The sequence below is a fragment of the Nansenia antarctica genome (genome assembly GCF_963989245.1).
Source record: "Nansenia antarctica genome assembly, chromosome: 1".
NCBI classification, from domain to species: domain Eukaryota; kingdom Metazoa; phylum Chordata; class Actinopteri; order Argentiniformes; family Microstomatidae; genus Nansenia; species Nansenia antarctica.
The window spans coordinates 39,854,747-39,926,835 of record NC_137674.1 but is presented as its reverse complement, the minus strand read 5'-3'; the positions used below and the strand labels follow the sequence as shown (position 1 = coordinate 39,926,835).

The 72,089-nt window shown below is 43.4% G+C and overlaps 3 protein-coding genes and 1 pseudogene across 4 annotated transcripts; 3 read left to right on the top strand and 1 right to left on the bottom strand.

Annotated features, from left to right (window-relative positions):
* The first annotated feature begins 11,806 nt into the window (after positions 1-11,806).
* On the top strand, positions 11,807-18,420 carry LOC308149905 (ubiquitin carboxyl-terminal hydrolase 42-like; annotated as a pseudogene). The gene is made up of 13 exons: positions 11,807-12,047; positions 12,482-12,691; positions 12,873-12,983; positions 13,476-13,575; positions 14,013-14,080; positions 14,203-14,273; positions 14,404-14,486; positions 14,582-14,693; positions 14,860-15,000; positions 15,149-15,451; positions 15,812-16,480; positions 17,291-17,499; positions 17,613-18,420. The product of its transcript is annotated as a ubiquitin carboxyl-terminal hydrolase 42-like (transcript).
* Positions 18,421-27,418: 8,998 nt separating this feature from the next.
* On the top strand, positions 27,419-46,018 carry LOC308163450 (uncharacterized protein). The gene is made up of 5 exons (XM_080537640.1): positions 27,419-28,077; positions 35,693-35,774; positions 36,060-36,574; positions 39,859-39,912; positions 44,573-46,018. Exons 1-5 carry the CDS (start codon positions 28,009-28,011, stop codon positions 44,696-44,698), a joined length of 846 nt encoding a protein of 281 aa, XP_080393766.1. The 5' UTR covers positions 27,419-28,008; the 3' UTR covers positions 44,699-46,018.
* Positions 46,019-48,144: 2,126 nt separating this feature from the next.
* Positions 48,145-56,626, bottom strand: slc4a1ap (solute carrier family 4 member 1 adaptor protein). The gene is made up of 13 exons (XM_080530939.1): positions 55,879-56,626; positions 55,190-55,391; positions 53,996-54,124; positions 53,856-53,916; positions 53,495-53,634; positions 53,186-53,346; positions 52,871-52,940; positions 52,473-52,662; positions 52,069-52,171; positions 51,548-51,788; positions 51,074-51,240; positions 50,188-50,257; positions 48,145-49,313 (listed from the first exon to the last, which is right to left on the bottom strand). The coding sequence occupies exons 1-13, from the start codon at positions 56,485-56,487 to the stop codon at positions 49,264-49,266; spliced, it is 2,193 nt and encodes a 730-aa protein (XP_080387065.1). The 5' UTR covers positions 56,488-56,626; the 3' UTR covers positions 48,145-49,263.
* A 385-nt stretch (positions 56,627-57,011) lies between these two features.
* On the top strand, positions 57,012-60,842 carry supt7l (SPT7 like, STAGA complex subunit gamma). Its single transcript, XM_080538439.1, has 5 exons — positions 57,012-57,081; positions 57,483-57,958; positions 58,839-59,163; positions 59,444-59,681; positions 59,871-60,842. Exons 2-5 carry the CDS (start codon positions 57,537-57,539, stop codon positions 60,143-60,145), a joined length of 1,260 nt encoding a protein of 419 aa, XP_080394565.1. The 5' UTR covers positions 57,012-57,081; positions 57,483-57,536; the 3' UTR covers positions 60,146-60,842.
* The last annotated feature ends 11,247 nt before the right edge of the window (positions 60,843-72,089 follow it).

The following is a 72,089-nucleotide window of genomic DNA, read 5'->3' as shown; positions in this document are numbered from 1 at the left end:
AAGCCAGAAGAGAGCGATTCACTACTGGTGGCGGACCACCAAAAGATCACCAAACTGATGAATTCAGTGATGTGCTTTCTGGAATGATAGAGCACCAGCTCTGTGAAAGGAGGGAGGAGGGATTGATTAAGAGACATGAAATATGTCTGAATATTTATGACTGAAAACATTGAATATGAATGAATTAATGAATATGTAAACGAACGAATGAATACGTAAACAGATACGGCCAGCACTAATGTTGTTGGGGGGGTTTTCAACATAAAAGGACATGAACTAGAGTGATTGTTATTTATACTCAATATACCTTCACTCAATTTCCATTATGATGTTTCACAAAGCTTTATCATACTGTGTCAACTTCAAGTTCCTAATTATCATATGTTGCAACTTTGAGACTTGTTGATAGTCACACCTTGTTCAAGAATAAACAATTTAACAAAGAAAACAAGCTTCCTTGGTTTCATATTTGTTCACCTATAGCCTACATTGTGAAGGAATGCCTCACAACAATAGAGCAATGAATGAGATAATTGCTGCACTATAGCTAGTAGTAGTAGCATAATTGTTGCACAATGCTCATCCTCGCCGTATTTTTTTTTGGGTGATCAATTTTTTATTTTAATTTTATGTACAAACACACAAAGGACAATGACAAAACAATTACCAAAATACACAACATTCATACCTGCATACATTCCCCCTACCCACCCTCCCACACCAAGGTCTTACTCCGCCCAAAAACCCTCAAGAAGGATTTAAACCAGCTCAACATAAATGCCACCAAATAAAGTAAATAAACATAATAGGATAAACATAAAACATTAAATACTATAATATTATTCAAATATCAATACCCACACCATTACAATTATTAATAGTAGCCTATTTAAGATTATTATAATAGTATTTTAGTACTATAATGTTATAAACATAATGAATGGCCTTTGAAAGAAGAGAATAAAGAAAGGAAAATGGAAGAGAAGGAAAAAGAGAAAAAAGAAAAAAAATATATCATACTAGTGGAATAACCATAAGTTATGCATATCACCTCTGCATACATTCTATAAAGGAAGTCCATAAACTAATATTCTTTTCTTGAGCGCCATGCATGCTGGCCACGGACCTTTCTAGTTTGGCTAGATCTAACACAGTGTTTAACCAATGCTGATAGGACAAGCCTGTGGGGTCTTTCCACCTCTGAGCTATCAGTTTTTTGGCGGCTGTGAGGCCTACCAGAAGCCAGCGTTGGTGCATCATTGATAAATTTAAACTGGTAAAAATCATTCAGTAGTAGAATTATTGGGGAGCAGGGGATAGAGGACCCAAGAAACTCAGACATCTTATTGATGGCCATACCCCAGAATGATTTAACACCAGGGCAATCCCACACCATATGGATGAAAGTTCCTGTTGTGTTTAATGAGCATAACTGACAGTTTGGCGAGGGTGTTAATTTCATCAAAAAAAGTTTGCGGGGTGTACAGTATAGCCTGTGTGCAAAGTTATAGTGAATCATCTGATGATTGGGGTTGCGAGATGCTAAGTTGATCTTAGTCCAAACCGTAGTCCAATTGATTGTAGATGGTGAGATAGAAAGGTCATGGCTCCAACGCAAGTTAATTTGTAGAGGGATATCTGCACATTTGATCATAAGTGTGTAAAGGTTAGAGACTAAGGCTGTGGTAGGTTTACCAACAAACATTTTGTGGATGGGATGTACCTTCAAGTCTTCTCCCCAGGGGACTCCGTATGCCCGTAGGGCACTGCGGAGCTGGAGGTAGAAAAAGAAAGAGGTGCGAGGTAGAGTTATAATTATAAGGTATTGTAGTTTGTAGTGATGGATAGATTGATAAACCTAGATATTTGAAATGGTCAACCACTGGGATATCTGATGGTAGTGATGCCTGCCTTGAGGCCTCATTGATGGGAAGGAAAGCCGACTTGGACCAGTTAATTTTATAACCGGAAATGCTCCCATACTGGTGAAAAATAGATAAAAGATGTGGGGTTGAATTTACGGCATCACCAAGATAGAGTAGAATGTCGTCACAATAAAGTGAGATATAATGATCCGTGCCATGGGCAGTTATCGGAATGTGGGGTGACTGACGCACAGCCTGGGCTAAAGGCTCCAAAGATAAAGTGAACAAAAGTGGAGAAAAAACGCAGCCTTGGCGCGAGGAGCGTCCGACAGGAAATAAAGAGGAACACACATTCCCAGTCATAACCATAGCTGAAGGAGAGGAATGTTGAGGAAATTTCATGTTGGTGAAATTTGTCCCGAAACCCATAAGCTGGAGAACAGACCATACCCAGTGAGCAATTTTACGTTGATTAGACGTCTAAACAACGTCTAAATGGCCCGTAGACGTCTAGGCCAAATCGAGGCTAAATATCGGCCATTTTGGATATTAAAAAAACGTCTATGTTTAGACGTTGAAATGCCGTTGAAACATAGACGTTGTTTCCCTTTCTATGTTTCAACGGCATTTCAACGTCTAAACATAGACGTTGTTTCAATTTCCAATTTAGCCTAAATTTAGCTTAATTATAACCTAGACATTGAAACACCGGTGTTTAAACGTCTAGGCTAAAACAAAGCCAAATGGAGGTGAAATTGAAACGACTGTTTCTATAGGCATTTCAACGGCAGACTATATATAGCTGTTGAAATGCAGTTTAAACAGACGTTTCAATTTCCAATTTCACATCAATTTAGCTTTGTTATAGCCTAGACGTTTAAACACTTAGTATAAGTAGACAAATACAATTTTCATGAGTAATAAGTAAATATAAATAAGGAAATATGAATAGGAACATGTATTTATTTAGGGAACTAGTAAATACGAAATAAAAATAAGGAAAAAAGAATATTAAATATGGATTCTTAATAGGACTAGATGTTAAAATCCCTAAATAATTAGCACAACAATTGACTGAGTGGAGTTGGAGATGTCCTCTTGGGTGGAGTGGAATTTGGCAATGATCACGTGGTGCCACCAGTACGACACATCTTCAGTTGTGGTCCCCGACCTCATTGGGTGTTTCGGCCATTTATCACAAGACACCCTCTGCCGAGGTTGGCCCACCACAGGCTGATCAGGCCTGGGTGTGTGTCGCACGGTGGCACCACGTGGTCATTTGGGAGCCCATGTTGGGTCCCTACATTTCAGCCACAGCCAGTGACTGCTCCGTTCTGCTGCAGTGGACAGTTCTTTAATTGCCTTCCGTTGGGCCTGTCCTCTGATCCCTACTGCCCTCAGGAGCCTTGTGGTGGAGCTGGCTACAAAGCCTCTGCAGCCCACCTCCACTGGCCACACCTTCACGTTCCAGCCCCGCCCCTCTGCTTCGACTGCTAAGTTGGCATACCGCAGCCTCTTCCGTTCGAATGCCTCATCGATGGCCTCCTCCCATGGGACCGTCAGTTCTACGATGAAGACACGCCGGCAGGACTTGGACCAGGGGACTAGGTCTGGGCGCAGGTTGGTCGCTGCAATTTCGGGTGGGAAGGTGAGCCTCTGGCTGAGGTCTACCCGCATTTCCCAATCCCGGGCTGCGTTCAGTGGGCCTGAGTCTGGAGGTGATGGCTTGGTCCGCTGTTTCTCCCCTTCCCGGATGAAGATTGTTTTCCGTGGAAAGGTAGTCTGGGCATTTAGAGGCATGGCGTTGGTGGTTACCCTCTTGTGCTCAAGTTCGGCAGCCAAGCACTTTAGCACTTGGTTGTGGCGCCAGGTGTATCTTCCTTGAGTTAGACTGGTCTTGCAACCCACCAAGATGTGTTTGAGGCTTGCTGGGGCTGCACACTGGAGACAGGCTGGGTCCTCTCCATACCAGAGATGTAGGTTGGTAGGAGAGGGCAGGACATCATATGTGGCTCTGATGATGAAACTTAGCCTATTAGACTCCATGCTCCACAGCTCGTTCCATGTGATTTTCCTCCTCTCCACGCTCTCCCACTTCATCCAGCGGCCTTGCTGGGCTTGGGAGACTGCCTTGGCGCACCTGGCTGCTTCCTCCTGGTGGCGCACCTCCTCAACCACCATCTTCCGCCGTTCGGTTGGAGTAGCCTTTTGCCATGTGGGTGTTGTTGTTTCCAAACCAAGGCCCCCTCTGCCATGTTGGACATGCCCCACTATATCCCGGTGTCTGAGGGCGGTCTTTGCCACCGCAACTGCTGCAGATGGCTTCCATTTCCTCCCTGTTGCTAGGATCGGAGCAGCACCTCTGACGAATGGATCCCGGGATTCTGTGAGAGTCATTTCCAGCCTTGATTTGGCACATTTGTACTCCTTCACCAGGCTTGAGATTGGTAGGGAGAGGGCTCCGTTGCCATACAGGCCTATGCTGCTAAGGCCACTCGGCAGTCCAAGCCACTTCCTCACTTGTGCATTCACCAGTCTCTCCAGCCGGTTGGCATGGGATAGTGTGACCTCGTAGATGGAAATTGGCCACATGAGACGGGGCAGCAGCCCAAACTGAAAGCACCACAGCTTCAGCTTCCCAGGGAGAGCAGTGTTGTTGATCTGCTTGAGGCCACTGATTGTATCCTGCCTGAGTTGTTCCACCTGCTTCGAGTCTTTGAGTTCTGCGCTATACCAGCGGCCAAGGCTTTTGATAGGCTTCTCCAGAACTGTTGGTATTGGCTCGTTGTTGACGTGGAACCTCTCATTGGCGAGCTTGCCTTTGACAATGGAGATACTGCGGGACTTGCTGGGTTTAATCTCCATTCGTGCCCATTTGATGTTTCCCTGGAGTTTATCCAGCAGGCGTTTGGTGCATGCGTTTGTTGTTGTTATTGTCGTCATGTCATCCATGTACGCCCTGATTGGAGGAAGACGCAGCCCGCTCTTCAACCGTTCCCCTCCAACGACCCATCGGGATGCTCGAATAATGAGCTCCATTGCCATGGTAAACGCCAGTGGAGAGATGGTGCAGCCCGCCATTATGCCTATCTCGAGGTGCTGCCATGCAGTTGTACTGGCTTGTGCTGTAACACAAAACTGGAGGTCCTGGAAGTAGGCTTTGACCAGCCTTGTGATGCCCTCTGGGACTTGGAAGAAGTTGAACGCTGTCCACAAAATCTCATGAGGCACTGACCCGAAGGCATTGGCAAGATCTAAGAAAACCACATGCAGGTCTTTTTTCTCCTTCTTGGCCGTTTGTACCTGGTGCCAGATAACATTTGTGTGTTCCAGGCATCCTGAGAATCCACTTATCCCTGCCTTCTGCACTGAGGTGTCGACAAAGTTGTTCTTCTGCAAGAATACTGAGAGCCTCTGGGCCACAACACTGAAGAAAATCTTTCCTTCCACATTCAGTAGACTGATCTGGCGGAACTGGTCGATGGTTGAGGAATTCTTCTCTTTGGGAATCAGGATCCCTCCTGCCCTTCGCCATGCCTTTGGTATGATTCCCTTTTCCCATGCCACTTTCATTAGCTTCCAGAGGTATTTCAAGACGCCTGGACTGTTCTTATATAGCCTGTATGGAACGCTGTTGGGCCCAGGGGCTGAGGCTGTTCTTGCCCGTTTTACTGTGCTCTCAACTTCGCTCCATGTAGGGGGCCTTGTTTCCATCTGGTGCTCAGGTGGTTGGATTGGTGGCATGTCATCCGGAATGCTGGCTGGCACATGCCTCTGGTTGTCGGAGTAGGTCTTCCTCAGGTGCTCCTCTAGTTCCCTTATGGGTACTTTGAGGGTACCCGTTTTCTCCTTGACAAAGAGGTCTTTGACGAACTTGTAGGGATCTCTGTAGAAGGCAGTCCTCGTTCGCTCTTTCTTCTTGTGTTGCTTTCTCAAGCATTCTGCTCTTCGCAGTGTTGCAAGACGCTGCTTGATGTCGGCCTGTAGTGCCTCAAGTCCTTTCCTTTCCACTTCTGTGGCCTTCTTCCACTGTTTTCTCAGGCACCTTCTTTCTTTCACAAGTCTTTCAATCTCTTGTTGTCTCCTGGACTTGAGATGGGCTGATGGTTCCTTCTGTGTCCCATGGTTCTTACTTTTCACCCCAAATCTCTCTGCTCCATAGCTGTAAATGATCTCTCCAATCTTGTCCAGCTTTCTTTCCACGCCCCCTTTCAGACCTTCTAGAAGATGGACAAGGTCTGTGTCAGTGTTTTCCCACTCCTTTTTCTGGCAGGCTATAGGCCACAAGATTTGAGGCTTCCGTCCATTCATCTTCCTCTCTACTGCTGTCTGTGGCTGGATAGGCTCTGGACTCATGTCCGTTGATGGATCTGTGCTTGGTTGAGCTTCGTCTGGGGTTCTGATACCCTGTGGACTGTGGTGAATATCCTGCCACTGGGCTTCACTCGACTGATTTGCCCTACCTCTGAGGAAGTAGTGGTCAATGCGAGGCACCTCGCTAAGCTCTCTTAGGCACTTTTTCCTGCCCTGGTGGATCTTGAGACCCTTCTCTGATGTTATCTTTTTCCAGCCACAGATGCAGCTTTGTAGCTTGTGTCCTGCCAGTGTTGTTACTCCGTCAACTACCGTGCTGATCATTTGATTCGTTGTCATTTCCGTTCCAGGGTCTGTTACCGTGTGATCCGCCGTTGAGTCATCTTCCGCCCCCGCTCTCGCAGACTCTAGGGGTGTTTTTCCTTTTGAACTTTTCGTAGCCATAGTTGGGTGGAACCAAGTCACTGTGTAGTGAAAGGCTCCTGCCAACACGGGTAGCTAACCCATGCCAGCCCCGTTGGGGTCTGTTCCCTCCTGTCAGCTGTCTCTTCAAGCCGTCACCAGGTCTTTTCCAGGTTGTCAGCTGCCCTTTCGCAGCGGTCACTGGTTTTGACACCAGACATCAGGATTCTTAATAGGACTAGATGTTAAAATCCCTAAATAATTAGCACAACAATTGACTGAGTGGAGTTGGAGATGTCCTCTTGGGTGGAGTGGAATTTGGCAATGATCACGTGGTGCCACCAGTACGACACATCTTCAGTTGTGGTCCCCGACCTCATTGGGTGTTTCGGCCATTTATCACAAGACACCCTCTGCCGAGGTTGGCCCACCACAGGCTGATCAGGCCTGGGTGTGTGTCGCACGGTGGCACCACGTGGTCATTTGGGAGCCCATGTTGGGTCCCTACATTAACAATGTTGATTGTTGTGGAACATTTAACAAAGTAATAACAACATATTTAATAACATAATAACAATTAAATAGGAACATTTAACTAGTAAACATTTAACTAGTAAATACAAAATAAAAATAAGGAAAAAAGAATATTAAATATTAACAATGTTGATTGATGTGGAACATTTAACAACATAATAACAACATATTTAACAACATTTAATAACATAAAAACAATGAAATAGGAACATTTAACAACATAATAGTATTTATTGACAGTTATGGAGACAACATTTAGGTTGGGTTATTCTGTCTGTAGCCAGCACCGCCCGTTCTGCCTGGGGCCTGCTTCAGGTGATCTCCAATGCTCGCCCTTGCCTCCACCTCTGTGACCTTTTTTAGGTTCATGACAGCTTCTGTAATTAAATAAAGCAAAAGAAAAGTTATTTTCACAGAAGAATCCCATTTAAAACTTTAAAAAGCAAGAGTAAAGAGCCAGATAAATTGTGGATTGCCTACTATGTGCCAAAGAAAATGTAATATGCTTGAATGTCTGGTGCCCTGTAGCTCTTGTTCCTATAGTGAGCAAATGTTTGACACTCGCCACAAAATAATCTGTAGTATGCTACCACCCATCCTAGACCCCCGTGTATGGATAGTAGAGTTGAAGCCGTTGCTATAGACAACAAACCTTTAGTGCACACCTTTTTGATCAAGTCAAGTTAGCAGATGACGGTGCAGGCCTGATCAACAACAACATGGCGGCCTACAGTACAGAGATCAAAGTTCTAAATTGGAATCAAATTCATAAGTGGAAAATTCTAATGCATTGATTTAACCAGGTTTGATGTGTGTTGAAGATCAGATGTCTGTGAGCACTGAAGACAGCTGGTCTGCACAGCGCTTCACAGAGTACAAACCACTTAACACAAACTGATAAAACTCCATATAGCCATGTAATTACCTCATTGACAATGTTGTTACTAGTTATAGTACTATACCGGTATAGAGGTTATTAACTTACTATACGGGTATAGAGGTCTTCATGTCAAATATAAGGCTTTTGTTTTGGACGCATCCACCTACTAGTGATGATGCCGGTAGGTATATTTAGCCAAAAATAGCTAGCTAGTTAAAAACAAGAAGACAGAGTGGTCTTGGAAGTTATATAACTCCACAATGTTGACATATAGAAAAAGCAAACAAGCCAATGCTAAGCCGAAAGACTTGATAAATGTTGATAAAAAGAGTAGATAAATGTTAGTATAGCTGAACTAGCTAGCTCACCCTGGGAGAGGTACTGCAGCGCAGACAGGAACGGGTCAGCCTCGTTCTTTCTTCTTTCTTCCAGTCGCAAACTTTCTGTTACTAGTTCGACTAGAAACGGACAGATTGCTCTCAGACGATGAAACCAATTCTGACCTCGACAGGTTAGACATAGTTTTCTACATAGTTCCATTAAAAATCCATTAAAATAGGTATTCATATTATGACGGTAAAATCTCTGGCCAACAACATTCAAATCTTGCGCGCGACCGTTTGCTGGCTGTGCGCAGGCGCAGTGTAGTAGTTCCATGAGTGCCCGCGGGTAGGTAGACGGTCGTTGTAGTTCTCAGCCTCTTTGTTGTAGTTCAACGTCACTGCATCACTGATGTGCTATCAAATACATTGTGTGGAATTTATCATTTGTTATGAACGGAATGCAAATGATCCGCCATTATCACGTCCACTGTGTTTTAAATGTTTTGTAATAATGCTCATTTTAATTTAACTGCAAAAAACACAGGCCACATGTTACTGTAAGAGTTAGCTGTTAGTTATTGTACACTGGTACACTGTTATTTAAGGTCGACGTGACCTGTTATTGATTTGTGTTTGCTGCCGTTTGGTCTAGTTGTTTTGACCTGTTATAGCCTACTGAATAAACGCCGGAGTCATGGCAAGAAGGGCTAGCTGTGTCGATTAGTGATGGGCGAAAATGAACGAAAATGAACGAACTATCAACTCGTCTGGGACATATTCTGACAGTTTAGAGGGGTTTAATAACGGTTTTAATGCATTTAAGATAAGTAGAAAATATGTTTAGACACAGACCGCATTTAGCTGGGTTAAAGGACAGCGATGTATAGACGCAATTTAAACCACCTCTTCTGCATGAATAACTATGCTAGACTACATGGAATCTCAGACTAAATGACGGTCTGGTACATATTTTGACAATCTACAGGCGTTTAGGGTATTAATTTAAACTCAACGTGCTGCTAGACTAAAACAGGTTTAGACACAGACCGCATTTATCTGGGTTAAAGGACAGCGATGTATAGACGCAATTTAAACCACCTCTTCTGCATGAATAACTATGCTAGACTACATGGAATCTCAGACTAAATGACGGTCTGGTACATATTTTGACAATCTACAGGCGTTTAGGGTATAACTCAACCTGCTGCTAGACTAAAACAGGTTTAGACACAGACCGCATTTATCTGGGTTAAAGGACAGCGACGTATAGACGCAATTTAAACCACCACTTCTGCTAGGATAACTATGCTAGACTATATGAATCTCATACTACATGACGTCTGGGACGTATTCTGACAGTTTAGAGGGGTTTAATAACGGTTTTCATGCATTTAAGATAAGTAGAAAATATAGCCGTAATATAGCTGGTTTATATTGGTTTATATTGTAGACGCGAGGTTGAAAAGACGTCTATTGCTCAGAGGGGTACTGGCGTGTCCTTGGTGTAAGGGGCGAAACACTGAACCCCAAATTGCTCCCATGTGAGCGGGCATACAAAGGCAATATTAAAAAGATGGGTTTTTAGTCTTGACTTGAACATAATGTGCTGAGGTTACATCCCTAATGTAAACTGGCAGTGCATTCCACAATTTGGGTGCATAACATGAGAATGCAGCCTCACCAAATCTCTTCTTTTGTACATGTGGTACACAGAGAAAACCAGCGCCAGAAGACCTGAGAGCTCTATTGGGCTGATATGCTAGCAAAGAAAAGCGCTACACAAATATATATATATATATATAATATTATGTATGATTTATTATTATTATTATTATTATTATTATTATTATTATCTGACACATTAAATAAGAAGGATTTGACTTGTATGCAAATGAGGAGACATTCCATGTCGGAATACTAGCAACCCGTTATGACGTCACAGAGGGGTTATGACGCCGTGGAATCTCCAGACGCCAGATATGATATTCTATCACCATTTTAGTAGTTGTTGAGAAGAGAAGAGTAGAGAGAGAAGAGTATAGAGAACGTTTGGAAAGTGTTAAGAAAATAATAGATAGATAGCGATAGAGACTGATAGATAGAGATAGATAGATAGCGATAGATAGATAGATAGATAGATAGATAGATAGATAGATCGATAGATCGATCGATCGATAGATAGATAGCGATAGATAGATATAGTGATAGAGAGTGACTGACAGACAAAGACCAGAATGTCAGACTCCGACACGGTATGTTCTACTCTCGTCATTTCTGATAAATACAGAACGATATTATATATAGTAATCTAACAATTATAGTATGATATCATGTAGAGAAAGAAATGCCGGACGCTGGCGTTGCTTGGCGACGCTTCTCCGCCCGAAATCTAGGTGTAATTGCAGTATGCAGAGTAGATTGTCCTACAAAGACACTTCGATAATCAAAAAATTAATTAGACCCCTAGGCTATACTTTATTTTATCTATTTTTTTTGTTTCTTTTTATTTTACTACTCGATCTTTTCAGTTTGTAAAGGGTCTTTGAGTGGCTAGAAAAGCGCTATATAAGTCTGCTATAAGTATTATTATTATTATTATGAAGATATTGGCTTGAATTATGCTGTTGCATGGTGTGCAGATTAACACTTGAGTGAAGTTTAATGTATATAAATGAGGATTTTTAATTAATGCTGATAGGCGCCGACAGAATATCAGCCGCATTTTGTGAATAAACAATGTTTATTTTTAAAAAAACGCAACTAGTAAGTGAAGGTGGGGGCGGCGCACCAGCGCCCTCTATCGGCCAACCGCCACTACTGTATATGTATATGTTACGGTACATGTGGGAAAACGAGGGTTAGGGTTAGACATGCCAGCATGTACCAAAAGTCGACGTAGCACCTAACCCTAACCCTCGTTTTCCCACATGTACCGTAACATATATATATGTAAATGGCTAAATTATTATTAAATTATTATATCTATATGCACGTCTGCTGGGCCAATCTGCAGAGAGCGTTTCAGTGGGTAGGTAGTGCCACTCCAGACGGTCAAAAGCTTTCTCTGCATCCAGAGAAAGGACCGCACAGGGAGTAGCATTATCAGCAGAAGCATCAATGATGTGCAAGAGCCTGCGTACATTATCTGAGGATAATCTGGATTTCATGAATCCGGTTTGATCCGGATGTATAAGTTTGTTCATGAATGGCTCCAGTCTAAGTGCCAACACTTTTGCAAACACTTTTATGTCTGCATTCAAGAGTGGGTACACTGCACTTTATTTGGCACTCTTGGACTACAATCTGAATATCATAGCGTAATACTAACCCACTAGAGCTCCAGTGAAGATTGTATGTGTGCTTGGTTCAGATACAACTTCACTAATCTCTACCAGGGTTATCATTCCTCAACTAGTTGTCAATACTTACATATTAAATAGCTAACACTTTCATCTGTGTTTGTTGTTTTTGCCCATCAGCAATGAACAATGAGAAAGGACCGCACAAAAGTTGACAGATCTTCAGAGAAGTCTGACCTTGAGTCAGTCGGGTGCAAGCGCTCCCCCTTCAGTAGTGAAGACGGGATGGACAGCAGCTGCTCCAGCTGGGGGGTGGGCCCCTCACCCAATGACACCCCCAGGGTGAAGACAGGCGGCTGCCTGGGCCCCACACCTGGAGCTACCATCTACAGCAGTGCGACCCACTCAGTGGATCGGCCCAAGGAGCAAGGTGAGAAGATATGGTTTGTTAAATCAAAAGGTCTCTTGATGCTGGGTAAAAACGAGGGCAAATACCTGCACTCACTGTAAATGTATTCACTGTGTGTGCTGAGGGAATTCCCGCCCAATTGACCGACTGAACAGGTTTCCTAGGTGTTGTGTGTCTTTTCTCTATGGCATGGCAAGTTATGTAAGCATGTTGTACTGTGAGGGGAGGTAATCAATCGCTTAATGTAGCCCCAAGCAAATGACCCAGAATGAGGTTCTCTCTTGTAGAACCTACTGTGTGATGTCAGTAATAAAGACAGCATCTCTCTGCCCTCTGCTCTCACCTAGCACTCCATCGCTTGTTCCATATAAACAAAACGTAAAACTTTCTTTAAAAGTATTTTCCGCCTGTGACTAATCTCAGTGTTTTTATTTGTGTTTCCCCACCCTCCCCAGTGGTGCTGAGCAGTGGGGACGACATTGGCCTCCCCCAGAAGGTCCTGTTCCCTATGGAGCGGCTCAACTTGAAGTGGAGCCAGATCCACCGCATCGGAGCGGGCCTCAAGAACCTGGGAAACACCTGCTTCCTCAACTCGGCTCTGCAGTGTCTCACCTACACCGTTCCCCTCACCAACTACATGCTGACCCGGGAACATTCCAAAACATGTATGTGAATGAAGATATAACCAATCTGGTTTCCAGACCTGTTTAGAATGACTATTTTGGTCGTGATATATTGCATTTTAAACAATTGTATTGAGGAATGAAGTTAATCGGAACAGAATGCTAGAAGATACGGTACAACATGCCTCTTATCCGATTAACCTCCATATCTGTTCCCCTTTAGGTCATGAGCCTGGTTTCTGTATGATGTGCACCATGCAGAACCACATCACCCAGGTTTTTGCTAACTCGGGGAACGTCATCAAGCCCATTGGTGTCTTCAATCAACTAAAACGTGAGTGTCCACTCACAATCAGAAAAAAAACTATATTACTATTTAATATATGCTTGATGGAAATATGTGTTGTTGTAAAAAAATATTAATAATAATAACTGCCTGCAATCACATCAGAACAAAACAAAAAAACATATTTGCTGTATCAAAATAATAGATATATGGACAATATGACCAGCCTGTCAGCTAAATAGTTTTCTCTCCAAAAATGCAAAGAGAGTTGGATAGCATCACAGGTGCCAAATCCAGGGAACACACAGTATCTTCAGAAAATGTATTTTCCCTCCAAAAAAGTAGAAGGTGCTATCAATTTATTTTGGAGGGAGAACTATTTGACAGACAGCTTCTTAGCAATAGCATCCTATGCTTCCACCAAAATACCAAACGATAAGTAACAGCTAACCATAACCATGTCAATGTGATTGTTTAATGCTCTCAAGTTTGTGTCAACTGTATGGTTTCGTCATCTACCTGCCCTGTTACACCCGGTAGGGATTGCAAAGCACTTCAGCTTAGGGAGTCAGGAGGATGCCCACGAGTTCCTGCGATGCACAGTGGATGCTATGCAAAAGTCCTGCCTGCCTGGAACCAAGTAGGTGTTACTGAGGGAGTTATGGAAATCAGTGTTCAGCCACTAGGATGTAGTGTACTTGGATCTGACCTACATTCATATTTAGCTTAGAATACAGTGAGACATGATTAATAGATATGTTGCAATGACCCTCGCTTATAGAAGCGACCCTTAAAACTGACTGTAGCAAGCTCTTGTGGATAGTGGATTTCCTTTCTGCGCCAACAGGTTACCTTTCTGTAATTATCTTTGCTCTATTTCCTCTGCTGTCTCTTCCCCTTTATTTCTTCTTCTCAAAGGGCTGTAACAGTTTGTGTTGCTAATGGTTAATAAACGAGTATCTTGATTTGAGAATGTACTGTAGTACAGACTGGCTGACTATTAGGAATAATTCATTCACATTTTGAGTAGTTTGTAGTTTGTCTTTTTAATTCTTCTGACATTTCTTTTTTCAATAGATTGGGCAGGCAAACGCAGGCAACCAGTTTTATCCACCAAGTCTTTGGAGGGTACCTACGATCCAGGGGTAAGTTATTGGTCCAAACTTGCATTGCTCATTTGTATGCTGCTTATACTGTATGTATGTTGCTTACCCGTACAAAGTTAGCAAAGAAAAGCACTGAATCTTCAATGCTCAATCTTTCACAGTAAAATGTTTAAACTGCGAAGCAGTCTCTGACACGTTTGACCCCTACTTGGATGTCGCATTGGAAATAAAGGTAACACACAATTACACATAATCATTCTGCTGTTTCACATCAATCAAGTACCTTTTACAAGAATTATTCATCGTGATATGAGATATTGGTAATAAGTAAATAATTGAGAATTGTGTCTGTCGTCTTGCAGACGGCTCCCAGCATAACCAAGGCACTGGAGCAGTTTGTCAAGCCAGAGCAACTGGATGGAGATAATGCATACAAATGCACAAAGTTAGTATATACCTGTATTCATTTATTTGTGCAGCCTATTGAGTTTTGATTCCTCACATCATAATGGAATGCAACTGACTAAAACCTGTCTGCAGGTGTAAGAAAATGGTTCCAGCCTCAAAGAGACTCACCATCCACCGGAGCTCCAACGTGCTCACCATCTCACTGAACCGCTTTGCCAACTTCAACGGGGGCAAGATTAGAAAGGTAAGATCATTTTGGGAATATTTGGATTCAGGTTTAGAATGTTAAATGCAATAGGGTATTTTTTTCCTCTTCTCAGACAATCAGAAATGCCTTAGTTATTTTGAAGATGTACCCCCTGTTCGTTTCCCTGTGTGGTGCTGACCATGTCCTTACTCTCCTTACTCAGGACGTGAGGTACCCCGAGTACCTGGACCTTAGGCCCTTCATGTCCCAGTCCCACGGGGAGCCCCAGGTCTATGTTCTGTACGCAGTGCTGGTCCACTCAGGCCGTAGCTGCCATGCTGGACACTACTACTGCTACATCAAGGTATCACACACACACACACACACACACACACACACACACACACACCCCTCATAAAAATTCAGTTCACCAGTGCATCAGCCAGTCTCATTTTGCTCAGAATTAGATGTTGATGTGATGTGACGTTAACAGTCCTCTTCTTAATTCTCAGGCCAGTGACGGGCAGTGGTATGAGATGAACGACTCCTCGGTGTCTGTCAGTGACATCAGATCCGTTCTCAACCAACAGGCTTACGTGCTCTTCTACATCAGGTGAGTACCACAGAGGCGCAAAGACATTTCACAACTTACATTTCTTGTGCATGCCCCCCCCCCCCCTTTTTTTTTTATCACGAAAACATCTTGTTGTATTCCGGCCACCAGGTCACCTGATCTCACGCCCAGTGTCAACCTCGGGCCTCGCCACAACTCCACCGGCTTCATCGGCCCCCAGCTGTCCACAAACATGGCTAAGGTACAGCCTCTATACTGCACTGTATACACACACACACTCTTTGATTGTCATATGAGCCTCCACACGCAGCTTCACACCACATTGGCATGATACTTAATGATAATTCTGATGATTATTAAAGATCAATGAATGATAATACTGTATTCACAGCAAGCTCGCGTACCAGTGTTTCGCACAGATTTGTTTTTGGCAGGGCACATGAGTACACATCCAGCGATGCCATTACCATTTACTCATTTTCTATTGAGTTCTATCTAAGCCAAAACTCCAGACAGGGGGGTCCGCCCCACCTATTCAATGGTAAGGGAAACAGCAGTGTGTAATGAGGCTTGTAGCTAACTTATTTTGGTTGTTTCACAGAACACCCTTCACGTCAACGGGAACGGCTCTCTAAGAGACAATCCATCTGGCTCCAAGCCTAGCACCAGCAGTGGCGGCCTCGGAAAACCGAGCCACGTGCTGCCCTCCGCCTCCTCTTCTTCATCCTCCTCGTCCTCCATCTCCTCAAACCCACTCTGCCGTCCCACTGGGATCCCCGACCGTGCTCTCCTTCTACAGAAGCTCTCCTTCTACATTGGCCAGGGCAAGCAGATCCGCCCCTCCTCATCCTCTTCTTCAGCCTCAGCTTCCTCCTCTTACGTCCAGCCGTCCGCCTCCTCCTCTTCCTCTTCCTCACAGTCTACCTCAGCCTGTATGTCCGCCCCTCGCCCGCCTCGTGTGAACGGCACGTCAGCCAGTAATGGGAATCACGGCTCCTCCTTCCTGGTGCCGTACGGCCACGAGTCATCAGAGGAGTCTGATCAGGAGGGCGGCGCTCTAGAAAACGGCCTGGCCAAGCCTAATTTCAACGGGAGGAACGGAGGAGCCGTCTACGGACCGGCCCCGCGACCCCAGCCGGCCGTTAAGACCAACGGTGCTGGTGGGAGTGAGGCTGGGGCGCACCACAACAGTAACGGCATCGCCAAACCCAACCAGAACGGTCACCAGAACGGACTCCACAAAGTCAATGGCCTCAAACACACTGACAAGGTACTTCAAATAACATGCCAAAACGGTAGCATAGAATAGTTTCTATCTGATAAAGTGTGGTTATCTGATATCGGGCCACGTATAGGATTGTTGTCATGGTATTTGGCTGCTTGCAAGGACAAGAGAAGAAGGTATTGTTGTTGAAATACTATTGCAAAGCATTATCCTGCAGTATGTAATCATGTAATTATCCTGCAGTATGTAATCATGTCATTATCCTGCAGTATGTAATCATGTCATTATCCTGCAGTATGTATTCATGTCATTATCCTGCAGTATGTAATCATGTTTGTATGTCAGTATGTAATCATGTCATTATCCTGCAGTATGTAATCATGTCATTATCCTGCAGTATGTAATCATGTCATTATCCTGCAGTATGTAATCATGTCATTATCCTGCAGTATGTAATCATGTTTGTATGTCAGTATGTAATCATGTCATTATCCTGCAGTATGTAATCATGTCATTATCCTGCAGTATGTAATCATGTCATTATCCTGCAGTATGTAATCATGTCATTATCCTGCAGTATGTAATCATGTCATTATCCTGCAGTATGTAATCATGTCATTATCCTGCAGTATGTAATCATGTCATTATCCTGCAGTATGTAATCATGTCATTATCCTGCAGTATGTAATCATGTCATTATCCTGCAGTATGTAATCATGTCATTATCCTGCAGTATGTAATCATGTCATTATCCTGCAGTATGTCATCATGTCATTATCCTGCAGTATGTAATCATGTCCTGTCAATATTTTTATCAGTGCGCCCATTGATGTTTGTGGTTGTGGTCTGTTGCAGGTTTCTAGCAGTGGTCCTGGGCTGTCGTCTGGTGTGGGTCCAAGCATAGCTAACGGTCATGGGCTGTCGTCTGGTGTGGGTCCAAGCATAGCTAACGGTCATGGGCTGTCGTCTGGTGTGGGTCCAAGCATAGCTAACGGTCATGGGCTGTCGTCTGGTGTGGGTCCAAGCATAGCTAACGGCAGGGAGTCTCATCACAGTCGGCCAAGGTGAGACAACCCTCACACCTCCAGGCACTGTGCAGATTTCAATGATTTTAAATTATGATATTAAGAATGTAATTGTATTAAGCCTGTATGCTTTTCTTCTTCTTTTTTTCTAGCAAAGAGGTATATAATACCCAGGCCACCCCTTCTCAGAGTGAGAGTCTGCATGGTGCAGTTAGTGAGGGTCGACTCTCCCTTACACCAGAGATATGCGCCTCCACCCATGACAACGGAGCTAATCCGCTCCCTCACCACGCACCATCCTCTGCTGCTAGTTCGCCAATGCCCACTGCCACCATGAACACATCGGATGTAGGAGCTAATTCGCTAACCGATGCCCAGAGGGCAAGTAGTTCCACTACGCACCCCAACAACCAGACGGCCTTATCCACCCAGCCGACACCCTACCTCGACACCCCGGTCACCTCTGCCTTCTCCAAGCCCCCGACTGGCCCAGCCCCGGGGGCCTCTGTGGGCCTGGTAGCCCCACACAAGTACGACACCAGGGAGATCCAGAGAACTGTCTCTGAGACCGACAGCCTGGCCACAGGGCCGGAGCGACGAGAAGAGGGCAGAGAGCCCCATCTGGACAAGCCCAGCTCCAAAGAAGCAGTGAGGAGGGCAGGAAGCAGTGAGGAGAGGCCGAACCGGAAGCGCCGTTACCATGGCGACGACCATGTCAACGACCACTCTCCCAATAAACAACGCCGCACCGACTACGATGACTTCAGCCTCCCTTCTGGTCATGCATCGCCAACGGCACCCCATCAAGGAAGCAGTGAGGAGAGGCCGAACCGGAAGCGCCGTTACCATGGCGACGACCATGTCAACGACCACTCTCCTAAGAAACAACGCCGCACCGACTACGATGAGGAGGCGTTTTGTCTGGAAGAGAAGGAGCTGGCCTGGGACTGGCTGTTGTGACTGTGTGTGCACTTACACCACCACACCTATCCTGGACAGACTTGAGGACATTTCCAGCTCTTTTATGTTTTTGCTTTTTTCCCCCTCTCTTTCTCTCAACCCTTTCACTGGAGAAGACAACTTTTTTTCTCTGCATCCCTCTTTTCACACTCACTGAGACACCCTTTCTTTCTATCCTTTCTTTTAAACTCATTATTCAAGTATACAAAAAAACATAAAAAAAATAATCATCACTTTTGACTGTGGACCTTTTGTGTTTGCTTTTTAAAAATCCAGTTTGTTTTTTCTAGCGTTCATAAGAAAGAATACTGTGAATTTAATTTTGAACTGTACTATCAGTTATTTTTTATACATAAACAGTCCTGTATCAGGAATACCAATAGAGATTTTTTTTTTTTCATGTTTCTGGTTTGTTTTAGACAATTCCCACAACTTAATTTAGACCATGTTCTATGGACATAAGTCAGTGAAATGGGTATGGTTTGCTGTTTTTTCTACGTAAAAAAAAATATGACAACAGTTATGTTATACCTTTTAGTTCAACAATAGCATGTAAAATGTATACATTGTACAAGGTATATAAAAAGCCTTAAATACATTTGTTAATGTCAGAAATTGTAACCCTCACTTTGTTTACAAGCATTGTTTGTTGGAGTGAATGCTTATGATGGGGCATGTACACCACAATGGGTAAAATGTCCGCCTTTCTACCAGATGGAGTTACGCTACCCCTTTTGGTTAAATCATTTTCGTATGAGTGATTGATATACTGAACTGAGTGTCACAGACTTTTTTTGGGAGGTCAGAGAATGGTTGTTTGTTGTACCACTTCTTGGATTCAGGGCTTATCATACGTATACAGTGCAATGGCATGGTCGTTTTTGTAGGTTTTTCTAGTCATACAATGACAGGATGGGTTTAACATGGGAGCTAAATACTCATTTCTTATTCACGTGACACAGTATTGAAATTATAAAGCCAAAGACTAGTTTGGAGCCAGTTAGGCCTTTAGTTGTCTAGTCAGTCTTTATACGGTACACACAGGAAGGTTGAACATCACATTTTATTCAAAGTTCTCATTTATCTATTGCTGCTGGATTGAAAAAATCAGGTGTAGTGCTGAGGCACAAATGTGTACATTTCAAGCCTGCAAACTGCGACACTTTAAATGAATGTGCAATAACACTATGTGCAATATGACAACCCTAGTCGTTTTATCTGTACAGTATAGTATAGTGTATAGTGTACATAGCCTTTATTTATGTAAACCAGCTCCTTTCCCTTCTTGTTTTTTTAGGTTTTTTTTTCTTTCCTAGCACCAGGGGAGCCACCCCTCCCAAATGTCGTTGTTTGGTACCTGTACTATAGCAATGACAATAAAGACCATTCATTCATTCATTCATTCATTCATTCATTATGGAACTTTCTCTCTGAAATATGCATTGTTACGCCCCCTGGTGACTCGGGGTAGAAGGGCGCAACATAGAGCAACAGGAAGGACAAGTGAGGGTGCAGTCACACAAAAACCAGGAAACTAAAGGTTGCAATTAACTTGATATTTATTAATACAGCAACACAGGGAACAGAGAGGACTAACAGTGGCACCAAATAAAAGTAATCAAAATAATAACCCCACCCCCCCTTTACAGGTGCGAGGCACCTCAAAAGTACAGTGGGTGGTGCTCACTCTAAACTGGGGTGCTAGACAGCAGGGGCCCATTCCACTAAGGTGGATTATCTTCTAAGCCTCGATAAAGTTCTAATCGGCGATAATGTTAGCTTGCGTTCGGTTCCATCAATGTGGCTCAAATAATTCGCTGCTTGGTTGAGCTCCTTCTGAGTCAGATATAATTAGCCTGGTCGCGAGCAGGCTAAAAGACTGGCTAAAGTCATGCGTGCGTCAAAAAAGGCTCACAGGCGGAAACTACATCCCGAACGACAGTTCCTCAAGTGTCTTTTAGGAAATATTAGTTCCCACTTCACACGAGATAGATAGATAGATTGGTTGACTGTGTGATAGATAGATAATTTGATATTTTGAAAGTGTGATCGATCGATAGATAGTTTGATTGTGTGATAGATAACTTGATATTTTGAAAGTGTGATAGATAGATCGATAGATCAATAAATAAAAGAGTGTAAAAAAAAAAGAAGTAATTGTTTCAACTTGCAATGCTGTCATCACAGCGGTCTGGCTGGCGCAGTGGTTAAGGCAGCCAGCTAGAGTTCCAAAGGTTGCGTGTTTGAGACTTGATTTAATTGAACGTTTTTAATTTAATTGTATTTAATCGTAGCTTTTAGGAAATATTAGTTCCCACTTCACACGAGATAGATATAGATAGTTTGATTGTGCGACAGATAGATAGATATACAGTAGATAACAAAAGAAGGTCACAATATAAGGAAAAAAAGACACAAAACACAAAAGACATGGCATAACCACTAATCTCTTGCTAAAGGAATGACTTTGCTCTGCCACAGTGTCATGTAGGTTAATAGCTTAATTAGTTAATTAATCAATTGACATGGGCCTATGCTATATAAGCAGAGCCTGCTCATATACCTATAGGCTACACAACTATGGCATGTCCATTTCTCATCAACCCTGTGCATTTAGAGGCGCAGATCATCCGAAGAGAATTCTTTCCACGAGCTCCAAGACTCTTCAGGGACAGAACCAATCCACTGGCCTTTCCTGATGAGTACCTGTGGGAGAGGTATAGGTTCAGCAGGCCAACCATAGTTTATTTATGTAGTTTGCTGGAGCCACAAATTAGGAGGCACACACACCACAGCCATGCATTGACCACAGTTCAGTCTGTCTGCATAGGCTTGCGTTTTTTCGCATGTGGGGCATTTTTGTACACAGTTGGAGACGCAGAAGGTCTCGCTAAGGCAACGGTATGCCGGGAAGTACGAAGGGTGTACCTTGCCCTAAAGCATTGCCTCGCGGACTTCATCCTTTTCCCTGGTCACCTGGAAGCACGAAGAATCCAGCAGGAGTTTTATTCCATTGCAGGTATGTGATGCGTGTTAAAATAGATGTAAAGTAGCCTACAGGACAAGCGTCTGTATTAACTTGATCCTCTCCTCCAGGCTTCCCCAATGTTCTAGGCGCAATAGACTGCACCCATGTGCGCATCAAGGCCCCATCTGGACCTGTGGAGGCAGACTGTCAATCGGAAATCTTTCCAGTCTAAATATACAAGTATGTCCATACACTGTCAGGCAGAATAGTAATAACTGCTTTTGGATCAAATGTGCACATCTGTGCTAATAGATGAAATTAGTTTTGATGTGAACACTCAGTTATGCATAACAATGTATCTGCCAAGCAAAGTGTGCCACATCATTGAAGGTCTCCCTCTATGCCATCAGATGACCTGCGAGGCAAATTGCGTGATTTCTAACATTGAAGCCAAATGGCCTGGCTCTGTCCATGATTCCAGAATCTTTCGAGCATCACTAGCACACAGGTTTACACAAGGCAAGAGAATTACTTTCCAAGTTTCATTTAATGTATTTGAAGCTGAAGAATGTCATGCATATGTAACCAATACTTCTATTCTATAGGGCAGTTTAATGGAGTTCTGCTTGGAGACAGAGGCCATCCCTGCATGCCACACTTGCAGACTCCCTACCCAGAACCAGCAACCCAAGCAGAGAGGGCCTTCAACCATGCCCACAACAAAACAAGGGCACGAATTGAGATGTGCTTTGGGCAACTGAAGTCTAGATTTCAGTGCCTGAAAAGCCTCAGGGTCACCCCCGACAGGGCCTGTGACATCACTGTAGCCTGTGCAGTCTTGGGGACAGGGATGAGGAGTACAGGGCCCTGGTGGAGAGCTTTGTGCAGTGGTGCGACACCAACTACCTTTTGCTCAACACCAGCAAAACAAAGGAGTTGGTGGTGGATTTTAGGAGGAAGAGAAGGACCCCAGCCCCCATCACCATCAAGGGGGTGGAAGTCGAGAGGGTGGACTCCTACAGGTACCTGGGAGTACAAATTAATAACAAACTGGACTGGACTGACAACACCGAGGCTCTTCTCAGGAAAGGGCAGAGCAGACTGTTTTTCCTGAGAAGGCTGAGGTCTTTCGGTGTCTGCAACAAGCTGCTGCAAATGTTTTATCAGTCGGTGGTTGCCAGCGTTCTGTTCTTCGCCGTGGCCTGCTGGGGTGGAAACATCTGTGCCAGGGATGCTGCGAAGCTAAACAAACTGGTGAAGAAGGCCAGCTCTGTGGTGGGGACCGGGCTGGACAGCCTAGAGGTGGTGGCAGAACAGAGGATGGGGAAAAAACTGGCGGCCATGCTGGTCAATCCCTCCCACCCGATGTACTGCGAGCTGGCGGGGATGAGGAGCAAGTTCAGCCACAGATTTGTTCTCCCCCGCCAAAGTACAAAAAGATTTGGACAGTCCTTTGTTCCAGCTGCACTCCGACTCTACAACCAGGCCCTGCAGGGTGGGGGAGACCTGGAGCTGGAACTTTTGGAACTTTTTACTTATTGAGCCTGCACTGTTTTATGTATTTTATTGAATGTTTTCTGTTTTCTGTATTGAATGTTTTCTGCCCTAACTGAGCTGTTTGACAACAAAATTTCCCCATTGGGGACAATAAAGGTTTTCAATCAATCAATCAATCTTGCACAACATTGCAGTCATACGCCGTGAGAGACTTCCCCCAATGTTGCCGGAGGAGCAATGGGAAGATGTACTAGGCTTGGAACCCATGGATGGAAGAACTATGCGGGACCATTATAAAGACAGCTATTTCAGTTAATCTATTGTATTAATGGTCACCTTTGTTTGAGTTCACCCTTTTATTTAAAAGCTTAGCATTTAAGACAAAAAACCATGTCAGTGTTTTTTATTTTTTATTTTTACAACTTCTGTTGTCTCTGTGAAGACAAAAAAAGAAACATTAAATTTCAGTCCAGACCATGACCTTCTGCTGTTTAAATGTATACTTGCTTCTCCACCTGGCCTTCCAGTAACTCAATTTCCAGTTTGAGCTTCTTTCTGTTCAGTCTGAATTGCTTCCTGCGCATTCCCTGTATTTTGACCTCTCAATCAAGATATTTAGAATACAGGGAACGGACGGACTGAAAGGGAAATTGTGTCAGAGTAGCAGACCCTCTAGATCAGTGGTACTCAACCTTGTCCTAATCAGGAGCCACATTGACGAAAAAATATTTTTGCAAGAGCCACAATCCAAAAACACTCCTTTCCTCCCTGAAACCATTATGCATTTGGGAATATGGATAATAGTAATATTGTTAGGCCTGAATCAAGCGGTCAAATGTGGCAGCACCCCAGAACAGACGGACACAGACTAGGGTAATAACAAAGGATATTTATTAAAGGGGTTAGGCAGAGAATGGTCGTAGGCATAGGGCAAGCGGCGGTCAGGCAGGGGGAGTAGTCGGCAGGCAGGGGCTTAGGCAGGAGGGGTAGTCGGCAGGCAGGCAGTGTTTGCCATTAGCAGAAGCCTTCATCCAAAGTGAGACATACATAGGTGAATCATCTATCCATCAGTAATCATAAGAAGAAGTAATCTATGCCAAGACAGTCTATGGTCATTGGCAGTTACAATGCTAGAAGAACATCATTACTAGGTGAGAAAGGCTTCAAACACCTCACCCATTTAGACTAATTGAGAGTAAATGCATTGTAGTTATGTCAGTTGTGGTAAGTGCGTCTACACCATCATTTTAAACAGACATCTGATATTATTATATTATATATTATTGAGACTGATAAGATCACAGTAGTGAATGTTCATCTATTACAAGATGACAATAAAACAATAGGTAGGCTACATCACTTACGCATTTAACCCGTCCGCAATTCGTTGCCACGCCATCTCCCTGGCTTTATTCACTACGGCAGTACTGCCTTTGTGAGAGATGACGGGCCTTTCCTCATCATATAGCTCAACCATTAAAAGTTGCTCTGCCCCTGTGTGCACAAATAAACATAAATGATTAACAAACAAAATACATAAACAAGGTAATACAATAAATGGAAACTTACATAAATCTAAATCATCTAAATGAACAAAACAAATAACACAAACAAGGCTCAACCCACCAGAGCCCTGCCACAGCTCAAAACAGGAGAGAGAGAGAGAACACTGAGGACACAGAACATTTATAGTGGAAAGACCAGGTTGATTGATGAATCAGGAACAGGTGTGTGGAATGATGGGACTGAAACCAAGCAATTATCTGTGAACCTAGGAAAAAATGACAACAGCAGGGGGAGAAAACACAACACACAACACAATACAACACACACCCAACACAAACACAAACACAGAAACAACATGGTACATAACATGCATCAAACTTACTCAGCTAACAAAAGGTTGATCAAAAAGCATTGCAATGTAACCATATTGTGCATATTATGAATATATTTACAGGCACTCCATTACATTTGATCAAGTTGTGTCAAAACACAGGACATTTTTCATGTACTGTATTCCACAGCTTCATGGTTATCATCGTGTAGACTGATGATGATGATGATGATGATGATGATGATGATGATGATGATGATGATATATCACATCTATGTATCACCATGTGATCTGACCAAGGTCAATTTTGGGCCCAAGTACTCTGGCCCTACGACATTTGACCTCAATTACCACAACCAAAATTATGGTTATGCTACCCTCTTGTGGCCGAACGTTTTCTAAAGGAAATTGTGAAATCCAATACAAAACCTTTTCTTCTTGCTAAAAGATCATTTTGATAGAAACTGTTCCGTGTACTGTATACATCACTACTCTTAATGCACCTGTCTATAAAGGAACAACATCATATAACAAAATTATAACAAATTAATCAATCCATTGATTTACTTTTTTCAAAAGCACTTCAGTGAAGACCATAAAATAATATTATACATTAATGATATTAGTCTCTAAATTCTACATCTGTATACACCATCATATATCATACCTCAACTGTACTAAATCTTATTGTTATCCATCTCTACTACCTACTGTACTTATCATACAGTACCATTTCATAACTGTACATATCCTATTTTGTATTATTTCACTATTTGCACTTCTGGTTAAATGCTAAACTGCATTTCATAGTCTGGTACTTGTATTCTGCAATGACAATAAAGTTGAATCTAATCTAATCTAATCTAATTTATGATGACAGATCCTTACAGATTCATGGCAACAAGCTGGAGACAATTCTACGAGTTCCTTGGAAAGTTTACCAGGTCAGCAACCTGGGGTGTTACTAAGAGAAAGCCTCTAACACACATCAGTGTTTTTTTCCCAGCTTTTGAAGAAGCTGTGTCATGTCACTTTATCAGTTTTTAAACAGAGTCATGGTGACCTGAAAACTACCCTGCCTGGGTAGCCTACTCTCTTCTTTTTGATGTGCAGCATGGATTTACTCTCACTGATTACATCTGCAAATACATGCCTGTGTCCATGTATGAAGTGTAAAATTGCCAGCCCATATAAGTCAAATGAAGACGTTTGATATATCGACAAATTGTTGATTTAATTGAGATTTTAACACAAAAATGATTCCACCTTGGAACTGAATGATTAAGATGTCAGGGTGTGTTCAGTGACTTGTGATAGCAGTTCAAGTGTTAAGAAAAAAAGCCAGCAGCAGCAATCCTGCATGTTCATAAAGAAAATGATTTTATGATTCAGACACACACACACACACACACACACACACACACACACACACACACACGCACACGCACACGCACACGCACACGCACACGCACACACACACACACACACACACACACACACACACACACACACACACACACACACACTGCCCTGTGACTGAGACCAAGACCACAAATACCCTTTGCTCTATCTCTCCCTCCATATTCACAGAGGCCGGTTTCACATGCTACAGGATGACGTCATTGTAATAGGATCACTCCACTCACGCCAATTATACCTGGCTCTCTCTCCCTTCCTCTCCCCATGCTCTAACTCTCTCTCTCTCTCTCTCTCTCTCTCTCTCTCTCTCTCTCTCTCTATCTCCCCCTCCCTCCCTCCCTCCCTCTCTCTATCTATCTCTCTACCTCTCCTCACTCAACTCAATCCAATTGGGTTTATTGCCAAGAAACAAATCGGATGCTGCTAAAGCAGAATATCCTTGTATATGCTGCAGACTACGACATACTTCAGTTGAAGATTCACCCCCCCCCCCCCTCTCTCTTTCTCTCTCTCTCTCTCCAGCTCTTCATTCCTCTCCCATACAGTAAGCACTAAAACTACTGAAGTGAGTGTTGGGGTGTGTGGAGTGGAGTAGGGTAGAGACTAAAGAGTGAGACGTTGTCTTTATTGAGTTGGGTTTACACCAGAATATAATCTGACAGTGAATATTTGAGCCAAGTCCAGTACTGCAGCTTGTGGTAAAGCTCCAGTTCCATATGCAAATGTTGAAGTCAGAATCTTTTGGATTACCCCCTTTTGGATTGAAAATTAGACTCTTCTTTCATCACCAATCTGTTAATGCTCTTGTATCATAAGCCGCTGCAGTATATGATGAATAGTATTATAAACGGAATAGAAATACAAAGTATAGATGAATGTAAGCAGTTGTCTCTCCATAATGCGTTCACCCAGTCATAGATGTATTATTAAAGTTTTTCTCCAATAGACCTACACACAAATTGGCAAATAACAGACAGACTAAGCACCTCCTGCAATAAGAGGTCATAGATACTTGCAATGTAATCCTACTATAATGTATTGATACAATGACATTAATAATAATAATTAATAATAATAATACATAATGAATAATTAATATCGCACAAAGTAAACAGATATATTGCTTTAAGAAATAATCAACTACCCCTCCCTATTGAAAAAATGACATCACGTTTAAAGAAGCCAATGGACGAGCCGAGATCCACGAGCGAGAGAAGTAGTATGTGTGTGCTTCGTAAGCGTGTGCATTCGGCTGTGTGTATGTGTGTGAGTGTGAATGTGTGCGTGTCTGAATGGGAGCAAGTTGATCTACATTTCTAAACTACATCGCGCACTTTTCTTAGAACTCTTTTTGAAAAAACCGAGGAAGAGAAAGTTGAAAAATAACAATTTATTAATTTGGGACCTGTGAGACCGACTACTGCCAGGACTGGCTACGTCGCTAGCGAGCTAAATGAACGCACAAAAAAGACCTCGGGTTTAGTTGAAGCAAGTCTAAATCCAGTCTTTTGACAACATAACGGAATTCGTGTTAAGATCATTTGCCTGCGCCTAGTTGATACTGCGCTCTCTCTCTCTCTCTCTCTCTCTCTCTCTCTCTCTCTCTCTCTCTCTCTCTCTCTCTCTCTCTCTCTCTCTCTCTCTCTCTCTCTCTCTCTCTCTCTCTCTCTCTCTCTCTCTGTGTGTGTGTGGTGACTGTATGTGTGTGAATGTAGTAACTGTTTGCTTTAGAGAAAGTCTGTGCCTTTTAATGTACAAAGTTGTGCATTTCAATGAATCATTGGGGTTGTCACATGGCTTCATGCCAGTGACAATTTAGCAACACAAATTATTTGGAGAAAACAAGCAATAAAATAAGTTCATCAGGATGTTGAAGACTTTAACTAAGAAGCTAAGAAGACACTCACTCAACGAAATACATCCCTTTCAACTGAAGGTAAGCATTAAAAGGTTCAGGGAATATTCATTAGGCTATATTATGTTAAGTTGCATATTAGTTAGTAGACTTAGTCATTTTACACTACCAAACAAAGTCATTTTACACTACCAAACAAAGACAGATGCCTCCCTGTGCTTAATAGCTTTGTTGTCTTCATCATTTCAATATTGATTCAACTGAAACTGGGTTGACAGCTAGTGGATGAGAAACATGGTGTTGTTGGATATTGACCTTTGCCTTGTGCTACATGTTAATTAGTATTGCATTATGCAGAACTGTTTACTTGGGCCTGCATGTGGCTTGGGTGAATGACCTGGTTAGTTTAAAAGACACACACACACACACACGCACACACTTTTTTTTTTAAAACAGCTGAACTTTTCAGTCAGTAACTTCATGGTCAAGTATGTGGGTTTTCTTTCTCACAGACAGGCTCAACCCAGCCATTATGATGATTATGATGTACAGTACATAGTCTACATACTTATAGTTTATTTTTTCAGATACAATAAGCAATCATAATCACACACACAAACTTGGCACAGATACAATCATGAACCCCATGCACACAAAGAACTCATTCAATTCCAAATGCATCCAGCTTTATTGCAGTTCAATTCCGTGGAACACGGAATCATACACAAGCTCATTTCAATTTATGTTTCACACACACACACACACACACACACACACACACACACACACACACACACACACACACACACACACACACACACACACACACACACACACACACACACACACACACTATAATGCTTGAAACCAATGGTCCTCCCATTTCTACCTCCACCAGCCTCCCCTGACACCTACTAGGCCTATTTATTACACATCTGGTTCTCTTCTTAAAAGGTTCTGTTTTTTTGTGACTTGAATGTGTGGACGCCTAGCTCAGCAGTGTTTCCACCCTCAACTGCCCAAAGTGCTTTCTTACGACACACACACACACACACACACACACACACACACACACACACACACACACACACACACACACACACACACACACACACACACACACACACATCAAGGCCTGAACTGCTTTAACCAAACTTTGGTTATGCCCATCCAACAGCTGTTCAACTCTGCAATCTCTCACTCTTCACCTTACTTCATGGCAGCCATTTTGTGTCATCAATGATGCTCACTTTGCATTAGGTCCATATACCTTTCATATTTGGAGATACACATGTTGTGAATGGGTCACAGTACCTCCTCCATCACCACTGTTGTGCTGCTGCCAACTAACTTGATGGTAGCATGGCAGCCATTTTGTGCACACTTCTAATTGCCTGGTGGAGACAGTGTGTCACCCCATTGTGTGGCTCTTGTGGTTGGATAGGGCGTGGTCTGTGGACTATTCCTCTTTTATGTCTGCTTGGTGAGGAGACAACATTATACTGTGTGTGTGTGTGTGTGTGTGTGTGTACACATCTGTACACGTGTGATCAAATGTGGCCTATTGCCATGCGTCTGCCCGTGTGGCAAACAATGGCAGGGGGAAGTGAGTGACTAGGGCCACCATAGAAATATAATATAAGCCCTATTCTGTCCAAGCATGTCCCCTTTGTGAGTGGTGCCACACAAGACACAAACTGTTTAAACACAAAAGCTAGCCTCGATCACATATCGAGGTATATCGAGTATAGGCCAGCATTGCCTGTTGCCATTGCCTGCTTTAAAAAAACATAAGAAATATGTAGGCCTAATTACAACATCTGATATTTGGGAGTACTATGGCACACTGCTGGAATTATCCAGATGAAGGAACATGGGGCAGCTCTTGAACAAGCCCAGCCTAGATGTAGGTCGGATCTAACTCAGCATTTCAAAAGATTAGACTGCTGTCGTTGATCTGCATCTTTAGCGCTGCAATTCTTGGAATTCTTATCAATGGTGTAGAGGCTGTGAAAGTGGGCACTCTGCAGTTGAGGGCTTAGGCCACCCAAAGATAGACTTTATCCCAACCGTGTTAGGCTGGGCGAAGGCCCCCATTCCACCCCTGGCCACGGGAGCTTACAGTAATGACAATTAAAGGAAAGTGATCTGATGAATCCCCATGAGCGCATGATAGGAACGGAACAAGAAATCGGAGGTCTCTGAATTAAAGTGAGTGTTTATCTATCGTGTGTGTGTGTGTGTGTGTGTGTGTGTGTGTGTGTGTGTGTGTGTGAACTTGACTTTGTGCATTTCAAAATTCCCATTGATCCAGCTTAGAAAGCAGCTCAGTGACAGTGAGTGACATGGATTTCAGTCAGCCTCACTTGACACACAGACACACAGAAGGGTCACAGAAATGTGAATTATTGCCTTTTCTATGACTAGGTGACCTCGACTGCAGTAATGTGGGCCTATTGTTCATGTTGCTCGCTACATACAACCTAAAATCACTCTATTATTTACAGAGCCGAAATGCAAGGCCTAACTACTGTCATTTTTCTCTTTAAGAGGTACTATATAGTATATTTGGAGCTTTGGAATCAGGTTAGTTTATCCAAGAGGCAAGTACAACAATTGTTCAAATAGTCTTCACACATTTTAATTGACAGGACTGTTTATTTTATTGATTTGCCTTCGATTGTTAATAATTTGTCATGTCACCAAACATTATGCAAACTGCTTCCACTTTTCGATAGTGGATTAGCCTATTTACAATAAAAAATAAAATGTTTTTACAATTCTCTGTCAGGAAATGATCATTGTATTCTGGCTCAACTAACAAGGAGCCTTGGCCTTAGCCAGTGGCAAATCTAGATGGCTAATGCTCAAATAGGGGAAAGTAGGTCAAGATTCCACCCCACCTATAAATGAAAATGCAGAAGAGGGAAATGTTGCTCTTTCAAAAGTTTCTCCTGGAGTACAATTATGATAGCCTAGTATTTAATTTAGCCTACAGGGTTGACATCTTTTGCAATCTATTTGAGTGTGGCATGCAGCTGGATGATTATACGTGTGCTCAACTTATTATGTGCATTATAAGTGTGCATTTTGTGACTAGAATCCTGTTGTTTTGTGTATGTGTGTGTGTGTGTGTGTGTGTGTGTGTGTGTGTGTGTGTGTGTGTGTGTGTGTAGTGACTTACTTTGCATGTGTTTTTTGGGGTTTGTCTTGACATTTGATTAGCCTATGGTATGTTGCTTGGCATGTTTGTGTGTGTGCGCTATAGGCTAGCTTTACGTACGTTGTTGTTTGCTTCTTTTGACCTAGGCCTACCTCAATGGAAGAACATCTTCACACACACTGGTGTGGCCACGGGTTCACTCCCTTGCATTGGCACACGGTACACTGGTGTGGCCACAGGCTCACTCCCTTGCATTGGCACACGGTGTGTTCATGAGCAGCACAAGGGAATGAGACTGAGAGCATGTCAAAGATGACACTGTCACTGTCATCCATGCCAGATCGATGGCAGATGGCATAGCCAGTGTCACTGCTGTAGAGACAGTCGAATATTCCATACTGCTTCAGAACATTTGACTGTTTCTCTGTCTCTTCTGTGTACACACGTAGGCTGTAACAGTTTTAATTCAGTTGCGAGCAATGTGACTTCACAAAAGAAGTAGGATATTGTATATTTGTCTACTGTATATGGCAGGCTGAATGGTCAAATTATGTTCCAGGCCTAGCCTGTTTTGTTTTCCCTATGCAAAAGTGGGTACGTAGACTGTAGATCCTCACCCGGCAGTGGCCCACTCTTACCATTGTCCCTGTTCCTAATATACACTCACCAAACACTTTATTAGGAACACTATACTAATACTGGGTAGGGCCTCCCTTCGCTCTCATAACAGCCTCATTTCTTCGTGGCATAGACTCCACAAGATGTTGGAAGCATTCCTTTGAGATTCTGGTCCATTTTGAGGTGGATGCATCACGCAATTCCTGCAGATTTTTCAGGTGCACTTTCAAGCAGTGAATCTCCTGTTCAGGCCATTGAAGAACACTGAACTCATTGTCATGTTCATGAAACCAGTTTGAGACGACTTTTGCTTTGTGACATGGTGCATTATCATGCTGGAAGTAGCCATTAGGAAATGGGTACATTGTGGCCAGGAAGGAATGCGCATTGGTCAGCATGGATTACAGGTGTTCCTAATAAAGTGTTCAGTGAGTGTGTCTATACACACACACACACACACACACACACACACACACACGCCCCTGCGATAGCTTGTAGCTCCCTTTTATCCACCAAGGGCATGGCATCCCTACACTACCCACTCTTACTCAGCAGCTGTTCTTTCACCCATTAGGCCTGCTACTGTATCTCCTTTTCTAGTGGGGAGATAACACCAGGGGTCGTAGCTTTAGCAGGCCTTAGCAGACACTGGTGAGGTGAGGGTTTGGATAAATGTAGTGTTGGGCAGGCCTTCAACAACACCTGTAATGGAGGGATATAAACCTAATGTCATGACAGTATAAGGGAGGTCCTCAGAGAGGATTGACAACATGTTTAAAACCATAAAGATATACAGACCATTTACTGTAAAGATTTAATATAACAGATTAGGCCTAATGCAATCTGTGTTGTAAGGCTAGGTCTCACTATCTAGTTTAGTGGTGCCCTGACCTGCTAAGTGTAAGCAAATCAGTTCAGCACCACTGCACAGGACATGCAAATTGTCTAGGTTAGGCTAGTTGTAGCTCTCCTGTGGATAATCATACAGTCTCACCATAAACATATCCATACTGTATCTCTCACACACACAAACCGTCATAAAAGCAGGTACCCTCAACTGCTACAATCTTGCATGCATGAACCAAGACGCAACCACACAGTTAGCAATACAGTCTTTGCAAACTCTCAGGCAAGCACCAACAATTCACTGAGCATTGAGCATTGTTGTCTTTTAAAGGCTTCACAGTTTTTGAGAGTATCCTCTGGTACTCCATCCATGCTCAACACAAGTATCAAGGCTTACAGTTTGTGGAGAAAAAGTGTATTCAAATCCATACACCCACACCTTAGTCATACAGTCCCTACAGAGATTAGCATTTTTCATGGTCTAATTATTTGAACCTTGTTTGTGTTTTAGTTCCTCAGATAAAACAAATGCCTGTGTTATTCCAGTGGTGGGAGGAACTATGTAGCATTGACAAGGGGATTCAATGGGCCTACAAACGGGGCAGAATAACTAATAGAAATGTGAAGGACTTTACCTACTATATGTCTCCTTCTCTGTCAGAGTCTCTCTAAAGCTCTTACTATATCTCACTCATTTAGTGGGTGTGGGTGTGTGTGTGTATGTGTCTTGCATTATGTGAATGTATCTAAACTGAGCTATGTATACTAGTATACTGTGCTGGGGGCCTCTTCATCAGCTGTCCCTAATAAATGGTTAAAGACAGAAAGTCTCTCTCTGAACTACCCTGGGGAGGTCAAATTGTTAATAGTTATGATGATCAACATCATCACTGTTGGCTATTACTGATTCCACAGACAATAGCTGCCCTCTGAACAGACTACCTGATGTGCCCTGACTGACTGACACCCTTGACCACTAACCTGAAGCATTTCAAGTGAACCTGGCTCCAAGTTGAAGTTGGTCTAGTATCAGATCACCTTACCCACAATCCTAACCATACGTTTTGGAGGATTAAAAACATGAACCTGGGTCAGTGGTTTTGGCCCACTGCAACCTACTCCAAATGATTCACTCAGTTCACACCACAGTGTGGACAAGGAAGACGATCCGTTTCTTTCCTGATCAGTATCTAACCCAGAAAGGTACAAAAAGCCCCTGTAAAGACAAGAGCAAGGACACAAAGTATGCCAAGCATCCCTGACTGGAATTCAGAACCAGCAGATAAGATCCCATTTTTCAAGTTTGTTGTTGTAATGTTGGTCCACACACCCATACACACACCAGTTTCATGAGAAGATGCTATCAACCTCAGATACGAGACTAGACAGATCATTATCAGTCAAAGCAGAGATGTTTTAGGCTATATTGAGGCTTTGGTCAAAGTACGCTATGTCTGTATGGCACTTTAAATGTGACTCTTGATAGTGTGATGAAATTGCTGGGTAAGTGAATGTACTGTACCATGCAGTTTGTTTTTTGTGTTGCCTTATATCATGGAAATGTTTCATAGGGTAACATGAGGCAAACTTGAACACTTATCCAAACAATGTTACATTGAAAGCACTCCTTCTTTATGTCTGCATGTAAATGCAGCCACCTCTTGTGTGACTAGAGGCCCTGGTTCTTTTCTTTCTTCATTTCTTCTTCCCTCTCTCTGTTTGAAGGGCTTCAGTAGGAAGACGAGGCGTGTTGTGTCTCTGAGAGGGTGTGTGTGTGTGTGTGTGTGTGTGTGTGTGTGTGTGTGTGTGTGTGTGTGTGTGTGTGTGTGTGTGTGAGAACAGATGGCAGCTGCTCGGCCTGGCCTCAGTGTGGTAATTACCGTGTGTGGCGCGTTACTTAACTCTTAGTGCTGCAGTCTGCTGGGTTTCTCTGTTGTTGTTTCTGTAGACCCCTCAAAGGGATTTCTCTTAAAGAGGCAGTCTGGGCCTTGGAAATGCTAAGTTACCAGTTAGCATAGCCACATTGCTCAAGGAGGCTACCTGGTAAACAGTACAGGCGTAGATTTCAGCCTTTTGTGACATTATCGGTCTTCTTATTTGACCTAAACCTCTGGTAGCATGTTTTCATTAGTCTACATTAACTACACTGATTAGCTTATTTATAGGCTTGCACAACATTTTCATACAGCAAAACGTCTCTGAAACAATGTTCATTTGAATCCCTTGAAATGAAATGTTGTTTGTTGAAAATTGGGTCAGTGGTCTAGCCTGTTGCTTCTTAGAGTTGATGTGGCACTAGCTGTTGTGAGGCAATAGAAGTCAACTCTTTAGGCCTCTATTAGGCTTCAGCAGTAGGCTACTACTACCCAGTCACTTCATAGCTGTGATGGTTTGATTGGTGTTTCCTAGTCTTGTGTAGTCGTTCCTCCAAATCACGTTGTTCTCAGGCCTCCTTTGGAGATCTGGAACATTTTAGATCAGCCAATCTGTCTTGGCTTGAACTGGACAGCATGATAGGAGTATGCACTCGCAATTTCATTGGATGTTATATACCAAGAACCTCCCCCTCATGGATACTCACTTACATCACAGCTCTCTACTGGGGTACGGAAATGCGGTTTCCAATGGGATTTCCAATACATTTTCCAGAGGGGTAATTGTCTTTTAACTATGATGCAGGTGATTGATGGTGATGACTGCTAACTATTTTGATAAGGACACCCCAACCTCATGAAAAGGTTTAGTGAAAGAACAAAAATAACAACAGCGAATGTCATAAGTGGGCAACAGTAAGTTAGTTGTAGTGAGAGTCAATGGGTAGACTTGATTTCCAGGGCGCTGAGAGGGGTGTGCCTTCAGATTTCTGGGATTTTAACGATTCCGGTGTGAATAAAATATGCCCATATAATCGTTGTTTGTTATGCATTCAAAGTTGAATTTTGTTTTTTTGGAGCTAAGCCCAAGAAAGGTATTTGATTGGTTTTACATGTCACGAGGCATCACTCAGGTGGCTCCCAATGGCATCTATAATGGTTGTGTTGATAGCATGTTTGACCATTCCTCTTCCAGATTTCTTACCATGGCAGTGGGGAGGCAGGGGAGAGTGACGATTCAGAGGGGGAGAACCAGGAGCTTGCACAAATTGACAGAGGTAAGTGACACCTGCCCCCACCCCCTTTCACCCAACGTTCAATTCTAGTCCTAGTTTTTGATACCAATTAAGGAACAGACAGGCTACTCAGTAATGATAACAATGCAGAACAGTTTATACCTAAGCTGTGATTGATAACAGTTCCTGGCTGGTTTAAGACTATAACTCAGGAGAGGCTGAGCTCAAATGTGCACACTCTTAACCGAACAGCTGTCTTAATCTTTGGGCTGTTTCCACTTCCACCTTTCTTCACCCTTCCCCTTTGACCTTTGTTGCCGTCCGCAGAGCGACGGCGGAACTGTGGCCTCACTCCTTTGGCCACCAGCCAGCAAAACAACCAGGGCCCCTTATCCCCGGCCCGTCTGCGTCGCCTCCGACTCCTCCTGGACCCCACACTTGACCGTCACTCCTCCGAGGAAGAGCTGGAGCGAATTAGCCGTGGTATAGCTGACAGCAGGAAGTGGGCGACGACTTTGTGCCACGGTGACCACCACAGCAGTGCTTCCAGTGACGAGGAGGTGCGGGACCTGTGCGGCCGGGGGCAGACCTCCTCCAGGCTGCCCGTGGTGGAGTCTGGGCCTTGCCTGGCTGCCTCCCCCAGCCCAGTGCTCTTCAGCTCCAGCCCGCCGTGCAGCTTCAAGCCACCCCCTGTCCGTCTCCAGCTTCAGATGGTGCAGCCAGCTGCCCGGCCCATCATTCTGACCCACTTTGACCAGGCAGCGGCGCCTTACAGAAAACACAGGCACAGTTATGGAGGAGAACAGGGGAGGCCCAGTCTGGACCTGGAGAAAATGCAACAGGTTAGCGTTGCTAGGTATCATTTGCTGCTTTGACTATGAGTTGATGGCCACTATTAGCATAACCACTGTTAACATAACATTATTTCTTCAGTCAGCACAGAATATGGTTGGACAGCATTGCACATAAGCATTTCATCATTGCATACCTTGGACATTGAACAATGTTTAATACAGGTATGCTCTTCTGTAATGCTAATTCAGGCAAATGCTAACTGTAACCATTTGGTAATAGTTGAAACAAAATGTTTTAAACTTATCGTTTTTTTTACTATTATGGGTTGCTTTGTCTCCTCCAGCTAGCAAATCCATCAAATATGTGTTATTTGGATGGACTATCGCTTTAAGGATCACTGGAAGTACTGAGCAGTTAGAGGGCATTCTTTATCTCCATATTGGCAGACACTGCCATTTTCCAGCTCTTGCAAGATAACTCACTACACGATAACTCACTACATTTTGACAGCCCCTTCAGGAGTGTATTTTGTCACTTACAGTACCAAGTTCATTTGAATGTTTCACAAGGGACACAAGGCCAAGAGAGTGTTGTTGATATTGCTGGTATGGTAATGGTATGAAATACGAAGTGTTAGGGGTTACAGTATTAGCCTTGCACCACCAGCCAGCCTGTAGAATATGCTTCATTACATTGAGCTCAGGATTAGGTAAAAGGGCATGGTAACGTCACCTCTCCTATGACACACACCCTCTCTCTCACTCAGACAGACACAGACACAGACACACACACACACACACACACACACTCCATGGCAGGGTGCTTTCCACCTCGGTGGTCCAGTGAGATGAAGAAGAGTGAGGCACGGACGGCAGATGTCTGCCCTGGTTTCACAAAAGCCGGCGAGCAAGGGAAAGACGGAGGGGTGGAAGCAGAAGGAGAGGATTAAATAAACAACAAAAAAACGACTAATGAGTCACAGCGAAGCTGGTTCAGTGATTGTTAAAATCCAATGGCCACATTGGCAGACTGACGATGAGAAGGGTCTGTGTGTAGGGTAGGGGGCTAGGGCTCCATATGTCCATGGGAGTTTTTTAGGAAGAGAACAGATGATGAGAGACAGCGGGCCACAGTGAGAGGGGCCAGAGGAAAAAAAAGTAGTGTGTGTCTGTGTGTGTGTGTCTGCGCGCGCTCAGTCAAGTAGAATGGGAGGTGCTGGAGGCAATACAATAGGGGGGCCTGCAGAGGTAGCTCCCAGACAGTACTATCTCATTAACCCTTCAGATGGGCAACCTCAAATCACCAGTCAACAAACTTCTAGAACTGAAAAACTCTATATTTCTCCTTTTTAACTTTCTCTCCCTCTCCTCTCCTTCTATTCTTGTCTCTTCAGGGACTCATATCCTGTTTTTAAACTTCTCTCTGTTATTCTCTCCCACAACCAACTGTGTGTACCAGACGTTTTTTGTGTGTCTTTTGCATCTCGAAAACAAAAAATAAAGGCAAAACATTTCACCACTTGACCCAAAACTGTTGTGCAAAACAACTTTAACTTGTGGTAGAACTCACGATAATTGAATCCAAGTTAAAGAAGTTGGACATGGTTTGAGAGGTGAGAGTAGGAAGTCTGCGGTCTGTGGCCAGACACTCTGACATACTGAACATGCATTTATTAATATTCTTATGCAGGGGTCAAAGGCCCACCCGGTTGTTTTGTTTTTCTCTTTGCTAATCCGCTGCCCATACGCTAATCCAAACCCAAATGCTCAGATGTGGCATGGCCTTTGTCTGGAACGATTGTCATCTTCAACAGTTTATATGGCAGATGTCGTTTGCCTGGCCCAAGAACGATAGGTAGGTCAGATTTGCTTACAAGTCATTATATTGGCTTTTTGTTTTCACATGTCTACCAAATGCTCTCCTCAAATTAGAGAATTCATTCAGAGAAGATGCTGAAGCCCTCATTTTTAAGTTAGTGAATGACATTCACCAAACTTTCACCCTAAAGGACTGTACAACTATTGTTGTGAGAGAAGGTGGGGACGGGTGAGGGGGGTGAGCTTGGGAGGGCAGGTCTATACCAACTCTTCCCCCTTCCGAAACAGCAGGAGTTTTGCGTTTCCATTCTTATTCCTCCCTTCCATAGAGCCCTTCCCCCATGAAACCCCCCACCCCAGACAATTCCTCAATTGTGCACCCCACCTACCCCCCACCTCCCTCACTCACGAGAGTGGGTTAGCTGGGTGAACAGGGAGGGGAGCCTGTTACAGAATGTTACATAAGCCTCATTGACTGATTTGTCTAGTTTAGAGCAGCAGCTGGACTCCGTTTCTTGATTTATATTATCATTCATTGCTAATTAATTTATGATGTTGAAATCATTGCTGTGATGTCATCACCCATTAGTTTCTATATTTCTATCAATTCTGATTAAACCTTAGTGGCCTTGAGAGCTGTTTTGAGATGAGTGTCAATAATATTGATAGGTTATGGCATGGATTCTGTATGTTTGCTGAGGGATTGCGTCTAATTAAGCAATACTGCCTGAGAGGCCATGATTTATCTTCAATATAGTCCCGGATAGGGGCGAGACACAACGCGCTGCGGAGTGCTGGCAAACTCCTACCAAGTGACAATATTGATGCTAAATCACAGCCTCAAGGGCATTATTGCTTTTATACAATTGGTTACACAACAAATCGTGACAACAATGGTTAAAGTATTTAATAATAATAATTAATAATAATAATTAATTTAATTTATATAGCGCTTTTCCAGGGCTCAAAGACGCTGACAATATTGTATTTTGTGATAGATTGCGGTGGTTTCTGCCCTGCTCTGAGACATAGTGTAACGACCCTGTGTGAGGCCTGTGTTAGCAGCTCCGCCTAGAGAGTTAACTCTCTTGGGGCTGGTTTCACAGACAAGGCGTAAGCCTAATCCTAGACTAAAAAGATTTTGCATTGAAAGTGTGATTTAGTCCAGGACTAGGCTTAAGTCTTGTCTGTGAAACCGGGCCTTATAGCTATCGCTGCTTTTATACGGCTTTTGAGTTTGATACCCACTGAGGGCAAGCTACTCTACTCAGCCATTTGCTACAATATAGAGGCCAAAACACTAAACGTGGTCAAGGGAAGAAGCTTGGGATGGGAGAAATTATTGTGTGTAGTGATCATTCAAATTGAACAGGAAGGAGATTTTGCCGTTTTAACGTTATTTGAGCACGGCTGGAATGCATCTTTTAACCATCATGTTGTGCCAATAAATCAGAGTTGCTGCATCTGACCGTTGTAGGTAGCAGCTCATGTACTTTCTCTTCTGTACCCAACAGAAAATGCTCCTGAAAAAGAACTGTGGTGGGAAAACGCGGACTATAAAGATCCGGGTGAGTTTATGTTCTTCTGCACCTTTTCTTCTTCCCACACAAAAACACACATGATCACAAATAGGCTACACATGAACACCATCAACTTAAATGCTGTGCTTTATTGACATGAGAAAATAATATTAAGTAAATCACACACACACAGACACAGTAATTTCCCTTCCATGCAGAGCCACAATACCCAGACTAGATCGGGTGTCGATTACAGAAGCAATAAGGCTGAGAGGTCATGCGGCCCCCACGAACAACCAAGTCTGTCTCGCCGCCAACACCTTGATGCCCCTCCAAATGCATGCTGGGACAGCATCTGGCACTGGCATTGGTTCCCATGCCCTGCTACAGCCTGGTACATGCCAGAGAGGTTTCAAAACCGAGAAGCCCAACGGATTACTTCTCTAAATATCGCACAACAATACTAAGTAAATGATTTGGTCGTATTAAATGGAAGAGAGACAGTTTTGTAGGACTGCTATTTTCATTCAATCAATATTTCATTCAAAAATATCTATATTTGGATATAATAGTGAGGTATGAAGATAATGTCAGCACTAATAATATTATAGAAACGTTTTTGGGAACGTTGTGTGCACTGCCAGCAGAGTGAGTGTGTGTGCCCCCTGAGCTGGGGTGTGTAGAGGTTGAGGAAGCAGGTTGGGCAGCTCGAATGGATTCGAAGGCACCTGGGAACTTTGGCATAAACAAGTGCACTCCAGAAGGACGCGCAGTGTGGTGAGAAAGTGACGTCATTGTCACTTTGTGTGGGATACTGTAAAATATAGCAGACAGTAGCACAAGCGCACACACTATCTCACACAGACACACTATTGGTATCAACTACTAAGTTTACTGCACATACACATAGGCTTACAAAAACTCAAACACACAAGCTAATGCCAAGTAAATGTTTCAATCTAGTATACGCACGCACACATACACACCATCAACAGCTACATACTACGTTACCTTTTTCTGTGTGGGTGAAAACTACTCTGGCAGTGTCTAAGCGATGCCTCAAATACGTAATTGAGGCTCATCTTTCAAAGTGGTGGAGGAAGACGACCTAGCGACAAAGAGATGAGGAGTGTGTGGTTGCCCTGTGATGTATCGTCGGAGATGAAGTCATTTTCCATTTATAGCCAGGCGGCTGCTATCTGTTGTGTTCATCTGCTACAGAAACATGTTGTTCATTATGTCCCCTTGTTTGTCTTGTTGTTGTTGTTGATGATGACCTGTGGTTCTTGGGTACGTTCCAGACAGTCGATCTTTGGAGCGATTTGGGGGGGGGGGGGGGGCTCTTTTTCCCCCTTCCTTAGTCACACTCTGCACCCTCTTGACCCCCATCCCCCTTTCTCTGTCTCAAACTCCTGCTTCTCAGTGGTTTTCTCTCTGTCATTCCCTTTCTAGCCTTTAGCTCTCTTCTCCTCCTCTTTTCTCTCTGTCTAATTCTCCCTATCGTTTCCTGGCTCTGGTCCAGGAGAGACACTAGGTTGAGTGGATGCGGCAGTGTGAGGGGGGGTGGGGGGGGGGCTCAGAGGTTTCAGAGAGGGGGGCCTGTTTTGTGAAGATGTGGTGGGTGCAGGCCATGGGAGTTGTTGTTGGGGGGGGGGGGGGGGGGGGGGGGGGAATGATCCTGTAGATGAAATCAAAACACCCTGCTGCTGCTGTTGCTACTCCTGAACTTTCCACTCGAGGGAACGGAGGTGGGGGGTGGAGCGAAGAGGGGAAAAGGGTGAGCTCTTTCCCAGGAAGGAGCAGCAGAGAGCAGCGTCTGGTTTCATCCCCCTTAGAGAAGGGGGGAGGTATAGAGGGATTGAGACCAAGGGAGGAATGAGGGGGTGGGAGAAGGGGAGAAAAAAAGTTTTATTGAGAATGGGGAGAAAAGAGAGAAGTTAGCATTAGTGTACTAGCTTGATGAATCTCTGATTTGATTAGAGCTCTGGCTCTTATGCACCATCGGGAGCAAACAGGACAAGTAAGTAGGCTAACTTGGAACACTAGCCTAACATATGTCTGAGAAGCTTAACTCAAAGTAGTGTTGGGAGAAATTGTGAATACTGAATCTGGCAGCTTGATTTTGAAAGCCATTCATCTACATTTTGACACTCCATTGTTATTAAACAGTCTGCAACTCGACCTTTGTTTGACACTTTCGGGTGGTAGCCGTAACATCATCAGGTCCTAGACAACGATGCAAGATGACTCCACAGGGAATGCTAGCCTGCTAATGTGACAGCAGCAGACCCAGATCTTTCCCATAGGCCCAACTCGCTAGCCCACGCAACTGGCACGCTGACTTTGAGCTGCCATATGGAGAACATTTTAACTTCACTGTGATCTCTAACCTGGAACCTGTTTTCTCCCCCACGGTCATTTCCTCCCAGGACAGATATGTAGCCAAAATGAAAGTCATGACATGGATGTTTTTTTTCCTTTTATATACGTCATTGACTGAGGTAAACCTGGGTGTAGAGCACATTGTGCTGCTGGGATTTGTTGCGGAGCTACAGTGGCCCAGTAGTCTGTCTGCATCAAATCCCTCAAGATGGGGATTGAAGCCATGACAACACCTGTGTGTGTGTGTGTGTGTGTGTGTGTGTGTGTGTGTGTGTGGCCCTGATGGTGGGCCATTAGGTATTTTTCCAATGCCAGGGCAAATGGTTACATAACACCAACCCTCTACAGGGCTGAGGAAATCAGCACAGCACAGTAATGGCATTTGTTGTGAAGAGAAGGACGTGGTCGGAAAGGAGGGCGGGAGACTGAAGGCAGAGGGACAATGAAAGGATAGAAAGGCCCAATCCCATTTCTCATTTTTACCCCTACCCTTTGGAGTGCCACTCACTTTTCGGCTTGCCCCTCGGAACAGAGTTACAAGGGGCAGTGGTTGAAAATCTTCCCCTATGAAATGGGATAACCCTTCAAGACCCTGATACGTCATCAGTACTAGTATCACAGAAAAGCATGGGCGCTTGCGATTCGTTAACAAAGATAGTTTCACGCTATCAATCGATCAAACCAAGTCATCAAATAAAAAAGAACAATGCTTCATTATCAGGCCAGTTCATGACAGAATAGCGGTGCTCTGTAAGCAACAACCCGTGCTCATACCCTGCCAGTCTGCACTGATATTAGAATGAACGAATGAATGAACGAATGAACGAATGAATGAATGAATGAATGAATGAATGGTCTTTATTGTCATTGATATAGTACAGGTACCATACAAAGGAGAGGTAATAAGTGCAACGACTTCGCGGATGAACTTTAATAAAATTCTGGGCGTCATGCCATCAAAGCTGGGAAATGCGACATGGAAATCTGTCAAAATGCAGGACTGTCATTGTAACATTAGATAGCTAGCTAGAGACATCAGCATACTAGCGATTTCTTCTGTTATGCTTGTTTAAAGAAAATGTCTATAATACATTGAAATTACATTAAACTAAGATAATAGGATGGCTATCATCATTTTAAAAACCTTTATTAACGAAAAGAAAATTAAGAAAATAATTACATTTGTAGTTTTCTTCCTCATTGCTTCTTGCTGACGATTCGCAAGGCAATCTGAGAGATTTCAACACTTGTTTTTAACCCTCGGTTTGGAGTGTAGAAAACTCTGTTTGGAGGGCTATGTAGCCCTACCACTTGGCCCTACCCCTACATGCCAACAAGCATTGAGACACCCATACCCTACACGTGAACGAGCAAAACGGAGGGGTACGGCTAAAATGTAGGGCCAAGGGGTGAATTGGGATTGGGCCAAAGAATTGCACAAACCCCTCACACTGCGAACCAACAGCTGTGCTGCAACTGCCCCCTTCATGAGACACACACACACACACACACACACTCTCTGTCTCTCTCTCTTTTTCTTCTGTGTGCCCTCTATGGGGGTCAGCTCCTGATTACAGTGAGTGAGCTACAGTATCGCAAGGCCACAATTTCTCTCCCCACTAACCCCTCTGAGTGGGGACGGAGAAAGTGCTGCTTCACTGCCAAATCACACAAAGCCGTTTCCTGTCGTGAAGAACATGACGGGGGCTAATTTTAGAGAGACCCTGCAGAACAGAGAAGAGAGGTTCTGCCCAGGGCTGTACTTGGAAAAGTGTTGTCATACCCCCGCCCCCCGCCACCATCACCATGAATGAAAAGCCTGATTTGAAAATGTAGAAATGAATTAATCTTTCCCCCCCATTTACAACTCTGTCTGCTGGTCTGTGTGATGATTTCAGTCACATTGCACAGATGTTGTGTAGTTACATAGAATCATACTGTAATGTGTCTGTGTAACTGCCAAGTAACTAATTTAGAACAGCCATGCACGCCCATGCGATTGCATGGAATAAGAACAGCGTCATGTCAAGTGTGCCGGAATTTCTAATTCAATTCAATTGGAGCCAACCACTGTGGTAACTGAAATGGCAGTCCATCTGCAGATGCATAACAATGTCAGATCTTTTAGTATGGATCTCCAGAGCATTAGCCACCATAACGCAAATAGCTTTATAGCTCCAAAGCCTTACAAAGCTACATTAGTGGCTGACCAGTAAAGGAAAACTAATGACAAACTACCAGGAGGCTATAAGTTGGATTAGCAAAAACGCTAACTTTTGACCTGTCTCTCAACATCTTTTTTTCTCCTCTCTCCCTCTCTCCACAGAACTTGACTGGCACTCGTCCATCGCCCAGGTACGCCTACGATCCCTCCATCTTCGCCTTCCGTTCTCTCAGCCCGGCCCCCCCTTGCAGGCCCCTGACCCCGTCCGAGGACCCACCGTGTCTGTGAGGAGATCCCACCCCCCCTCAACCCACCCCTTCCGTATTGAGTATGTAGGAGGCCAAGGATTACGACTTGTCTCCGCTTCATTGACGAGACCGAGCTAAATAATGAGTTACCATTATAGGAATGACCGCTATAGGAAAACTTGACTAAGCCAATGTTTGAAGGTCAATCGCACCCTCAGGTTATCCCACTCTGAAAATGCTGTTGTTGCTCTGACCACTGTTAACCATGAAGACACCAAGAATGAGGAGGTCTTGACCTTGATATCAGACAATGGGGTTGAGCAGAAGCACCACTTCACTCATGCTCTCAGTTCGAAGGATACTTCAGGTATTTCATAAAGAACAGCTGTCTTTTGGACACCGCTTCAATGGACTCTCTTCTTGAGAAACTAAAATGGACTTTCAAGAAATGTTACAAGAGACAATAAAGCCATTTGAATAGATTGAGGACACAATTTGTTTGAGTTGGTTGCTCAGAAGGGAAATGTATGTTCAAGACAATCAAAAGTTCCAACTACAGATTTCTCACCTAATCAGGGTATTTGACACATTGCAAGGCTGCAAGCTGTAGACTGCACAATATGATGAGTTAATGTCTTTGTATTTATCAGTCAGACAAGAAAATCTTCTTCTGGACAACCTTTAGGTAGTGGTCACAACAGGTCAATTATAAATGCAGTAATTTGAAAGTAAAATACATGTTTTCTGCCTGCATTCCTATTTTGTTGGATGTGTTATTTGACGATGAGATATAACGAAATGTATGACTAAAATAGGCAACCGTTTGAAAACTTAACCTTCAACCTGTTGACAGAATTTTACCATTGAGGAAAACCAGGTTTAAATTGAGTACTGTTGTCCTCTTTCCCTGCATGCACTGTGGTGCAGAAGAAAAAAAGTAGGTGTCCAGATATGAAATTAAGTGGAAGACATTTACTCCACACAAAATATGACATACAGTAAGATCATTTGGTGCTTCTGTCATGTGTATGTGTAGTTGTATGCTATGCATTTCACATCATATTGGTGGCACATGGCCACATGTATGTATGTATGTATGTATGACAGCCAAGTCGTTCCAAATCTCTCATGACATTCCTATGAGACTTGATTCCAAGATTGATACGCTAAGGTAATTAGAGGACAGACATGGAAAAACAGTGACAAGATGACCTATTTATGCATATGAATGTATCCCTTGTTGGACATGTTAAGATCAAAACACAGTGTCACCACCGTAACCAAGATATGCTAGAGTGAATGTAATGCTGTGACGTATCCATGTCCCTCGCATAACGTTCTGAACGAATAAATGCCCTGTGGCCTCTTGATTCTTAAGTGTGTCCATGTCCTTCATATCAGTATTTTTTTCACTGCCAAAATATTGGTCTTCAACTGTATACTTTTATTGTATACATAATACATTATACTGACGGTTTCCAGTCAGATTAAATCTAGTCTAAATAACATTTTCGATATAACATCTCCATTGAAGATGCATTTTAGTCTATGATTAGGCTTGATCTGTGACCGGGAAACCAACCCTTAAAGTAAATGGTTAGAAAGTGTCACAGCCACAGGAAAAGTAGCATCTGTTTTTTTGTTCCTGAAGAGAAAAAGATTCGCCAGGTTCGCCCAGATCTGTTTGTGCTATATTGCCAACTCCTATTACAATAGTTTTTTACTTGACAACCACTGTAATATGAGTTGGCTGAAGACCACAAACATCTGGGGTGACCAGGCTAGGACTACACAAAACTCGGGAGCAATTGATTACCATAAGACCAGAAATGAAAGAGTAAATATTATTATATCCATACAGTGGTAGCTGAATCTAATGTCTGTGCACAATTTTCCTCCGAAGCAGACAGAAGTGATGAGGACATTAGGGTGTTTTCAGTTTCCTCCTCAACTGGCGGTTGTCAAGTTTATTTTAGCCTTAGTATAGCTATATCCTGTATTTCCTGTAAACGGTAGATTAAACAAGAGCCTCTCTCATGCTCATTGTATGGCCTTAGTTAGTCATCATCCCAGCCCTGTGACCTCTCCAGACCCGGTGCTGCTGGAGCTCTGGGAGTTCAAGCCTTGGTCACTCCATCCTTCGGGAGACTAGCTCGGCCAGGGAGCTGAATAACAGGCAGAGGTGCCAGCATGGTGAGACAGGCCTGGGCCAGAGCTTGGTGAGGTGATGGGAGCTGGAATTGGAGCCCAGGGTCAAAGCTACCTTTCTGGAGGTCCAGAGGGACACTTCCCAATAGACCTCAGGGGTGTGAGAAGAACTGGGCTTTGAAAGTGTGTGCCTATGTGCTAATAGTAATGGTATGGTTATTTAGTATTCAAGTCCCCAAAGGGCAATTTAGTTGCAGCTTAAAATCACTCACAAGAAAAAAATAAAAATAAAAATAAAAACCATGATACATAAAAGCATCACATAATAGGCACCAAGTAAGACAGAAGTCAACAGTAGAGCATATCAGGAGGATATCAGTAGTAGTAGAAAGAGAGGGGAAATGCCATCTAAAAAGCCAAAGCTTTACAAAGAATATCCAGTCTATGTAGGTGATCGGCATTGTGATTCTGGCTGATCAGTTACACAATGGTTATAGTCGTACAACAGTGTTTCAGATATTATACTTGGTCTCTGTTCAGGAATGTAATTGTGCAATGTCATCTAAATAATGTCATCTGTCATCATGTCTGTAGAGAAAGATTCCTGTTGCCTTAGAATACCTTCAGATTGCTATTCATGCCATTATTAGGCCTTGTGCATCTATGCATCCTTACATGCCAGGCCTTGTGGTAACAGACTATCTTAGAGTTAAGTCAGAGAATGTTGTGTCTATATAGGTCCACTGTCACCTGGGTACTCTTCCATTACAAAGTATACAATTGGAGATCTAGATATACTGTACATGAGTGTACGTGTCACAGCAATATGTGTATAGGCTGGGTGCTGGTGACGCAGGACTTGCGTATGTGGCACATAAGGGCAGGCCAAGACTGCATGTCCCCACCCCTCCTCACTGGGTCACACAGCAGAGCATCTCACAAAACAGAGCCGGCCAATCTCACAAGCCTCTCAGAGCCAGATCAGCCACTGAGATGGAGTGTGTATGAATCACTGACATCAGCAACACACTACAGCGTAGGCTGTGAGAAACAGGCTTGTAGTCTGACAGTTGTGGAGGGTGGAGGCATGGGAATTTTGGGAAAGAGGGAGTGTAGGAACAGATGTGAAGAATATCTACAAACGAGGGCGGCACGAGTCCTCTGTCCATGTCCCCTTGAAGTGAAGTACCCATTTACAGCAACCCTCTAAAGACGAAATCAGAACAAGTGCAGTAGACAATTTTATTGTACAAATATAAGTCACAAAAACAATAGACAACTTTTGGAGAGCTATTACTTTTAACCCTCCAGGTTTAAGAGTCTCAGTTGTGGGTTGTGATTGGATAGGAGTGGGGTGGAAAGAGAGAGAGCCTGAAGAGCACTGGAGCATTACTGTGGGATTTCTGTGGCAACATAATCCTGCTTTAGGCTGATTGCCACACACACACACACACACACACACACACACACACACACACACCTCCCAACGCTGAGTCACTGGTAATGAAGATCTGGTTAAAAAGAGAACTTTGAAAGGGGGCAGGCACACAGACGCACGCACGCACACACTCACTCACTCACGGTTAGCTTGACTCATTATCAGCTTGCTTTTTATCCAGTAATGCCGCACAAGTGTCCAGATGGCCTGCAAAGCTGCTTCAACGCTCTCCCTCTCTCTCTCCACTGCGCTCACTCTCCTTTGAAAAAATTATAAAAAAGGTTACACCAGCAGCTGACAGAGTGAAGCCCAGCAGGGAGAGGATCCTGTTTGGATGTCAGGTGGGATTGCAACGGAGCAGCTAAAGTTATAAGAGCTAATCTAGGACCAGTAAATACATACAGCACTGATTCAAAACTCATCTCTTGTGTTCTGTACATTCAGCTGACATATATGAGACGCATTTGCTTACCGATATAAGCTAGTGTAGTAATTGATAATGTCCTTATTTACACTGCTTGAAGAAACACACATTTACTAATCTGTTTTGAAGGGTAATATCCTGGCCACCATTAAGAGAAGCCAATCATCACCATAAAAGTAACCCATCAAAACTCACCACCACTCAAACTGCCAAAATGCTTGGCTTCGCTCGTCCCAGCAAGACACAAGCGACTGACGGCTATGGTGTGTTGTGGTTGTACCACAATGTCAGTCTGTTCCGGACTCCAAAGTGTTGCCACTTGCTCAGAAGTGGATTTGAATGTGTAGAGAGATGTGTAAACTGCAGTATGGTAGAAGATCACACTTGTAGGACTGTTGGAGGGCTTGGTGGAACCATCACTAAAATGCTTCCACCTAACCAGTCATTTACCATCTGTAAGAAGGGGAAGTGCCTAGTGGCTGAAATAGAACCAGGCCATAGGGTAGAGTGGGTAAGTGCAGAGTGGAAGGAGGCCTGTATGATGCTGCCAATGGGTAAAGTTGACAGAAAGAAGATGGATGCCTTTTGGGCCTTTTCAGTACCCATACTTCTCGTTGAGGTGGGTGCGGCCATCACCCGACTGACCTGTGGACAAGGAAGGAAATGTTTCAGACATACTGGTTTTTACACAAACATAGAAGTGGCATCAAAGAGTCTTGGAGCTACACTCTTTTGTACTAACTGTTTATTTAGCACTGATTAACCAAAGTCACATGTTTCAGAGCTGGTGGGAAAAACACAGTTCCTTCATATATCACAGTGCCAACGTACTACAAAAACAGCACCATCAAATCAACTGAGAACTAAATAGTGGGTTGTTAAATACAATGAGTTTTGTCTTTGAATCCAATTGACTCTTGGTAGTCTTCACAGGAGGAAAGAATCCCTAAAAAGCTTTGTAACATTATCTTATCTTTGCAGTAACTTTGATCTGCATTCCTTGGCCACAGATGAAACTTTCTCTTTTCACAAATTGGCCATAAAAGCCATTTCCAATGAATTTCATTGCTCCTTACTCAGCATATGGGTGAGAATGTCAACTTTCAATGGATGAAATACACCAAACTCCCAAAAGAGTACTGGAGATACAGTACACATTTTTTGTGTGAAGAAATGGTGAGGAAAAAACATTCCCACTCTAGTGTAACCAAGCTATGGGCTTACAGGCTTTTGGGATCATTCAGACAAAAGGTCTTATGTCCTGGTAAGGTTCTTAAGGCCTAAAAACCAATGGAAATGACATGACTGTTAAAAGGATGAACAATTGAACAGGCCAGGTTGACAAGACAAAGCCAAGCCAAATTGAGTTACCAGCTCTGCATTAACTCGTTGTCTACCATCACTTGAATGACCTAGGTCAAGGAGGGGAAGACGTCTGTGACTGAACTCTATAACAATAATATGGAATGTTGTGTTTAAAAGAACTCTAAACAAGTAAACCTAAATCGTTGGTTTATACCTGTCGGTGGCACCCAGACACAATAGTCAGGATCATCCTCAGGGTACTCTCCTGACAGGGCAACTGGAGGCTGGAGAGAGACAACATGTTAACATGCACCAACAAGTTAACATTTCCTGTTTTTGTACGGTACAGCAAGGTACCTTTTTCGGTCACAGAGAGTGAATGTTAGCATGGTATAAAAGGGGGAAATGTCAACAATAACCACCCTCTCTATGATCCACATGCCTTTCCCTTATCCATTACATGGTATGAATTAAAATATATACAAAGTAGGGATGCTCCGATCTGGATTTTTGGGGCCGATACCGATCACCGATATTTTTCCTCAAGGTCAACCGATACCGATACCGATTTTTTGAAAAATACATAACTGTAGGCCTACTGACTGGATAGCCTACATATTTGTTGCTTTTTAGACAAAAGTTTTGATCCATTAGGCACCAAGCAAACGCAGACCCATTTTTATGGCATAGTAAAAGTCTGGCCTATCACCCAGTTAGGGCCTGAAGCCCAAGTCAGTGATATGGCTGTATAAAAGACATCATAAACGTGGCCTTCATGGTTTACATACTGTTACATCCTCCTATGTTTTCTGTTCAGTTATCTGTCTTCCCCAGGAAAAAATAAATAAATAAAATAAATAAATAAAAAATCGGTTTTTGCGATCGGCCATTTTTGCCGATCACCGATCGAGTCATTTGGAGTGAAATCGGCCGATTTAAATCGGTGGCCGATAAATCGGAGCATCCCTAATACAAAGTCACCTACTTGAACTGAATATCGCAAACCTGATACTTAGTCAAGCATTTCAATGTATCGCCGAGAGCAAGTCAGTTTTATTGCTCATACGGTATAGTCTGTGCGCTCGTGGGGTAGTGCTTACTCTGCTGGGGCCCATCATTTTCTTTTTCCCACTCTTCTTGAGACTTGGCTTGGCCACTGTCTCTTCCTCATCTCGCTGTTTGGTGTCTGCAGACCCAGGCTGCGGGGCATGCTCTGTGGTTTCATCAGACTCCTCTGTATCTCTCCCTCTCTGTGGTATCCTTTTCCCTGCAACAAACCATACAAACACAGTGTTTAATGACCAAAACTGTTTATCTAGAATAACTTTATTGAGTGGACCATGCTCTTAAGTCAGAGTGTTGTATGTATATATACATACAATATGTACTGTATGTATAACCTTGGCTCTGTCCAAAGAAGTACAGTACTGACCCCTGGTGGCATACAGGAGAATAACATTTCTAGACACAAAATCCAATCCAATTTACACAATGTTGTTGGGCTATAACATCATGGTAGACAGTTGGTTAAGCATTCACATCCATAGTTTGATGGACAAAGACTGTATCCCTACCTCGGGAATGTTGGGACTTTGTTAGTTCCTCATTGTGGAGTCCAGTGCTGGAGCTCTCTGTGGAAGTGGTTTCACTGGGTTCTTGGGGTTCAGTCTGAACATCGGCCATGTCTTCACTCCCTTTGCTGTTATCTTTCTCCTCCTCTGCCTCCTCTTCTTCCTCTTCCTCCTCTCCTCCAGGTGGAAGCCCTTTCATATTGAAGAGCTCTGCGGGCAGGTCGGCTCGCTTCGTGGGCAACTTCTAAGAGTGAGAGAGAGAGAGAGAGAGAGAGAGAGAGAAAGAGAGAGAGAGAGAGAGAGAGAGAGGTGGAGGGTGATTAAAGGTGTGCGAGACAAATAGAAGGTACAGAAAAACACAGTTGGAGAAAAAGAATGAAGGAAAGAGAGAGAGAGAAGGGCAAGGGCAGACGAATCTAGATAGACATAGAAATAGAAACTAAAACAAAGGGATAGTGTAAAGATATTCAGAGACAACTGTCTTTTAGCTACAAAAGCTCTTCTCCTCTCCTAGGTGTACATACCCCTATAGTCCCAGTCTTCAGCTTGAACTTGCTGCCTCCCTTCATGGCGCCAAACAGCGGTAAGGACTTCTTCTTCTGTGGCTCTGACGACCCACTCCCAGACCTGTCAACATTAAAATGTCAGAATGCAGTACTAACCACTTCAATATTTATGTTTAATCAGTGCCAAGAGTGTAATAAGAGTAGTATAACGTCTGCATCTTTCAAAATCACCTCAAAATAAATCAGGAGGTATTGAGATAGACAGTATCTATCTTTTTCTCTGTACAACTCTAAAACCTTACAAAACTGGGAGACCTCCAACATAACACAGTGCATCTGTTCAACCGTCACTGGGAGTATGTTGGGTCTGAGTCTGGTTTGAAGTTCTTTTGTGGTGATTCAGACATTGTGATGGGTCTCACCCAGTCTGCAACGAGGGCATCTGCGCTGGGCGAGTGAGCTCCACTAGTTTGCGCAGTCTCTGGGCCTCCTTGCGCAGGTTGGTGGCGTGCACATGCAGCTTCCTGCGCTCCACGCCGTCCAGCCCCGTCTCGCTCTGCACCTTGCTCATGAAGGCATCCAGGGGGTCCTCAGAGGACGAGTGGGAGCCATCTGAGGCAGAGGACACAGAGAAATGTAAACATGCACACACACACGCACGCACGCACGCACGCACGCACGCAAACTCACATTGACCAAACGACCCACAAGATAAACACACACAGGCAGACAACTAACTTCACACAAAACAACAGTTGTCAACTAAAGACCACAGAGACAGGTATTACGATGAGAGGGGTTTGCATGTGGTGCCTCTCACCTCTCCCTGCATCACTGAGCTTCTTCTCTGTCTCTGCCAGCTGCTTCTCCGTCTCCGTGAGTTTGGCCACCTTATGACGAAGGACACACATCATCAGCCTGTCAATCAATCTCATATGTAAAAGCTATCTTCCAGTTTTAAGATTTTGAGAGTATACATACAATGCCCTAAAACATAAATGTGCACAACAGGTTATAACTAAGGCATAAGATTTGTGCATTTTTTGCAACAACTGATCACTGAAGAACATTTCAGGTCCTTTGCATATGAACAAGAGATGATAGCTCATTGAATGATTGACATTAGGAGGGTTACCAGGGAGTCATAAGTGTCAGGGCGCTCTTCAATCTTGCCCGCCTTCTTCATACGTTGCTGCCTCTTCTTCTCGACAGCTCCAGTCCGATCCAGGAAGTTGTCATCATCACTATCGTAAAAGTCCTCATCTTCCCAGTTCTTCTTCTTACGCTTGCGGGACACTGGAGGGAGTTCCATGTGTTTACATGATAAAGAAAGGTAGAAGCTACATAATGGACAAGCTTGCCAGAATAATCGTATTTAAGGGGCAATGTTTTATTTTTACACGAACAGAAATATTGCACTTCAAATCTGGCTTGGGGTGCTGACCTGCTTCTTGTCTGAGCAGGCCCCTGGCCTCCAAGATCCGACATGCTTCCAGGGAACACTGGATGAGCGCCTCCTTCTTCTTCCCGGTATGGGTCACCTCGGCAACGAGCTGCCTCCCCAGTGCGTCGTCCACCGGGAGCCTGATAATAACAGGTGCCGTTTTCATCATTCTATTCATGAACTCATGAGGCATTATATAATAATACTATTAATTTACAACTGTATATCATGTGTATAAAAGTTCCTGTTGTAAATGCACACACCTACACATTGGTAGATTGTTTAGTGCAGAGGAAAGAATTTACCTTTTATACTTTACTTTGGCATAGACAGAACAAACATCTGGAGACACTGCACTTACTTGACTCTGCAGAGCCAGCTCCCATGGCTTTTGTCTTCATATTCAAACTCCAGTTCTTCCCCTGAAGTAAAACACACACAATGAGATACACTCAGACACTCGAAAGGACATCTCCCATCGTAATTACAACAAGGCCTAACCTTCTCTGTCGTAGAAGCCTTGCAGTGCCTTCTTGGGGTCTTTCAAGTAGGCAGCCTCCTGGTCCTCTTGGAACTCTGTAGCAAAGGGGTTTTCCTCGCTCTCGTCCTCATCTGGGGCAGCCTCCTCAGCTAGAAATTGACAGATAGATGACAGAGAGAAATGTTTATATTGGGACTAGGGTTGGGCGGTTATATGAAAAATCATAGTCAATATTTACAACTATAAAGTGCAGTACATCTGGCAGGGTTGGTGCAGTGAGTCAGGTGTTGAGAGTCCTTATAGCAGAGGGGAAAAAACTGTTTTTGAAACGGGATGTTTTGGTGGCTAGGGATCGGTAGCACCGTCCAGAGGGCAACAGTTGAAACAGGTGGTGAGCAGGGTGGGAGGGGTCAGAGATAATTTTATTTGCTCTATTGGTAGTGCGTTTGAGATATAATGATTCAACTGATGGGAGAGGGGTGCCAATGATCTTAGATGATTTTTTGACTATTCGCTGTAGTTTTTTGGGGGGGATTTACTGTCCGTGTTGCTGTACCAAACTGTGATGGATGAGGTGAGTATGCTCTCAATGATGGCTGTGTAGAACTGAAGGAGGAGGTTTTGTTTTACTTTGAATATGTTGGTGTTCTATTTGAGTGAGTTACTGATGCGAGTGCCAAGAAATTTGAAAGAATCCGTTATAGTTAAGGGTTCCCCAAAGAGGTTAATGGGGCATTTGTCTATACCATCATAAAACCGTCATAAATTGCTATAATAAACGCCTTAAGAGTGTTTGTCCAGCACCACCGTCTGTGTGGTTGAAGATGCTATGAAAGTGATGACAGAACTTTTTGTAAACAATGTAATTTGTCAAAGAAATAACCTGTCAAAAAAGACGTGTCACATAGAGTTGGGCATTGGTAAAAAAAAACTTAAACCGTGGTAAAATTTGGGGACAGTTTAACGGTATCAAAATTGGAAACCACCCAACCCTAATTGGGAAGTTTGGGAAACTTTCTGATAATTACCAACGTTTCTATATGAAATTATCTGAAAGTTTCCCAAACAACCCTAATTGGGACAGATAAGAGGCCCTGGTGTCAAATATCAACAGCAAACAGGGCAGGGAATAGGGATTTGTGATGTTCAGTTCAGTTCTTCTACATGTACAGTACTACTGCTACAGCGTCTCCATATTTGTCCACCAAGCTTACCTATTCCCCACGAGCACCCTGAATCTTCGCTGGAACTCTTGCCCTGGGCACTGCCACCTTTCCTTTCTCCTTCCTTCTCCTCTTCCTCATCCGACCCTTCTCCCATCATCCTCTTCTCCAGCTCTGCCCGCTGTTTCCTGGCTCGCTCCCTGAGCTCAGTGACCGTCAGTTCCGACTCGGCTTCCTCGTCACATTTTGGACCCTGCGGACAGACAGCAAGGAAGGAGTGTTCAGAGCTACAATGGTAGATGACTGTAAGTTATCCATCACATCATATTTTATCCATGTATTCTACCGGGTTAGCCTATTACGCTTTCGCACACGTATACTAGTTGTTGCGCGACTACTTGTTGATCTAAAATATATAGTGCAATAATACTATGTGCAATATGACAACCCTCGTGCACATAAGGTTCAGAGATAGGAAATGTTAGGATATTTATAGCATAGCATAGAGTACAGCACAGTGTTTTATTTGTATAGTATAGTATAGTGGATAGTGTACATAGCCTTTATTTATGTAAACCAGCTCCTTTCCTTTCTTGTTTTTAGTATTTTTTTCCTAGCACCAGGGGAGCCCCCCCTCCCAAATTTCGTTGTATGGTACCTGTACTATATCAATGACAATAAAGACCATTCATTCATTCATATAGCCTACGACCCTACGTCATATTGCTCATCACATTTACCTCCAGGATGAAAAGTCTAGTGCTTCCCCCGAATTTCAGGACGTGTCCGACCCGAAGCCTGACGTAGGTCTTCGGAGGCATCTTGTTCTTGTTCACAAAGGTACCGTGCGTGCTGCCCAGGTCATAGCCATAGAAACCTCTCGCCTCTCCCACCGTGTCCCCCTCACTGGCCTCCCCGCGGTACTGGATGACCGCATGGTACCTGGAGATGGAGGGGTGTTCCAGGGACACATCGCACACAGGTAAACGTCCGACCACGAAGTAACTGCTCTGGGTGAGGGGGATAGTGTCAACTAGTGTACCGCTCTTGAGAATAACGAGGGAATAAAGGACATCTGCTGCCACTCCGCCCCAAGGGGGTTCGGTGTACGGCAGAGGAGGGTGATGACCAGCGGGTAGTCCTGAGACATTAACAGGCAGCCTGGGCTTGACGTGTTCCTTCGTCTTAATAGGCGCAACAGTCTTCTCTTCGTCGGGATGTGTGCCTCCCTCTGGAGTGTTCTCTGTGTCGCTGTGGTTGTCCGGCGTGGACACACTGGCATCGTCAGGGTTTGAAGTGTCTCCATCTGCAGGTGTATTATCAGAAGCGTCAGATGTGTCTTCTTTCATTGGGCTGCTATCGGGTTCAGACGGAGGCTTTTTCTCTGCACTGGTTGACACAGAAACGCGTTTAGTCGCACGGGAAGGTGCCGCGAAAAGAGCAGGTTTCTTGAAAGGGTCCTCTGTTTCTTGAGCATTATTATTCTTCACGTCTTCTTTCTTTTCATTTTCACCACAATTGTCATTACTCGAACACTGGACCGTTTCCATCTGAGCGTCCATTTCTTCCTCCGTTCTCGAACACAATCCCTGCGACCGAGAGGGGCTCGCCATGTTTATGTGGTACGGCTGTCAAATTCGTCCGCCGCGCTAGTCTGAATAAAATGAACACTGTAAGTGTAAATACATTTTCTGAATCTTATCCCACAAAAACAATAACTCTTTATTTCATAAACTACACCACACGTAAAAAATAAAAAACGGATAACTAAACAGCACATATGACTATAATATAACATTATAAGTTACAATTGTTTTAGGGAACTAGCTCAATAGTACAAGTTTTGTACACGGTTTGTTTTATCACACGGACTGTCTCAAAGCCTGTGGTTTGGAGCAGCATTTGTGTTCATGTGAACTTCACTTTCCATCCCTGCAAATACTGTGAGTGGTATTATTGAACATAATATGAAATGGCGGTGATATGTGAAGTGATCAAGATAAATGTTGAATGATACTAGATATTGCCGGTTCTGTTTTGTTCACCCACCCCTCCTGCGCCTGCAGATTGGATCATTGGTTGAGTTTTAGCTAGCTATGTAGTTAGCTACACTTACATGATGTTGCTAAAACATTTAATTTACAATTAATGTATAAACTATGAAGAAGACTTTTCCAGACCAACTTGAAAACGAAATAAATAGCTACCTCACTTGTGTGTATGTGTTGTTGGGCACGGTGTGTGCTACTGATGGGAGGTGTGGGTAGTTAATCATGGTGGCACTAAACCAGCAAGGGATCTGCATAAAACATGTATAGTTATACCTCCTTTTACCCATTGTCAGTTCCAGAACCTCATTCGAGAACCTGAGCTGAGCAAGTCATCTGGTCCTGTCAGGATGATGCGCTACTGGGGAGAGATTCCCGGACCAGCCGGGGCACCCCCCAGCCGCAGTTCCTTCGACCTGCTCCAGCGTGAGTTCCGCTCGGTGGAGATGCAGGACCCCCCCTTACACCAGCCCTCGGCACAACGCCCCCGTCCCACCACCATGCTGGACATCCCCTCAGAGCCCTGCAGCCTCACCATCCACACTGTGCAGCTGTGCCAGCACACCCGACGCCTCCGCGCCCTTCTGGCTGCAGCCCAGGCACAGGGCATGACCCCCTCAGAGAGTAGCAGCAGGCTGGAGGAAGGAGATCCTCTGCCCCTGCGACCGCCCACACCACCGGCTGTTCCAGATGACCTGCTGCCCCTCGACAGCAAGGCCCCCTTGCTGCCCTTCCAGCTCCTTCACAGTGACCCTGAGAGCGACTTCTATAAGTAAGAGATGAGTGCTTCTGGCGCATATGGGTTTTTTGTTGATCTCTCTTACATAAAAATCAACTCTTATATTTAGAAAAGATGACATGATCACTGAATTGCATTAAATTGTGTGTCTGCCTAAATGGAAATGAACAGAGAACAGGACTAGGGATGGGCCTTCAAATAGTTTTGACTGTTCGAGCACCTGCATGTTTTGTTTTCGAGTACTCATATTTATATTTGGAAAAAGACGTTGAGTTGCAATGTGTGAGCGATGAGATGAAAATGTACAGATAAAATAACATTTATGGATAAAATGTATCAGCCAAACCATCTCAGAATATGGTAGTTAATGAATCTATCCAAAACCCTATAACTCATTGGCTTTATTTGTAGTCTAATAGAAGCTACTGCTTAACCAAATCAAAGCAAACACTTGTTTATGAGTCTACTCTAACTAGTCAGAAACACAACCAAATTTAGAGTAACAGCTTTAGAGTAATGGCAAGACCAGCAAAGATGTGTATCTGTATGTGTGTGCGGGACTGAGAACAGAGTGTCGGAACAGCGGAGAGGTGAGAAAAAGTTTATAAAGGCTTATAAAAATATTTTACAACTCTGGTTGAAGATTCTTTTGTTGAAAAGTTTTAACATCTGTTCGAGTACTCATGCCCATCCCTAAACAGCATGTCATAATAATTATGCTTTAGCAAAAAATAATAATATGAGATGAATTAAAAAATATGTAGTGAATGCTGTAGATTGCCTCTGCTCTCTCTCTCTCTCTTTTAAACTTCCCTTCTCTCTCAATCCTCTTCTTCTCTTTCTCTCTTTACATCTCTCTCTTGCCTTCCCTGTCCCTCTTATCCCCTCCCTCTTAACCCCTCCCCTTTTTCAGAGGCAAAGGCGAGCCTGTCACTGAGCTAAGCTGGCCCTCCTGCAGGCAGCTGCTGTACCAGTCAGTGGCCACCGTCCTGGCACATGCCGGCTTCGAGTCGGCCCAGGAGAGTGTGCTGGAGACCCTAACCGACCTAACCCATGAACACTACTTGCGCATCAGCCACCTATTGCGGGTGGCCGTGGACCGCGAGGCCCGCATTGGTGCCACCCCCTTCCCGGATGTTGTGGAGCAGGTGTTCCACGAGGTGGGCATCGGCAGCGTGCTCGCCCTGCAGCGCTTCTGGCAGGTGCGCATCAAAGACTACCACAGCTACATGCTCCAGGTGAGGGTCTTTTAAACATTGTTTTATCAGGCTGTAATGTCAAAAAAATGGCTTGACCTGTTTTTGTGTCATTGCAGAAATGTCCAAAATGGGCACCAGTATGTTGTTATGATAGTAATCACATGGAATTAATGTGCATTTTTATGGTGTTGATTGCATTATCCTTCTTGCTGATGTATCTTCCTGGTTTTTGTTTACATTTGGGCTGTTTCCAGAAAGGCAAGGAGCTCTCTGATCACCATACTGATAACTCTCTTTCCCCCTTTTACATTGCCCCTAGGTCAGCAAGGAGCTGTCGGAGGAGTATGAGCGGCTGGTGAACCCAGAGAAGGCCCAGGAGGACTCCAAGCCCCCCAGGATCAAAGAAGAGCCCATGAGTGACATCTCCTTTCCCATCAGCGAGGAGCCCGAGGCGGACCTGGCCTCAGGTGACCAAGCCCTGCCAATGGGGGTACTGGGGGCTCCCAGCGAGAGGCTTGCTGGAGGCCTGGAGGGGGAGCATTCACCACATCCCTCAGGTAAACACCCAGGATACTCATCATGCTCATCGTGAACTTCTTAAAAACAATAGTGGAATTCCACTCTGCTTATGTATATTTGATGAAAAAAAACTCTGTTACATAGATGTGGTCACAAAAAGGGTGGAAGGGGAATTATTTCATACTGTGACTCGCAGAAACTCTTCTGTCTTGTATGGTCACTTACAGGCGGCGGTGGGGCGAACAGCTCCCCCTTGTGGCACCTGTCACAGGTGAAGATGGAGCCCCAGGACAGTGTGGAGGGCCAGGTGTCAGGCCACCTCGGAGGCGATGTGTTTGAGGAGGGGGAGCCCATGTCCACAATGAGTGAGGCCGGCGGCATGGCCACCACGCCCGGAGGGACAGTGTCAGACGGCAGCTACTCCTCGCATTCGCCCGACTCCCTTATGGGCGCCTCGCCTGTCTTCAATCAGAGGCCTAGGAAGCGCATGAAAAAGATGTGAGGTACTTCTGAGCTGTGTGGAGGTGGCCATTTTGTGTCAAAATGGAGCGAGACTGAGAGAAAGGCAATATCAAGCATCAACAGATTCCAAACGAATCCTATGGCAATGTCCTTGGACCCCTTTCCACTCCCCCTTACAGATCAGAACAGATTGGATTGTTATTGGCAATATAACAAAAACAACACATAGGATGAATTTCTTTCTACCTGCAAAAACAGCCCTGACAGTGAGGACAATTTCCCAACATAACAGCAACATACAGTAGTCGGCACTTAATCCAAACGTTTGTCATATTGCAGCTTGTGATTTCATTGTGTCCAGTACATTATGTGCTCTGGGTTAGGGTTAGGGTCAACCTAGATTGCATTGTCATGGAGGCAAAGAACACATTGGTGCTCATGAAAAATGTTGTACTGACTTCAAAATTAAGTCATATCTCATATTCTTACTTGTCCTGTCCTCCAGCTATTCACCTCAGGCTGAATCCTGAGGTAGATGTTCCTGTAAATCATGCAGTATGACCAATGTGTGATTTCAGTACAGATTCCACTTATGTGCACTGATCCCTTGAACTGGCGGAGCCAAGCACATTTTGATATTGTAATTTCATTCCTTGTAGTTTTTTCAAGAATATGTAAATAGGAAGGTGCTTTGTCTTCCTTACTACCTTCCTTACTAGATACAGTAAATCTTTTGTTGATATGCATTAGTTAGATTTTCATGTAAAAAATAATAAATATCCTTTTTTGAATGTCCAATGTGTACTGAGGGTCTATGTCGTTCTTGCTGAGTGAAGATTTTGACAAGTGAGACCCTGGGTATATCAATACATTTGTGTCTATATCACATTTTAGAGGAATTTAATCCACATGGTACATGGTTAATCTAAAACTGTGAATGAACCTTCATCCTGTGGTCAAGATTTGCAGTATGCATAATTTCCCAAAACTGAGTACTGCCTGTACTGTAAAATACCAGGATGGCAGACTAGATTTGCCTTTCTATGTAGTACTGTATGCACACTTTTCTGGAAGTAAATTCAGAGTTAAGTCCCACAATTCAATGGAGCAGGTACAGTAAGAGGGGCTGTAGAGAAATGTAACAAAAAACTGGACAGCATGGTTGAGCTACAGATGATGTTTTCTCAGTATGAATAATGTAGTATGTTACTAAAACGAGTTACAGTATAAGTAACAGTGTTTTTAACAGTATAACTTAACTGGTATTAAGATCTCTGTCTTGTCTACTGTAAGGAAGAGTATGATACAGCATTGCATGTCACACATCAACTACACAACATATTAACCAACAATCTGCTTTCCGCTAGCCATGCATGCATTGTCCTCATACTCTGGAGGACAAATTCCCATCAAGTTGTTGTCTGTTGATATTCTACATACTTATGTTCTGGGAACTAATTCTGCAGCTAAATTAGCATCTGTTTACCGTAATGAAACAGTGCTGCGAGTGCAATACAGGGATTAATTATAGCTTGATGTCTGCTTCTAAAAGCAAAGGGACATCAATCAAATCTTAATGGCAAATTAATTACAGAATGTATAATTCTGCATACAAAATGACCAAGCTATTTGATTACCTGTTTTAACTCTTTAAAATGTTTTTGGCACCATTCAGTATGCCACCTGGTAAGAAAACAGAAATAAATGTGATTTGGTCCTCACCTATGATCAATTTAGGCTGGAACTCTGTGACAGGATGTCAGAGTAAAGTCATTAACTACATCATGACATCATTCATACTGGAAGAGTGAACAATGTACTCTACAAAAAAGTGGGCACAGTGAATACAACTTAACAACAACACATTTCTTTTTTTACTGCATAGAGCCCTTAGACCTCCATAACTACTTCCTTACATAAGCAAATGGTGACTGTGGTAGAGGAACAATGTAATGATTAGTCAACCACCAGTCAATCGCTTTGTGCTTGGGACAAAGGCTTAATTATAAATATGACAAGTATTTTTTTTAGAGGCCCAGAGGATGGTGAGTAGAAATAAACCCCAACAACGATTAATTACCGGGCCTTGTGGAAAGTCCTGAATTTAACATCCAAATCCCTCAGAAGAGTTGGTGTGCAGAATGAGAAATATGTGATATAAGACCATTATTACTGGAGTAAGATGCCCACCCTCAACTTTGTCAATGTGAAGAGTGCTTAGGCTGAGGAATATGTATCTATTGATGTTTCTAACATTATTTAATGCATCCAGATAGAAGTCACACTGATTAGGACTGTAACTCATAGTAACACATAGCCAGAAAGTAGAGTTGCATGTGATTTAAAATGTATGAATGTGTTTAGTTAAATGTATTCAAGAAGAGACACGTTTCATTTTCAACATATTATACCTCATTCATACTGAGAAATCAGACATCCCTGGCTTAACCATGTTGTTCACTACATACCTCCTAAAATCTAGTATCCGTCTAGTACACATTTTGAGTATACTCAATTTTCATAAATTTGGCATACTGCAAAACCCTCTGATCTTGCATACTGAAAAAGGCTACTAAATAGGTTGCAGTTTAACTTTTGGACCTGGTCATGCTCTTAACTGGAATAACTTTACCAACAGGGTTTGTATCTGTGTCATCTGTGCATCACAAGATTGTGCTAGCCCACAGCCTGGGCAGTTTGTTTCCAATAACAGCTTCAAGGCGCTTCCTGTATGAAAAAACTAATCTCTCACAGTGATCAGGTGGGATTTCGGCCCACTCTTCAACACAGATTGTCTTTAAATCTTGTAGATTCCTGGGGCCCCCTGGTGAATATTGATCTTCAGTTCCTTCCACAAACTTTATATTCGATTTAAGTCTGGCGATTGACTAGGCCAGTCCAACACCTTTATTTTCTTCCTTTTGAACAAATTGAGAGTTTCCTTTGCAGTAAGTTTTGGATTGTTGTCCTGCTGGAAGATCCACCCACCACGTCTCATACTCATCATCCTGGTGGATGGCAACAGATTCTTTTCAAGAATTTCCTGGTACATGGCTCCATTCATATTCACTTCAATCATTTGGATTCCACCAGTACCATGTGAAGAGAAACGGCTTCTCCAAATGTTCTGTAGCAAACTTTAAATAAGCTTCAACATGCCTTTTCTTCAGTAATGGAGTCTTCCAGGGTGATCGCCAATGGAGGCCATGGCGGTGGAAGGCATTGCCTATTGTTTTCTTTGTGACAACTGTACCCGCTGCTTCCAGGTCTTTCTGGAGCTCTGATCGAGTGGTCCTTGGCTCTTGGGCTACTCTTCTGACTAACTTTCTGACTGCCCGGTCAGAAACGTTGCTCCTGTGTGTGGCCGGTTGATGGCCGAGTGATGGTCTTTAACACTTGCGGATTATGGTTAGAGATGCATCTTTCCTGAGAGAAAATGTAAACTTCACACAACCAGCAAAAGTGGTCAACAAAGGTGTGCGGTAGTATGGTTCCCTCTGCTTATATAACTAATTTACTGTAACCACACTGAAATGGTCACTAGAGATGCAGTGGGTACTGAACAATTCACATCATTCCTGTGTTCAGTGCAAGATAGACAATTCTAAATGTCTCCATTTGTTTTGTAAACAAATTATAAATAATGACCCGAGATTATGCTATCATGCTGAAGATGAATTGGCAAACAGATGGGTTGTGACACATACAAAGGGGTTCCTGTGTGTTCCTTTTGATGTGCAATGGAAATGAATTAATTGATTGCACAGCATTAATGGCAACAGCCTTTGAATTAAAAATAGAATTATTCCCCTTGAGAGAGAAGATTGTAAGATGAGGGAACATTCAATCAATATCCATCATCAGTCAAACTGTGATGGATATCCTACCATATACAGATGTGAACAAATGTGTTAGTATCCTTACAGCTCGTTGAAACAATGCATCATTCGTCCTGAAAAGTGATGAAATTAAAAGTAATTTTCTCATGTATACCTGCATGCCTTTGGTATGGCTCGGTTATGTTTTGGGGCTGCTTTGCTGCGCCTGGCACGGGGTGCCTTGAATCTGCGCAGGGCACAATTAAATCTCAAGCCTATTAAGGGATTCTGAGCGAAATATACTGCCGAGTGACAGAAAGCTCTGTCTCAGTCGCAGGTCATGGGTCCTCCAACAGGATAATGACCCAAAACACACAGCTAAAAGCACCCAAGAATGGATAAGAACAAAACATTGGACTATTCTGAAGTGGCCTTCTAAGAGCCCTGATCTGAATCCTATTAAACATCTATGAAAAGAGCTGAAACATGCAGTCTGGAGAAGCACCCTTCAAACCTGAGACAGCTGGAGCAGTTTGCTCAGCAAGAGTGGGCCAAACTACCTGTTGACAGGTGCAGAAGTCTCATTGAGAGCTACAGAAATCGCTTGATTGCAATGATAACCTCTAAAGGTTGTGCAACAAAATATTAGGTTATGGGTCTCATAATTTTTGTCCATTTCATTTGCATTTGTTTTATTATTTAAAATATTCTGTTGAATAAAAAATCTAAAGCAAAGTCTGATTTCTATTAAATATGGAATAAACAATGATGGATACTTTCAAGTTATTTCAGAGAAAATTGTGGGTTCCTTTTTTTTTTGTCAAAGGGTACCAACAAATTTGTCCATGTCTGTATGTGGTTGTGACAGAATTAAAAATGCATTACATAATATAAAATACTGCCTACTATTCCTGTTTTGCATTACAGAATAATACGCTCATAATTAAATTTATTTGGGTCTGATAATAGGTACTATGTGATAGATTATCCATGCCTATTTGAGTTTCAATAGGGGAAGCGCATTGCCTCTGCTTTATTCATTACCCCCCCCCCACCCACACACACACACACACACACACACACCCTTTTCAGAGGGTGCAACATGGGAAGTTTAAGCCAGATCAAAATTATGCTTTGCTGTCTTAATTGAAGGCAGGATGAATGACGACAACAGTCAACTTCCTTCCTATGCATGGTCCAACACAATCTCTCTCCGCCAGATGGCAGTCTTGAACCATACACATTTTATGGCACAGCGGTATGGTTGCTTTCTCCTCAATATCACAGGCTTGGAGTTCAGTATTCCTCCTAGCTTGCCATTATTGAAACCATCTGCCTACTGCTATTTGAATGTGGTGAAGTCATCCATTCTTGCACCGGCATTTGTGTGATATCAATGGTGTTTAGCCCAAATTAAAACATGTTTTTAACCCTGTTGAGGCAGCTTTTTTCTCAACCATTGTATCACTCTGAACTTGCAATGTAAAATAACTGAAATAAAAGGGAACCTAATATACAATATGTCTTCTGGTAGTCTGGTAGACAGAGTTTCAATAATGTAATTGTTGTGATTCGCTGTGGACGAGCAACGATTGAATAAAAAAAAGTAGCTAAGTAAGGAAAGGATAGCATGTATAATTATATAAAATGATGTAATTTTAGCATTCAATTTGCCCCTGGGTTTGCCCCTAGGTTCTCCTAATGAATTAATTCTAGTTTTCACCACTGACTTTAGACAGTGTTGGTGTGATAGAGTAGCCTATGTAGGACTGCATCACTAAATATATGAATGTGAGCTGACTCTTAATCTTAAAGGTAGACTCAGCAAGATGACATTGCCATACACAATAGGGTGATTTCCTGCTTACAAATATCAACAACAACGCCAGAATGCGTAGGCCAAGACGTGCTTGAGGCAAGACATTTTAGGAGCCAGTAATAGCCAGTAATAGCAGTCTCTGAAATGTTGAATTTTGTTAGTCGCCCCATTGTGAATTATAATGTCACCTTGCTGCATTTATTTAACAGACATGTTTTTTTTTTCTTGATGCAAATTCATATTTCAAGTTATTTAATCTGTTCTGGTAAACTGTACAATTCTTGGGGGGAGGGGGGGGGGGCGGAGGTGAGGGATAGCGGGGGGAGTGGAGCAGGGGTATTTAAAATGAGGCAGTGATGGGTTATGGAATGGGTGAGAGACGGTGATCAGCAGGTGCATTGATCGACTATGGTTCGATGCAGGATTTGTTTGAAAGCAGTGAGTGAGGTGAGGGCGGTGAGTTTGAGGGTGTTCTGTAAGGTGTTCCAGTCGTGTGCTGCAGCGAACCGGAAAGCGCTGTGACCGACAACGGTACGGGCTTTGAGGATGGTGAGTCGGACAAGATCACTGGATCTTAGAACGATGACGGGGCGGTGAGAGAGGTGCAGAAGGGATGAGAGGTAGAGAGGTGTTTTGCCAAGTATGGTTCTGTAGATAAGATGAAGCCAGTGACAGAGCCGTCTGCTGTGAAGAGATGTCCAGTCTACAAGGGTGTACAGGTCACAGTGGTGAGTTGTGAAAGGCGCACCAGTGGCAAAACGAATGGCGGAGTGATGGAGTGTGTCGAGTTTCCTGAGGGCAGACTGAGATGCCATCCTATAGATGGTATCGCCATAGTAAAATATGGGCAGGATGGTCATCTTGACAAGGGTATGTTTGGCTGCACGGGTGAAAGAGGCCTTGTTCCGGTATAAAAAGCTTAGGCGAGCTTTGACTTTTGTCTGCAGGTGCTTTGTGTGGGTGGTGAAGGAAAGGGATGAGTCCAGCCAAAGGCCAAGTTATTTGTAACAAGAGACAAACTCCAGCTCGGAACCATCAACACAGAAGATCTTAGGGGGGCTGCTGGCACCCGGTCTCCGGTCGAAAAGAATGCACTTTGTTTTTTTGGTGTTGAGGAGAAGGTGGAGGCGATGAAAAGACTGCTCAATGGAGGAGAGGCTGAGTTGTAGAGTGGAAGCCGCAGAGTGGAGTGAAGGGCCTGCACAATACAAGATGGTGTCGTCAGCATAAAGATGGATCTGGGATTTGCCAGCATCCTTTGCTATATCATTGATGTAGATTGAGAACAACGTTGGTCCCAAGATGGAGCCTTGAGGCACTCCTTTAGAGATGGTAAGATGGTCTGACAAGATGTTTTCAGTCTTCACTTGCTGAACTCGGTCAGTTAGATAGCTGGCAAACCAGTTGCAAGAGATTGTCGAGAGACCAATGTTGGAGAGCCTCTGTAGAAGGATGGAGTGGTTGACAGAATCAAAGGCCTTAGCTAGGTCGATAAAGGCAGCGATGCAGACCTGCTTGGAGTCCAAGGAAGTGACAATGTCATCCAGAACTTTCAAGGTAGCTGTGATGCACCTGTGGCCAGGCCGGAACCCAGACTGCATGTTAGACAGGATGTTGTTTGAGGCCATGAAGTGGCTGAGCTGTTTGTGAGCCAACTTCTCCAGGACCTTGGCCAGGCACGGCAAGATGGAGATGGGCCTGTAGCAGTTGGGGTCGGAGCTAGAGCCACCTTTAAAGAGGGGAAAGACCAGCGCGGATTTCCAGTCAGGAGGAAAGACAGACAGCTCAAAAGACATGTTGAATAGCCGTGTGATGGGAGCGGAAATGACAGGTGCAGCAGCTTTCAAAAACATGGGTTCGAGCCCATCAAGGCCAGCAGACTTGTTTGAGTCTAGCTTGGGGGTTGAACATGTCCCAGTTGAGATCACCCAGGAGGACAAACTCAGAGGAAACGTGTGGGGCCAGGAGTACACCAAGTGCAGTTAGGGTGCAAGCTGGGGCAGAGGGTGGTCTGTAGCAGACAGCGACAGAGAGAGAGAAATTGGAAGACAGTTTGATCCTTAACACTAGCAGTTCAAATTGTTTGGGGACAGACTTGGACATTAAGATAGAACATTGCAGGTGGTCTTTAAAAAAGAAAACTACACCACCACCTTTGGTGGCTCTGTCCTGACGAAACACTCTGTCCTGGTATGGAGATGTCTAGATTGGAAACACTGTTCTTAAGCCATGATTCTGAAATAGCTAGAACATCAGGAATAACAGTGTGTACCCAGGACTTTAGCAGGTCTAGTTTGGGTAACAGGCTACGGATGTTAATGTGTAGAAAGCCTATAGACTTGCGATCACAAAAATCATTGAATGACAGGTCAGAGATGGCATGATCAACAATAGCTGGGCCTGGATTGGGATGTACATTACCAGAGATGAAAAGGATGAGGATAATCAAAATGCATCTAAGTATGGAGCCATAGCATTGCTTAAGATGATTGTTATTTTTCATGGAGGGTTTGGCATGGATTGGGAGAGGAGGGTCAATAAATTGCTGCAACAGTGTGAAGGAATACAATGGAGAGCATGGCACAGACAGACTAGGAACACAAATGTGCCTGCAGCTGACAAGTGGCGATAAAGAGGACACCCAACTTCCCCCCCCCATCTCACCCCCTGCAATTTAATGTGTAATGTGTGCACCAATGCCCCTCAAGCACTTAAAATGATGGTATCAATATCATACAACCATTCCTACCTAATCTGAAGTGTGCTATACATGCTCTTAGCTACTGCATTTACATAACAGGTTGGAAATGTATTGCAAATGGTTTCAGCTGTCAGGTGTCGGCAACCCCTGGCACTCATGCCAAGATTGACATGTGAGGTGGTGTTGCGTGACACACCATTTGATCATAATAGTGAAGACAACATTGTGACATCAAATGGGTGGAACAGTGACCAACTTTTGCCTCGGGTAAAGCAGTTCGCCTCAAGTTTCACCTTGTGCGCCTCATGTTTTAAGGTTAGTATAGTACTACTCGACTTACATATTGCTGCTTCTCGCAGACACAATGTTGCTCCAGAATTGACTGGTGACTAGGCATCACGCAACCAGAGTGTGTTATAATTTAGGCCAAACTGCACATTTATCATTAAGATGGTAATGTCAAAATCTAGTGGTTTGCTGTGACATTGCATTATTTTTAGCTGATAGGCAGTGTCAGCTTGTTGGTGCTCATGACACCATTCCGTCTTGTTTGCTAACACACGTTAACAACTGTCAAAATACATTTTGGAGCCTGGGCTGTAAGACGAAGACTCTCATTCACAAATGAGAATCAAGATGTAAAAGTCCTCATGAAGGACTCTACAAAAACCCTAAAAAACCCATTAACATTAGTGGCAAGGCTTTTCTCTCCCATTCACTGTACTCACTTGAGACGTTTCAATGGTCTTTGGCTCACATTCTATAGTCTTAATGTCAAGTAATACATTCATAAGGAAGTGTTTGTTCTTTGAAGCCAAAGAAATCTTCTACTGGTTGATATTGTATCAGAAATCAGATGAGTTGAGTTGTCTGTTGCGTGAGCATATAGAATGTCAATGAACTCTCCTTCATCTTAGTTCAAAAGACCCATGACGCTAAGAAAAAAAACATGTCTGTTAAATAAAGCAACAAAACTAGACACAAGACAATCAAGTCATCTTCAAAGCAGATATTATTCCAATGTAATATATCATCTATTTTCACAGCCTTGATATTTCAGAAGACCTACTACAGATATATTCCTGAATACAAGCAAAGTGTAGTCACTGCTTTAGATAAGAAACATTAACCTTTTACCATGATTCAATAGTTGGGACAGAATAAAAGTCTCTTGTATATTGTAACATATACAGCATGGGAGTGAAAAGGCAGTAAGGAGTAGTAAAATGCACTTCTATTATGCCCCTTGAAAATGTCATGGCTTTGGCTTATGTCCAAATTCTGAAATTACTAACCTCTCATTATACTGTAGACTTCTCAGTATTTTGGCCACGGCAGACTCAAGCAAAATTAGGGAGGGACTTAAAAAGAATTGGAAAGGAATGGACTGCAGTACTAGTAATAGAAGTATCCATCTTGCATGTATCTAGCTGATATCTTCAGATCTACTACAATGTAGGTCTGGGAGGGACAACCAGTCAGTAATTGGCCATACTTCTCACTCTCATTGGTTAATTGCAACTGATGATTGACAGTACTTGACTGAGCTAATGTATAACTCAGATAATGTGTGAAATACCAGTTTTATGCTAATCAGGTCAGAAATTCCAATATAATTAAAAACAATTTATGAAAATGTATATGATAGCTTGATATATATTATATGAAGTCCACATATATCAACATGATTATGAACACTTCTAACTGTCAAATTTAGGCCAGTATGGAATACAAAATGTTATTTCTCTATATGGTACAATCAGGACACTTACGTCGGTTGAATCTTTGTTCAATGAAAATCGTAATACATTTCAGTTTGGTCGTAATTAGATGGCTGTACAGCTCCCTGCCTGAAGTTTTAAAACATCAAATATAAAATAGCGTGGGTGGGGGAGCCCACAACTTAGGTTAAATACAGAGCGGCAGAGCAGGTGGAGGCTGGAGCAGTGGGTGGGACGACCAACAGTATTACTCTCATAGCCAGTGGCGTCACACTGTTTAATCATGGTGGAGTGTTACATAACTGGCTGATTTAAGCCTGTCATTGAACATGTGATGATCTTTTGCATGTTTGCGTGTGAATCATCTGTCCGTCACCTGGCTGCACCGTTTGACTTAAAGTGTTATTAACTTGAATTAATGCAGGCTTCTTTCACCATTGTTAATTAAGTATAACACGTATAAAGAGAAACATAATCGGATTTTTCTAGAATCAAAGATGTTGTTCAAATAATTTTACCAGGGTTAAAAAGTAAAATACTTTTGCCATTCAATCGAAATGATGGAATAGAGCCCTATGTTTCAATCTTTCTGTGTGTGCACTTCAACTACATTGTGATGGTAGTGTTCTTTGTGCTCTAGGTATATTTCAACAGCTGGATATGGTCTCAAATGTCATGTTGATGATAATTAGGGCCAAAGGTTTTTCATGACCATTTTACTCATACCTTAAGAATATAACTAGAGCCCAGAGTTGTTCCTTGTCAGGTCACATGGTCAGAAAAAACTCCTGGCTCTAGTGATAATAGTATGACAAACATCAGTGGGCCCATCCTGAGATAGTTCTTGCAGAGGCTGTTTGAATTGCTGTTGGCCTGATGCCAATAAGAAAAAAACAACAACTTGGTTATTGCCAGGTGTGTTAATGGTGCTTGGCGCTATAATTACACCATCAGCAATGAGCGACAGAGAAAAGTAATTATCTACTTTAACCATGCAGAATCGCACAAGTGTATGAAAAAGTCTGTGACCATTCAATGTAATGGCCATTATGTATGGCTGATTAAGACTTTGCTGCAATCTATGGAGAATAAGGGTCATTTTTATTTCCTTTATGATTTATATTCAGCCGTGGCTGCACTCCCACTCTCAGAGAACAGCGGGGTTGTTTTAATCCAGCTGCTTCCAGAAGAAGAACTTGATCAACTAACAGCCTTGAAAAATGTCCACATACTGGGAGGCGGGCGGCAACTGACTGCTCCTGCGAAATCCACGGTGCTCCGTCGCCATGGTTACGTCTTGCCAACCATCCAATCCTCCTGGATCCAAATCTCTCATCCAGATGCCAAAGATGTCAAAACTGAGCATCTGATCCCCCTTGACAGGAGAAACAGAGCCTGAACATCCCATAATCCAAAGTGGGGTGTCACTACTAAAGCCCATGACCATTGTAGAGATCCCAGTGAGTGTGACCCGTATTGAGAAAGAACTGGAGGAGTAGTTTATAACACGATTGTAGCAGGAAAACAGAACATCATTGAGTCATATTGCAGAAAGCACAATGCGAAAAGTGACTACTACAGTACCTCCAGAGTTAATTAAGGCAAAGCCAAAATTATGACTAATCCCACAGCTGAGGATGGAATACACTCATCGCTACTGTGGCTTCACTAGCCACACTGACTAGATCATGACGCTAATACTGATGTTGTGAGTTCCATATCTGCATGGTCAGCAGTATGCCTTTTTGTGACAATTTAGTCTATTTGAGTGTCTATGTATAGTGTCAAAGAAGACATTAATTTAGTAGGTGGTTAAGCAGTATTTGACTGAACTGGCCAATCTTTTCTGCAACACGTAAACCCATAGGGGCAGTCAGAAATGTGACTGACTGATGGGTGTTGTTGACTGGTATGCACTGGTGACC

Bases quoted from the DNA above. Each gene is read 5' to 3' on its own strand.
- LOC308163450 (XM_080537640.1), top strand. From the start codon at position 28,009: ATGTTGAAGACTTTAACTAAGAAGCTAAGAAGACACTCACTCAACGAA. The intron at 28,078-35,692 runs GTAAGCATTAAA...TTCCTCTTCCAG, and splicing joins TACATCCCTTTCAACTGAAG to ATTTCTTACCATGGCAGTGG. The intron at 39,913-44,572 runs GTGAGTTTATGT...CTCTCTCCACAG, and splicing joins CGCGGACTATAAAGATCCGG to AACTTGACTGGCACTCGTCC.
- slc4a1ap (XM_080530939.1), bottom strand. From the start codon at position 56,487: ATGAAAGAAGACACATCTGACGCTTCTGATAATACACCTGCAGATGGA. The intron at 53,917-53,995 runs GTTAGGCCTTGT...GTTTTACTTCAG, and splicing joins AGGCTTCTACGACAGAGAAG to GGGAAGAACTGGAGTTTGAA. The intron at 51,241-51,547 runs GTAGGGATACAG...GGTTTGTTGCAG, and splicing joins AAAGTCCCAACATTCCCGAG to GGAAAAGGATACCACAGAGA.
- supt7l (XM_080538439.1), top strand. From the start codon at position 57,537: ATGATGCGCTACTGGGGAGAGATTCCCGGACCAGCCGGGGCACCCCCC. The intron at 59,164-59,443 runs GTGAGGGTCTTT...CATTGCCCCTAG, and splicing joins ACCACAGCTACATGCTCCAG to GTCAGCAAGGAGCTGTCGGA. The intron at 59,682-59,870 runs GTAAACACCCAG...GGTCACTTACAG, and splicing joins GCATTCACCACATCCCTCAG to GCGGCGGTGGGGCGAACAGC.